Genomic DNA, 72,089 nt, shown 5'->3' with positions numbered 1-72,089 from the left:
AGTACCAATTGCTAATATTGCCATATAATTTTTTGAAATAGTTTAGTCTGAACAAAAATACGTGCATATAAGATATTTATGTTAATGGTGTAATAATTGTCATCTTGCTATGTTTATTATGTAATATAATTATGTTAGTGATTGACATAAATATTTATACATGTGGAGAGGAAGAAAGCAGATGTAGTAAAATGCTAACAATGCATGAATCTAGATGAAGAGTATATAGGAAATCTGTTGTTCTTACATCATTTTTGCAAGTCTGAGTTTTTGTTCAGACTAAACAGTTTAATTTATATTTAAAAAGCTGTATGGAATATGACATTAGCAACATGACCAAACTGGGTATTTATGGGTAGTGGGTGATACCAAGAAAATGTGTTTTGTACAGAACCATGCTAAAAATATGTAACTGTGATGCTCAAAGTATATATATTTTAATGTTATCATATTGGTTTTATTTTGCAACGTTTATATTCCTTTTTGGTAGGTAATGGAATATCTTATTGGTGGAGATGTCAAGTCTCTCTTACATATATATGGTTATTTTGATGAAGAGATGGCTGTAAAATATATTTCTGAAGTAGCATTGGCTCTAGACTACCTTCATAGACATGGAATTATCCACAGGTAAAGACTGACTTTCCACACAAATAATAAAATTAGGTATTAAATATTCGTAAAACACAAATAATAAAATTAAGTATTAAATATTTGTAAAACCACTTGCCCATATACCTAGGTTGTCTAAAGTTTGGTAAATTCCATCAACTCTTCTTCCATCTCCTTGTGTTTTTTTAATATGTTGCTTTGACCATGAGTATACACCATTTTATTGTGAAGAATTTTGAAGCTTTTCCACTTTTTTACCATCATACAAAAGTGCTAAATTTTATAATCGGACTGATTTACAGTGTTTCGCTCTGTGCAAAGAAAGGCAGGTTAAGTGGCTCTGCTCTAAAAAGGCTTAATATTAACCTCCTTGAAAGAGGCAAATAGGATTTTGACCTGGCTTAAGGTTTATTTTATCTAATAAGGTCTATTTCTTTTAATGTGATATCTAAAGAATAATGTGGAAGATAATCATTAAATCAACTAACTTTCTTGTAGATTTTGATATACAAAAGACAGTTTGCTTTTTAGAGTTGTTTTCTGCAGTTTCAAAGCCACCCATGAGTGCCTTATTTTAGAGAAAATAAATAAGGTTCGATTCTTCTGTAACTTTCACTTTTTTTCTCAGTGATTCTAACATCAACACCAGCTCTTTTTCAGTTATCTGTTGTTTATCTTTTGTATGTGCAGGGATTTGAAACCAGACAATATGCTTATTTCTAATGAAGGTCATATTAAACTAACAGATTTTGGCCTTTCTAAAGTTACTCTAAATAGAGGTAAGAAAAATAATAAGTAAGTACCTTTTTAAAACTCCAACAAATTTTAGACACTACATTTCATTAACTTATACTGGGTTATTTTGTTTGTTTGTTAGTTTATAATGAATGAAATTTAATGATTATTTGTTTTAAAATAGACTAGCAAGGTCTAATGGTACCTTTTCTTTTGATTAAAGATGAAAACCGGGAATGATTATTTTTAAATTCTCAAAGGTCCTTGAAGATTTTCAAAGAGGAGCTCACAATTTCTGTTCTTTGGACGTTTTATCCCTACTGAAACTGGTTCTAACCAATTAAAAATCAGTAAAATGATTATAACATGGTAAACAATTAATACCTAAAGAACTCATTCAAATATACATGGCCACCAACGACACCTCCGTAAACAAGGGGCAAAGAAAATGAACACACAGTTCACACACACACATATGGGGTTGTGTTAAATGCACTAGTAGTAATGAAATAAATGCTAATTTAAAAAATAATAGATGAATCATTTTATACTATTAAGCTAGCAAAAAATAACATTGCTTTATCAGTATGAGGTATAAATGAAATTTGTTAAGTTCAACCTTTCAGTCTATCTTTAAAAAAGTTGTATCACATACAGTGGATTACTTCCCTTACCATTTTCGATATCTAAAGAAAATAGTACAATATCATGTGTGAATGTTGAATTATTTTACAGTGTTAAGTACTGAAACCTGATAAAATTCTGTCAATTTCTGTCTTAACCTATAGTTGCTCATGTTAGTTAAAGTGAAGGGTCCATAATTTATATTAATTCCTTAAATAGATTCTGATATTGAAATTTAATTGATGTTTCTATTATCTTAATTCCTTTCTTATCTTTTCTCACCATGTCCTTTTCTAATATTTGATTTACCAAGAATTATTTTGTTGCCAGTTATATAACACTCTTGTTTAGTGATTGAGTGTTCCCTAAAAAGATAAGACTTTGGGTCATTACACTGTGTTCTATTCATTCCAGAACAAGACTCTGTTTTATCAGACTTTAATGATTTCAATCAGTTGCTTAGTTTTATATGTTAACTCTGTGGCATCTGGCTTTTGTAGGAATGTTTGTCTTGCACGAGCCAATTTGTAAGTAATTTAATAATGTAGAAAGAGGGGCAAAGTTCAAAGCAGATGATTAAAGAATTTTATATACTTTGCTTTCCATATGTAGATATCAATATGATGGATATCCTTACAACACCATCAATGGCTAAACCCAGACAAGATTATTCAAGAACCCCAGGCCAAGTATTATCTCTCATCAGTTCTTTGGGATTTGTAAGTACTTGATAAGAAAAAACTCACATAACGTGTCCTTTCATGATTACCATTTAAAATTTAAAATCCTTTTTCTTTTTTTAATAAATGATCAAAATGAATTTAAATATCAAGCATGTCGAGATACTTTAACTGTTTATCTACTTAGGTGGTATAACCATCTATGTATGTACTTAGGTGGTGTTTTTATGAAGATGTTAGCATTTGTATTTTTCTTTCTCTTTTTAATAGCACCCACCAGTTGCAGAAAAAAATCAAGACTCTACAAATATTCTTTCAACTCATGTATCTGAAACAGCACAGCTTTCTCAAGGACTAATTTGTTCTATGTCTATAGATCAAAAGGATGCTACTCCTTATTTTAGCAGACTAAAATCATGTGAGTATAAAAGAAAAAGTAGTTTATTTCTCATATCAATTTAATAATTTTAAAATGCAAATATTTGAAGACTGTTGCATTTCTGTATTTCATTATGTAGACGCCATTTCTGACAGGCGTTGTTGCAGATCTTTATGTCAACAGAACCAAGTGTCTAATGAGATATTTGTCAATTAGCTATAATATTAGGATGTTCATTGGATAGATTTTACTATACTGGGTCTATAGAAGTCTTATATTGAGAAGAAATTGTAAAATTACTTCCAAAAGATTCTAAATAAAATTGTCAAAGTAAAGATATAAAGTAGCGCCCAATAAAAGACAAAAGCTCAGAACATCAGGCATTAGTGGGACATTCGTAGAGAAGAGTGGGACATTCGTACGGCTCTTAACTTCACCTTTTATAGCTTAGCAACAGTGGACAATTTAGTTCTCTGCACTCACATTCTTCATCTTGGGAATGTAAATAATGGTCCTTTGAAGGGTGATTAGTATTGGTTGCTTTCACAGATGTTACCTCACTTTAAATTTGGTCCTCAACAAATCTGTACATATCTAGACGTGTGTGTGTGTGTGTGTGTGCATGCATGCATATATGTGTGTACATACACACACATATATACAGTATTCTTTTACAAATGAGAAAACTAATATTTGAAATGCTTATTTGCAACACTAGTAAATGGGTAAGCCAAGTCCTGATTGTGTATACAGTTTTCTGCCACCTTACTCTTTACTTCAAATTCAGTGAATATTGTTTCTTCTGTCAAAATCCACTGTGAAAATCAAAATGGCTGAACTATATGTGTGTGTGTGTGTGTATGGCTTTGATAAATAAACCGTTAAAATATGGGATGTGCAGGTGTTATTTTGTAGCCTTATGCTTAAGGAAAAATAATTGCATCTCCCTTAGTCATTCATTAATCTAGTCAAAATTAGATAGGTCCAAAGCATGTACTGGTCACTTGAGTAGATATCAAGATGAGTAAGAGAGGTCCTTGTCTCAGAAGAACTTGTAATTTTGTGGTGATTACAGGTATAAAGGGATAACAATCCTATAAAATAAATGCCACAGGAGGAATACTTTGATGTAACACAGAAAGTGACAAATGCTAATGGAGAAAATCAGGAATGGTTCTAAATAAAGATATAGCAACAGCCAAGCTGGACCCAGAAAGAAAAACAGGAACTTAATAGCTGCAATTATAGTGGGAAAAGACATTTCATATAGAAGCACCAGCATGAGCAAAGGCATGGACATGTGGAAGTATATTCCATCCTCAGACTTATGGAGACTAAATATATTATGTGAGAATGGTTTGTGCAATGCAAAAGAAAGCTTAGCAGGTAAATAGGGAAGGATCAAGTGTTATTACAGGGGGTCTAGGATTTAAGCTTTAGAAAAAGGGAAGCCATCAAAAGTTCCAAAGTAGGGAATAGTCTGATCATATCAGTGATCCAGAAAGAACTTATTAGCAGATATACAGTATGCACATAGCATTAGATTAGGCACAGGTTCTCACCATACGGGGAAAGACATCTGAGCAGTTTAGTCAAATATCAATGCGAGTATCCAACAAGTTTCAGGAATTCTGTTGAGAGAATTTATATACCAAAAAGAAAGTTGCTTTAGATGGACTTCGAAATTCTCCTTCCAGTTTTAAAGTTCTAAGAGCTATCAATTCAAAAAACTATAAGACTAAGAATTTACTTGGAATTAAAGTTATGTTCACCCAATATCAGGAAAGGAAAATAAGATATATGTATCTTTTTATATAAGTGTAAAATCTTTATATTTTATATATTATTAACTTTAATATGTGTGATTATCTGTTGTCTACAAGCATGATTGTCTGTTGTGTCTAATTATAAGTTCAGGAGCAATAATTTTTAGCATTGTTATATGAGAGAGGAACATGTATCATGTAGATAGTGCTGCTTTCTTTCCCTGGCTCTCTCTTAGCCAATTTACCATTATTCATTTGTTTTATCTAGTGGTATTTTAAAAATCCCTTATTGAAAAAAGTAAATAAATAAAATAAAAAACAAATTAAAAAATCCCTTATGGATTGTGCATAATTGACACTTGTAAGCATTTAAATCTCATTGAAATAAAGCTATAATTTTAATTAAATACAAATTGAACTGTGTAAATTTAGTCACATTCCAGCCTTGTATCACATCTGGATATAACACATCAATAACAACTCCTTTATCAAGAAGAGTTTCACATTGGATAATGGATATTCAAATGGATTTCCTCCGAACTATAAATTAGTTCTCTTATCCTGATTTTTACTTTATGAATGTTGAGCGGTTTGTTTTTTTAACTTTCAGAACAGTACTAGTATACCAAAAACACCTGAAGCCATCTTTGTAGATTGGATAATGTTTACACAGAAATAGTTCTGACATGCAGTACTTAATATTTTGCCTAATTATCTGTAAAGATTCAGGCTCAGTGAGAAACCAAGAAAGATATGATATAAGCTTCAATATTTTCTCTTCCCTACAGGTGTTGAAACAGTTGCCCCCAACCCCAGAATGCCTATGAAGTGTCTAACTCCTAATCTACTGCAGTCTAGGAAAAGGCTGGCTACATCAAGTGCCAGTAGTCAGTCCCACACCTTTGTGTCCAGTGTGGAATCTGAAAGCCACAGCAGTCCCCAATGGGAGAAGGATTGCCAGGTTAGAGTGAAATTTATCTTAACCCAAACCAATTATATATGTGGAATTAATGGTAAAAACACTTTATACCTTTTCATATAAATTCTATACGGAAATGAATGGCATTCTGTATGGAAATGAATGGCATTCTTCATTTTCTTATACATTCTGTCAAATTCTTTTGAAATATTTCATTTCTCTACCATTGAATTATATATTTGAAACTTACTGGATTTTGTTAATGTCACCATAATAAATTTTAAAAATTAAAAATATATATTTTTTTTCTTTCTCATTTAAATGTGAAATTATTCTTGCTTGATATATGAGATTCCAAATTTTTAAAGTTTGCTATAAATTGATAAAAGTGTGTTTGGCTTCTAGGCACCGAAATAGACTTCTTTTTTCTTCGTGTTTTAATCCCTACCATGATAAAGACATTAGCTTGTTGATTTTTTTTTAACCTATATCTTATTTTAAAACTCATAACTACCTCCTTCTATACTGTTTTCTGCATGAGAAATAACTTTTAGACCCCAAAGGTAATATAGGTGTGCCTGTAAGAGTATCCAGTCTAAGATTGCTAAGTGGATGATTTACTTAAAGCTTCATTACTTAATTTATATATTCTGTTATTGCCCTCTTTTAATGCTGTTAAAGCTAATAAATATTAAAGTTGAGAGGAACTAGAAGTTTAAATTATAATAAAGTTTCCTTCATAAAATGCCAGTAAAATAGTATGATATTAGAATAATGGTAATGAACAAAGAATAAATCTTCCATTTAATAAAATAATTTGTATTTGTTTCTTATTCTTAGTCATATGATTTCCTTCATTATTGTTGGATATTTGCATTTTAGGAACAAGATCAAATTGTTTTTAGTTAAGACAGGGTTTCTCAATTTTTTTTCCCTTCTCTTCTTATGGGCTACTCTATAGGTAATATATATATGCTATAGGATAAACCATATTTACATTCCTAGTAGTAGTATTTCATTTCTTTTCTATTCAAGAAAGCATATTATATATAATTTCACCTATACGCAGCTTTTCCATCTTCTTCCCACTTCTGCATCCCTGAGGAATATAATGATTGAATTATAATAGTCTTTCTCCAGTTATGATCAGAGGAGAGAAAAGGGACCCCCGATAAACCCTGTGCTAATCCCCAAATGCATCATTTTCTGTGCTTGAGTTACAATTCAGAAATTTTCTTTGGTTCATGACTCAGTACTCCTTGTTATTATGGAGTAAGTTAATAAGGTTTGATTTTCACATGTCAAAAATAGGCATTATTAGTTACTGAAGATTCCTTCTAATTGAGTAATCTTGTAAAAGTCCTGAGTACCATGTACCAGTTTGCGGTATTAGGCACAAAGATCTGATCACCCAAGAGCGCCTGCTAATTTGAAGTTTTCAGGAAAAGCATTTTGTTATCATTATGTCATCGATTCAACTTGTTGACAATGGATTTTAATTCCTGGTATTTTTGGTTTTTAATTATAAATTACCACTAATTTAGCTTTATCCTTATCGGCTTGGTTTTATTATACTTGTATAAAGTGATACATGTTCATATTAATAATATTTTGGTCTATAATTTTCCATTAACTATATTTATATCAATTAGTTATTTTCCATTAACCATATTTATATCATTAACTATATTTATATTATGCGCATTTTGCTATTGCAAAGCAGATATGTATATAATGTAGCCTTAATCCCAAATTTGCCTAAATATGTTGCCTGTTGTTGCCTGTTAATTTGTTCTATTTAAATAACATGTAATACACTATCAAATGAGTATTATAGAATAATCGATTTACATTTTAGACCAGTGTTTCACTCAAAATAATGTGTATAGTCTCCGGCCATGCCACCCTGAACACACCTGATCCCATCTGATCTCGGAAGCTAAGCAGGGTCGGGCCTGATTAGTACTTGGATGGGAGACCACTTAGGAAGACTAGATGCTGTAGGCATAAAAAAATAAATAAATAAATAATGTGTATAAATGTAGACTATAATTATTTATATTGTTTTTTAATTCTCTGTTATCATTGTTCTTTTGTTCCATTGGAAAGTGGGAATAGGTAACATAATAGCTTATGGGGGCATTTGTTCCACCTAAGTGGACAGAGGTTTAAAAGATTAAAAAATCTCAGCTTCATACAATTAATAAAAGGTTCTCCCTTCTCCTTAGGAAAGTGACGATGCATTGGGCTCTCCAACGAAAAGTTGGAATACAACTGAAAAGCCTTTTTATACAAAATCTACAAATGCCATCGAGACCAACAGTTTCAGTAAAAAGGATCTTGAATTAACTCTTTCTCCCATTCAGAACAGTAGTGCCATTCCTGCCACTGGAAACTCTTGTATAAACCTTGCTAAAAAATGCTGTTCTGGAGAAGTTTCTTGGAAAGCAAACAAACTGGATATAAATAATATTAACATGGCCACTGACACAAAACAGTCTGGTTTTCATCAGGCAAATCAGTGGGCCTTGAATTCTGGTGGTATGATTCAAGAGCACCTTGGGAAAAGAAGTGTTAAGAGAAATTTTGAGTTAGTTGACTCCAGTCCTTGTCAGGAAATTATACAGAATAAAAAATGTTGTCTAGAATATAAGCAGAGTAATGAAACGAGAGATCGTTATGCAAATCAAAGTACAGGCTTAACGACCGAAGTCCAGGACCTTAAGCTCTCCGTGTACAGAAGTCAGCAAAATGACTGTGCCAATAAGGAGAACAGGGTTGATTCTTTTATCGATAAACAACAAACACCAGAAAAATCACCTATACCGATGATAGCAAAAAACCTTATGTGTGAGCTGGAAGAAGATTCTGACAAGAATAATAAGGACAACTTAAGTTCTAGTTTCCTGTGTTCTGATGATGACAGAGCTTGTAAAAGTATTCATATGGACTCTGATTCATCTTTTCCTGGAATTTCTATGATGGAAAGTTCATTAGAAAAGCAGTCCTTAGATCCAGATAAAAGCATCAAAGAATCTTCTTTTGAAGAATCAAATATTGAAGACCTTACTGTATCGCCCAGCTACCAAGAAAATACTTTGCCGAAAGACGATGAGAATACTGCTGTCCAAGACAGTAACCAAATGTTAGCTCCTTCTTCAGAGGTGTCGAAAACATTAACCTTCTCTAAAAGAAATGCTGTAGCTTTTCGAAGTTTTAACAGTCATATTAATGTATCCAATAACTCAGAACCATCCAAAATGAGTATTACCTTAGATGCAATGGATGTTTCATGTGCTTATAGTGGTTCGTATCCCATGGCGGTAACCCCTACTCAAAAAGGAAGATACTGTATGCCATGTCAGGTACGTCATAACTTTCTAACACCTTGTTCTTTGGATTTTAGAAAAATAACTATGGAAGCCCGGCTCTTGCCTCTCTAACTAGACTATAAGATATTAAGCATACAGTTTTGTTTTACTTGTCAGGAATCTATGGACTGTTGGAAGTTTTAATGCAGAAAGGTAAAGCTGGTAGTAATGTTTATTATTCTTAACTACAATGCCTCCTTCATTTGTACGTTCTATATACTTTCACATATTTATAATTATATATTTTCACTTGATCATAGAAACTGTGAGTTATAAAATTAAAGTCCACTCACCATCTTCTAAGAATATATTTAGATGATCTCTTTCTTTATAGAAAAAAGTTGAAAAAATGTATATTTCAAATCTTTTTTTTTTTCTAACATTTTATCTTTTTTTTCTTTCCTTTGGAGAGACATCATAATATAAAAAAAAAAATGTAAACCCCGAATTTAGAGTTATAAGAATTGGGTGTTCTATTCAGAATTCATAGAGGGACTTAGAGGTCCCTTACCCATAGCACCTCTGTTTCCTATCTGTCTGTAGAATATAATGATATCTGCCCTGCTGGTCTCAGAGTCCTTATGAAACAACAAAGTATCTTAAAAACTTAAATGCCAATTAGCACAAGAGGTTATTTACAATTCTACCTTATGTATTAGCCTAATAATTCAATCATTTGTTAGCTACAGCCTCCCTCAGTGCATGTTCTTAAGCTTGTATTAATCCATGCGATCAAGAAATTTTTCTTGTGGATTTTTCCATTCTTTCTTATATATCTAAATATTGTTGAAATAATTGATGTTACCCAAGATATTGCATTTTCATTAGATATCAGTACTTTTCATAAGTATAATCTGTTATGAGTCCATTTTCAAAACTGATCAAGGATTTGAGTGTGTCTTTTGTACCCAGTAGCCTAGCTTTTTTGTTTTAGCATTCCTGTTCACTGCAAAAGGAATTAAGATAGTCATTGTTTCTTAAACTCTTTTTAAACTAGCAGACCCCAAATCAGGCCAGATCAGGGACTCCATATCGAACTCCAAAGAGTGTGAGAAGAGGCGTGGCCCCAGTGGATGGCGGGCGAATACTGGGAACCCCTGACTACCTCGCACCTGAGCTGTTATTAGGCAGGACTCACGGTAAGGCATGTGTGTCTTGAGTTTTTGAAGTATTATCTATCACTGCATTTTCCTTCGAGGTAAAATTGTTTTAAATTTCTTTGTTACTTGGATTACCTAAAGTAAAACAAAATGAACTCATGCAATACTCTTTCCTCATATGTGGCATTTATTATAGGAAAAGAAGACATGCAGCCATTGGTTCTTTGCTTCTGGTGCAGTCTCAGTGATCTACACAAACCCCACCTTCCACTCCCTGGTTAACTTTGCTCGAAATGTCTTCCCAGGTCTGTTAGAGTTTTGACTCAGAAATACAAAGTTGGGCCTAACCTTCTATTCAGTCTGCAGAAGCCTATTCTTGTTTAGAGCTTACCCTCACTTATACCTTCACCAGAAGGGTTAAGACAGAAATGAACAATCCTTCCAAATGCAACATAAAAATAAAAGGATGACATTTTCACTCATCTTTTTTCCCTTTTGCTCTCGTAAAAATTTTCCCTTCCTACATTCCGAAATGAACTATATTCGTTTCCTGGGGCTGCTGTAACAGAGTACCACAAACTAGGTGATTCAAAACAGAAATTTATGGCCTGACAGTTCTGAAGTCTAGAAGTCTAAAGTCAAGGTGTTGACAGGACCACGCTCCCTCTGAAACCTGCTTCTTAACTTCTGGTGGTTTGCTGGCAATCTTTGGCATTCCTTGATGCGTCAGTCTAATCTTTACGCATCATATGGTGTTTCCTCTGTGTCTCTTTGGCCACATGGATTTGCGCTGGCCATGTTATATTTCATCTGGTGGTTTGCTGGCAATCTTTGGCATTCCTTGATGCGTCAGTCTAATCTTTACGCATCATATGGTGTTTCCTCTGTGTCTCTATGGCCACATGGCTGTGTTCTTACTCCAAGCTCTCATAGTAGCCACATATCTCAGAATCCATGTGGAATCCATAAGGATTCACCAGTCATATTGGATCAGGGGCCACCCTACTCCAATGTGACCTCATCTTAATCTAATTACATCTGCAAGGATATTTCCAAATGTCACACACAGAGGACCTCAGGGTTAGGACTTCAACCTAGCTTTTCGCAGAGTGACATAATTCAACCTATCACATGAATCCCTTCTTCTACATCTTGCTGTTTATACCCTTTTCTTTGAGCTCCTTTGGTGATCATCTGGCTCGTTTTCCCTGCCTCACCTCCAACACCTTCTGTTTTTATTTCTTTGCTGGCTTTTTTCTTTAGTCAGAAAATAATTTTCCACCCTTATCTTCTCCCCACCACCTAGCTTCTCAAAGGTTGCCTCTTTTCTTTACCTGATTATTTTTGTTTTGGCAATCTTATTGTTATCCCTGCTATTTAACTGAAACTTTCATTAACAATCAGCAGTCAAATCTACCAGCCTCTTCTCAGTCTCATTCCTCTTCCCTCTATTTCTACTCTCCATTTCTGTCCTTACCTCTTGTAAACGTGGAAGTTCTTCAGGTTCTTTACCCTTTTTCCCTGAACGTGCTCCCTGTAAATGTCATCAGTCCCAGCTTCTGAAATGTCAACAGCTTCTGTTGGCCCCTCTGTGTTGATGTTTCTCAAATATCTGTCTCTAATCCTGACTCTCTCACTGGACTGCAGATGCAGGGCCAAAGTATATCTATTCAGTATTCTACTGGTCTTTCAAATGCTACCTGTGAAAACTGGACTTGTTATCTAGCTTGCTCTTCTTATGTTCCCTATCTCAGTTTCTTTTTTACCATCTTTGTGGTGACACAGACATTGTCCCTACAGTTAGGCTTTTAAATCTGGTTAAATATATCTCTGCATTATTTCTCCTCACCTTTGCCACTATCTTTCCCTCATCTTTCCCTTTCATTAGTTCAATAACTTTCTTTCTGGTCTCCTCAACTTCATTCTATTGTCTATAATCATTACTACCAGATTTTCCTCTTGAAATATAACATGGCCAGTGCAACTTCCTTCCTTGAAAGGTGGCTCCTTAAAATCCAGATTATTGATCATGGCATTTGAGGCTCCAAGCTCTCATAGTAGCCACATATCTCAGAATATCTCTTTATAGTCCTTATGTTCTTATTCTACTTCATAGACACATTTTTTTTTCAAGTTTTCCTTAATTTGCCTTAGTTTGGAAAAGCCAGCCCCCAGTCATCTTCCTGTCAAGTTTCTTCTCATTGGTTCAAATGTCACCCCTTTCATAATGCACCCCTTGATTAGTTATGGAGAATTACTTATTCACTACTATCTCACTTAATTAGAAACTGTTTACAACTTATGTCATCCTATCTGTATAATAATTAGTTATTATATGTTTCCAGTACAAAAGCTTAAGAAACTAGCATCAGAGGTTTCCTTCTTGATGGCACTCCAGGAGAATTCCTGGCAGCCCCAGGAACCCTGGTGAATAAGCTCCACAGTGTTGAAAGTGGACACACTGAATACTCCCCTTTATTAGCCAAAAGAACTAAGCTCCTCTGGGCACTTGACCAATTTTTGTACAGTCCCCTTTTGCTAAGTCGCAGATTTGCTAGCCCATTTCTTATATTACAGTTTATATTTTCTCTAACGTAGGATACAATATGAAAGTAAGCGTCAAATTGAAAGATTTACTTTATAAGATCTTGCCACTATTCCAGTGGGACATCTAGTGACCTCAGCTATCTAGTGATATATTTTAAATTTTCTTCTATAAAAATATTTTGATATGTTGTTTTTAAAACAATAATACAAACAATTTTTTTTTTTAAAAAAGGATTTTATGAATTTGACCTCAAAAGCAAGGCAAGTAAAAGCTAAAATAAATGAATGTGACTACATCAAACTAAAAAGCTTCTCAGCAAAAGAAATCATCAACAAGGTAAAGAGATAACCATCCAAATGAGAAAATATATTTGCAAGCAACACCTCCGATAAGGGCCTAATATCCAAAATATACAAAGAACTCATACGACTCAATAGCAACAAAAAAGCAAATGATCCAATCAAAAATGGGAAGTGGACCTGAACAGACACTTCTCCCAAGAAGACATACAAATGGCCAACAAATAATGAAAAGATGCTCAACATCGTTAGCTATTAGGGAAATGCAAATCAAAACTACAATGAGATACCATCTCACACCTGTTAGAATAGCTATAATCAACAGGACAAGTAATAACAAATGCTAAAGAGGATGCGTAGAAAAAGGAACCCTCATACACTGCTGGTGGGACTGCAAATTGGTACAGCCACTCTGGAAAACAGTATGGAGGCTCCTCAAAAAACTGAAAATTGATCTACCACATGATCCAGCAACCCTTCTACTGAGCATTTACCCCAAAGACTTGAAAACCTATATCCAAAAAGATATTTGCACATCAATGTTCATAGCAGCATTATTCACAGTGGCCAGGACATGGAATCAACCAAAGTGTCCTACAATAGATGATTGGCTAAAGAAGCTGTAGTACATATATACAGTGGAATATTACTCAACCATAAGATGAGATGAAATACTGCCATTTGTGACAACATGGATAGAACTCGAGATAATCATGCTAAGCGAAATAAGCCAGACAGAAAAAGTTGAAAATCACATGATATCACTTATATGTGAGATATAATCCTAAAAGCAACAAATGAGCAGAACAATCAAACAGACTCATGGACATGGACTATAGACTAGTGGTTACTACTGGGGTGGGAGAGGAGGGAGAAGGTAGACGGGGTAAAGGGAGTCAAATATAGGAGGTTTAGGGGGAGGGCAAAGTGGGTAAAGGGGATCAAATATATGGTAGCTGAAGGAAACGACTTTGGGTGGTAAACAATAGAAAATACAGATGGCAAATTATAATGTACACTTGAAAATTATTTAATTGTATTAACCAATGTTACCCCAATGAACTTAATCTTTTTAAAAATCCCCATTCTCTATTCCCCCAGATCCCAGGCCCCAGGGGCAGTCACTTCAACTTCCTTCGTTTCTTGTATGTAGCCCTGTATTTCCCAGCATCATGCTGACACAGCTAGGACTCTTCCAATTCCTCTGATCTTACCCAACTCAGCTGAGTGGACTTAGAACTCTGGCTTGAGTTTCCCTTAGCTTCCTATGCATAATTTTGTTTCAGCACATTGTGTTAAAATTATCTATATTGTCTCTCCCAGAATAGGCTGTTTTCTCCTTGAGAAAAGCTCTTTATTCATTTTTATATTCCTTATATCTGGTACAATATCTGGTATCTAGTTAAACGAATGATGTGAGAATGAACTTGTAATTTTAATACAGTGTACCTAACTATTGTTTTCTTACATGCAGGATATCTGACTTTGGGTGAGTGAGCTTCTCTACAAAGTAATATGGCAAAGCACATTAAACTGAACAGTCAAAGTATAACTAGATCGCATTGCATAAAAAATTTTTTTCTCCTTTCAGTTCATTTACGAAATACAAAAATGAACTGTCTTCTGTCTTCTGAGCAGGAAGACATCCAGAGAGGTTGGTCTTCTCTGTGAAAACAAATGTAGGCATGCGGCATTTTTTATGACTTTTAAATGTAGCAGAGTGAAGATACACAGCTTTTTTATTGCAACTGAGGAAATAGGCCTGAGAAGAATATTAAAATTAGCAGCTACAAAAGGGCTTGAATTTTCTAACCCATTTAATTCCATTATTATTAGGAAATAGAAAGGTATAAACAGTATCAATATACAAATTACAAAGTGAGTTTTGGATTAGAGAGCCAGTAATGCAAAACAAGTTTGTTCTGTTTCTCTGACTAATGATATAATTGCTACAATTTATCACAATATGTGATCTTATTAGACTTTGACTCGCTTATATGGGTATGTTATGACATATCTATGGAGGAATCATATATATGTTTTTGACATGAGTACATTTTGGCTAAGCCGGGAAAAGGGTCATTATTTTTAACCTACATAAATAAAATGTATGTGTTTTTCTGATTTCCCCCTACGTTTCTGTTGTTTGGTTATATTATCTAACCCATTGGAATAATTCTTTCTCAATGCTGCTTAAAAGGTCTACTAACTGAGGTGGTTTGTTTTTTTATAGTGATTACTACAGAAATAGAAGCCTGTGGACTATTTGCATCTTGTGTTCTTGGGGAAAATGGGATTATGGGGCTTGCAGGTTAAAAGGCACTCTATATGCATGGGTTTATTTTTCCTAATAGCGGATTCCACAGTGCTTTCCGACTTGTTTTAAAATGGAATGGTGGCAGTTGCTTAATCACAATAATGAATTTTGTGAAATTGAATTTAAAGAGTAATTTCCAGGCAAATTTAGCACTAGATTAGAATCCCTATTCTAAATTTGTATTGATGGTAACTATTTTTGGACTGAAGTTAACTTTTACTTAGTAAACACTTTATTCATAGTCAGAACTAAACAAAACTGTAAATGAGATTATAAGGTCATGTTTAACCCTTTAAAACATCTTTGTATATAAATGATGCTTTCAATGAAGATACTATTTAGAAATCAGTTTTAATTATTTATTAAGACTTACCTCCTCAAGCCATAGTTTGAGTGAATATTCTTTGTCAATTTATTGCTCCATGATCTTAAAAGGAATAAAGCTATATTAAAACACTCTGTAAGACTTTCCTTAATTACCAGGCTATCCTCCAATCAGTGTAAATGTTGCTATCTCATCTCATACCTTTGTGAAACAACTGGGATATGGAGTCATCTAAACGTTATTGTTTCTCAATTTGAAATTGAGACGTACTCTAACTATTTTAGAGAATAATCTTTCGATTAAATGCATTCCCCGGCTTTTTTTAGGATTTAAAACAAATAAGTATCCAGTATATCAGAGGTTATTAATAAATGACCAAAGATAGCTTTAACTTTTTTTAGCTAGCTATGTTAATTGCTAATTTAAACTTCTTGAAAAATAGAGAAGGAAAGTAATTGCCATATTGTCTAAATGAAGTTAATCTGGCTTTTTGCACTTTATGAAGCCAGAAGGAAGTCTTAAGGAATGAGTGCGCCCAAATATACATGTTTTAATGTTTTAGCTGGTCAAACATTTGTAGAAATTGCTTGCAAGTTCAGCTACTTCTCTTAAATCCCAGGTCCTGCAGTAGACTGGTGGGCACTTGGAGTTTGCTTGTTTGAGTTTCTAACCGGAATTCCCCCTTTTAATGATGAAACACCACAACAAGTATTCCAGAATATTCTCAAAAGAGGTGATTCTTTTTCTCCTTTTAAGATAAGTTCATTTATCTCTATGTATCATTTTGAGCAATGATCAGTAAGTTTATTTATATTTATAGATATCCCTTGGCCTGAAGGTGAAGAAAAGTTATCTGACAATGCTCAAAGTGCAGTGGAAATACTTTTAACCATTGATGATACAAAGAGAGCTGGAATGAAAGGTAACATTTTGTATTAATAAGTTCTTTTACCTTTGGTTAGTTTCAGGTGGTGAATGCTAATAATGAAATCAGGTTCTAGTACAATACTACAGATGACCTGACTGCTAAACTGGTTTAAAAAGAATTTGTTTATTTTTGCTATCCGAGTATCCATTGATATATTTGTCCTTATTCTACATTAAAATTGAATGTGGTCAGGTTGTGACACTCATTGAATTTTATTAATCTCAAGCGAGTACCCGAAACAGGCTTGTCAGTGTCTTTGGTTTATCAGAACCAGCTTTAACTCACCATAAACAAATATAGGAAATTATAGGAAATATTTTTCTATCAAAACTTCAATTCTGTAATTTCTTACTACTCATTTCTGATACCATTATTGATTGACAAATATATCAGGTGCCAGGTTGCCTCAAATAAGACAAATTTGGTGCATTGTGACCCATTCAATGGTTTTTCTACTGCAGGGGGCATGTTAAACTTTAGTTTTGAAACTCTAGTAAATCTCAATTATTGGCTGCCTTGAAATCCTTTTTGTAACAAGGTATATAGAGAGACAAATCAGTATTATGTCTGAAAATGTATTTCCATGTGAAGAAGGGTATTTACAAAAATGAGCTTTAGTAATCTATCATTTACATCAGCTTCTAGATGTTTCCTCTAACAAGATCAATAGTTTATTTATTTAACAAATCTATAGAGTGACTTCTAGGTGCCAGGCAGTATTGTTATGGTCACTGGAGGTACCCTACAGATGAACCAGACTAATAATACTCCAATACTAGTAGATTTACATTCTAGTGGTAAGACAGTAAACAAATAAAACCATAACATAATGCCATCTAGTTGTAAATACTATGAAGAGAGATAATGCCAGGATACAGAGATAATGATACAGAGAAAGATTATGAGAGGATAAAAATGATGGCAGATTTTTTTTCAGATGGAGTGGTCAGGAAGACTTATGTGAAGAGTAGAATTTGAGCAAGACCTATGTAAATTGAGGATGCAGACATTTGACAACTCAGCTCTAAAAATTACTTTAGAGCAAGTTTTCTCGGTTGGGGTGATTTTGCTCTCCAAAGGACATTTAGTATAGTCTGAAGACATTTTTGGTTGTCACAACTGTTTGGAACTTCTGTAGGAAGAGGCCACGGAATCTGTTCAATATCCTACAGTACCTAGGACTGTCCCCACAACAAAGAATTATCTGTTCCCAAACATCAGTTGTGCTGAAGCTGAGAGACCACAGTTTAGAAAATGGCTAGAATGTACTGTGTTTTGCTCGGAATAAGTGGAGACCGAAGAAAAGCTACCAGTGACCTCAGATTTTTGTTTAATGAACAGTCTACATAGTGAAGCAAACAGAAGGTGTATTTCACAGTTCAAAAACAGTTGTTTCAACAACTGTTGTTTAGTTACTCTTCACTTAGATTAGGATTCCTTTGTGAAATCAGTTTAAATAAATAGCTATGATGAGCGGGTCATGAAGCACCCCATCGCATCCAGATACCACAATTTAAGAGTTACTATGACAAGTAACTCAAAAGTAACCCATGCTCAGATATTTATTTTGAACAATTAAAAGACAAATAAATTCTCTAAATGAAAATTGTTTTTGCTAGTTTATGCCTCTTTCTAACAGTCTTACAGTTTAGGAAAAAAGGCAGTGTATAGATCTATGGACTTCCCAACCACCCTCCCCCAATACAGACACAATTCTTTCCTGTCTGTGTAGTGTTCTCCCAGTATTTTCCTTAAATTTGATTACTGCTTTTAAAAAAAACTGTTTACTGCCTTAATTGTCACTTCATTTTTTTTTTGTTAACATCTTTATTGTTGCCTTACAAAATCAAGGGTTGAGGAGAGGGGAGGTTATGTCTAGCAACTGAATCATCAGAGTATGATCAAAAAAGCAAATTTCCATTTTAGTAGGTAGAGGGAAATAGGAAAGATGAGATTTTGTAAATGGAAGCAATAAAGATTGCGGATATGACCATATTGCTAGATAGTTTGTGTGTTGTGAAAATGCAAGTCAGTGAAATCAAGGTAGTCAAAGAACCGTGAAGAGAATGTGTCAGAAGTATCATCATTGGATATGTTGAAGTCACAGTGAAGGATAAGGATGGAGCATAGGGAAGACAGCAAGAAAGAGGAGGATGAGCTTCTTACTGGAGTTATCTAGTAATAGATAGATGGTGCTATCAATAGATGGTGCTAAGGACTGCAGAGATATAAACAGGTGGCAAGGACTTAGAATGAGAAATGGGGCATTAATCACAGAAGATGAGTGGTATGTAAGCTGCATGGGAGAGTAGGAAGTAGTCCAAGCTCTCTTCTCTCATCAAGTGAGGGATTATCTGAGAAGATAAACAGGCAGTGAAAAAGATAGGCTTCTGTTAAGGCAGATCATTCACTCACTCATTTGACAAATACAGACCAGGCGCCAGTCATATGCCAAGTGATATACAAAATGACACAGTGTGTGCCGTTGTGAAGTTATGTGGTTGAACAGAGAAACAGACATTAAACAAATGTCTATGAAAGTGGCATAATAAAGTAGGGCAAGATATATGTGAGACGTTTTCTTCACTCCTATAGAACAATACTTGCTTAGCTAATAGTGTCATTATATTTTTCTGTTTTATATTTTTCCAAAGAGCTGAAGCGTCATCCTCTCTTCAGTGATGTGGACTGGGACAATCAGCAGCATCAGACTATGCCTTTCATACCGCAGCCAGAGGGTGAAACAGATACGTCCTATTTTGAAGCTAGGAATAATGCTCAGCACCTGACCGTATCTGGATTTAGTCTATAGCACATAAAATTTCCCTTTAATCTAATCTTGTCTTGTAAAATGAGCTAGCATAGTTATATACTCCTTAATACTAGATCGATCTCAGGGTGGGGGGAAAAAATCATTATTTTACTTGGATCTATGAGCTTTTAATGTATGTTACAGCTTCTACAGAGGTAAAAGGCTATTAAGAATATAGTTGGTAACTTACCTTAATCTCAGAATTGTATATAAATCTTCAAAGATTTTTTCATCTTATTTATTTTGTTACTGCACTTTATGAAAATAAATGTATCAATAAAACTAGAATGGCACTACCACTTTAGAGAAAGACGAAGCCTTGAGCCTGATTTCTTTCTCATCTGTTTACTTTGGTCCACCATTCAGTTTGGTGTTAAAATAACACAATTATACAATTTTATTTTAATGTAACTTTTCTTTGTATATTATTGCCTGCAAAAGCTTTAGTCTCAAGGGCAGTCATTTAAGGCTGTATTTGTTACTTCAAAATGCAGCTGGAAAATTCCTTCACTCAATAATGTAACTCCTTCGGGGAATGAGGAATAAACAAAAGGCCTAAAGTTTTAGCTTACTTTCCTATGAAAACAGTTTTGCTGCCTTGACTGCTTCTGATACTTTCTCTACAATACATGTTTGTTTAAAATAGTACTGGAAAGCTTAGGTGTGATATACTGTAGCAATTTTAACTGCTTCTTCAGTTTTAACAAAAAAACGTGATGGTTTAAATCTTAAAATAATTTGTTTTAAAATATATGCAGCATTACCAGAGACAGCCTGATCCTTTAAAATGTTTTACTTTTGTTTAATAGATATAATTGCAACATACTTCAAATATGTTATCTGCCAACATCATTCTTTTAAATACACACATATACACTGAGGTTCAGCTTCACAGGTCATATCTTAAGTTCATTGAGACTTTCAACATAATTACCCCCTAAAAAGCAAAGTTCAAATTTAAATGTACGGTATGTAACTTTTCTGCTAGTCTATTATATACTGTTGTTCCTTTTGCACATTGGTTTTAGTGTTTTTACTTTCCATTATTATCCCAATAAGAGCCCTGCTGATGTAGTTGAGAAAGATAATAAAAGTGTAAAACTGTTAGAGTGAAAGATACACCGTTATAATCAGTGCTGTATAATTGAATCCATGGTTTAATAGTTTTACTGAGCTTTCGTAATAACTGCTTAGACTTAATGCTCCTAATAGTCACCTCTTCTAATAAAATATTCAAAATAAGTTGTTAAAACTTTGTTTAATATAAATTACATCTTTCTCTTAATTAGATAAAAGCATAGGATTATTTATTATCCTTTTATGATATTCTCAAGTAGTAGAGAGAAAGAACAATGGCCTTGGGATCAAGCACAAATGGTCGAAACCATTGCTCTGCCACTTTAAAAGACCCTGAGTAGGTAAAACTCTGAGCTGCTGATTGTTCACCTGTATAGTGTGGATTAATAATAAGGAACAAGCATGCATAAATAGATAGAAAGACAGACAGACAGACAGATAAATGCCAGTTCCTTAATGGAACTGCCCAGACACCAGTCTTATGAGAGACTCAAACATTAGTGAATAATTGGGGGAAATGTATGGTAAACCTATTCCCAATGTAAGAGACAGTGCCTTAAGTATTAAAGTTAAAAGGTTTGCTGTTATAGACCTAGCATGGGCAGCTATAGTCACCTGGAATTCCACATGCTGTAATGGTGTTTACTGGGAATAAGTGATTTATTATCTAAACCTAAACTCTTTAATACGCCTGTCAAGATGTTATGTGTTCAGACATTCATTAAGAAAAAACCTGAGACAGAACAAATGGGCATGGTTTTGATAGTGTGTGTGTGTGTGTGTGTGTGTGTGTGAGCATACATGTCTTTAAAGAACACTGACTGCTTCTGCCAGTAGAAATCTGTGTATCTGCTGCTATATACAATTTTTTTGAATTTATTAGAAAATGTATTAATATGGAGAAGAAATGAGAACTGCCAGATAAAATGTTATAAATTTCTCAAATGATATTACAATTTTCTCATCCAATAAATGTTAATTTTTGTAACGGTTTACCTTTTTTTTAGCATTGTATTTTATTATTAGTTTCAAGTATACAGTACATTTGTTAGACATTCATATGGTTTATGAAACGATCCCCAATTATTCTATCACCCCTCTGGCTCTACACATAGCCATAACCTTACTGCTGACTTCATTCGCTCTGCTGTGCTCCCCATCCCCATGACCATCTATCAGCTACTAATGGTACTTCCTTCACCCCATTCTCCCAGCCCTCCAACCGCCCTTCCCTCTGGCCATCACCAGATTGTCCTCTATATTAATGAGTTTGTTTTCAATTAGTTTCTTCCTTTTGTTCCTTAGATTCCGCATATAAGTGAAATCATAAGGTATTTATCGTTCTCTGACTTATTTTGCTCAGCATAATACCCTCTAGGTCCAACCATGTCATTGCAAATGGTAAGATTTCATTTTTTTTTTATGGCTGAACAATTTTCCATTGTATATATGAACCATAACTTTTTTATGCAGTCATCTGTTGATGGGCATTTAGGTTGCTTCCATCTTGGCTATTGTGAATAGTGCTGCCATGAACATAGCAATGCACAGATCTTTATGAATTATTGTTTTGATTTTCTTTGGCTATATTCAATTTTTATTAATAGAAAATAATTTTCTCCCCACTTCCACTGTTAAACAAATACAGAAAATGTTTGAAGAGGTGTGTATTTACCTTGGTGTACTTCTGTCAGAAATAAGATGAAGTGCATAGCAAATATAAAAGATGTTTAATAAATGATCCTTATTTGAACCCTAAGTACCCTGCTACTTCTTAGAATATTTGTTTTAATTTGGGTTTGGGAAATAGTCACTATATAAAACCTTGCTATTCTCCAAATCATCTGGAAGGACATTAAAGTATAATCACTTTGCAGAAAGAAGCAACTTTAGCCGATCGGTTCTTAATTTTAGCCAATTACAAACATACTCAGAGTCCAAAAGATTATGCAAACATTTACTGTTTCCACCAATACTAAGCCAGCCATGATGTATAATTCTTTTAACTGTGTGGAAAATGTTTTGGACTTTGAGACTCCAGAACTGTGAGAAAAATCTCTGTTGTTTAAACTGCCCAGGCTATGGTATTTCGTCATGGCAGCCCTAGCAACCTAATACAGTACTAAACCTGGTAGTTTCCTTACACCTTTGTTCATTCCTTCACAAATAGGCTTTTCAATACACCCTCTTCAACATATCCAGATGAATTTGCCATTTCTTCTGGGTCTCTGATATAATAGCACTAAAATGGGCCTTAAGTGAATGAGTGTACACCAGAACCCCAACCTTTCAGTCAGCTCCTAGAATGCTGATAGCAAGGATTTAATTCTCCAGGCAAGTGACTGGTAGAGTGTTCTCTGAGGAAATTAACCACCCCAAGAGATCTTTAAAAATATCCAAATATGTGACAATAATGGCTTATCCAGAAAGTTCTTCACGGACACTTATTACTAAGCCCCAGTCAGAGCCTCCCGTCAGCTTTTTTGTCCCTCACTTGTAAATACAAGCCAATAACCAAGGATTACTGGATACCTGAGGAAAGTGTCTTGAAATATATAGACCAAAACAATTTAGAGGGGGGGGGAAGGCAAATTGAGGGAAACAGAGTCTATGCACAGAAAAAAACTTCAAAAGTATTAACATTCCCAGAGATTTAAAATATATTGCATATACAGTATAGCATAATATAACATAGTGAAGAATACTCAAACATTTTAAAGAATTCTTTAAAATATGATAGTAATGAAAACAAAAAAGATTTAAACTTGAAGAAATCTCCCACATAATAGAATAAAAGGACAAGGATGGAAAACAGGAGAAAAGATGAAATTCAAAGGCAGGTTCAGGTTCAATACCCAATAAAAGGAGCTTCAGACAGAACAGAGAAATGGAAAATAAATTATTAATAAACAATCAAGAACATTTTCAGCACTGAAGGACATAATTTGCAGACTGAAAGAGCCAAGTGCTCAGCATGCAAAGAGAATCCACACTGGGGTAGATGGGATGATTGCCCTAATCCACTCCACACCCTTTGTCATGGAACAGTGCAGTGTTCCCACTAGAGTAGTTGTTACACATTTTGGCAGTCCATTGATCTTGAACTTACTTATATGACTTGCTGTGGTCTGGAAGGTTAGTAGACATTATGCATGCTGATCTAAGTAGGAAGAGGAGACACATGGAGCAGAACCGAATTTAAACCACAACCCGTCTTTGCCAAACCTGGCTGAGCCCAGCCTACCCAGAGACCCATGAGCAAGGAGAAAATGCTTGTAAACCACTGAGTTTTGAGGTCGTTTCTTACATAGCATCATTGCAGGAAATATCTTTCCTATAGTTACTCAGTTATAACACAGTGAAATTTCAGACATTGGGGCAAGAAGATCCTACAAACATCCACAAAGAAAGAAAAAAGACTGGTGTGAGATAATAGAAAAAATATATATATTGGTCTCTACCTCTAGGTCCTACCTACAGAGCTCATAAAACTCTTGTAATTTCCTAAATGATAAGAACACTTGGGGCATCTTTTGTTCTAATATTTGGTCTTTGACCCCGGTTAATGACAAAGAGCTCCTAGAGTCCGTGGAATTTTTGAGTGACTGGAACATCTTTTCTTCTAACGAGGTAGCTCTGGGTGGACTCCTTCCTGGATGGGGGCTGGTCACCAGAAAGACCCAGCCGTGATTAGCTTGGAACTTCCAGCTCCACCCCACGTTCCCCAGAGAGAGGAGAAGGGCTGGATATGGAGTTAGTGATCTATCATGCCTACGTGATAAAGCCTCCATGATGAAAATTCCAATAGGGTTCAGGGAGCTTCCGGGCTGGTGAACACATGGGGGTGCTGGGACAGTGGCACACGCAGAGAGGGCAAGGAAGCTCCGTGCTCCTTCCAACATACTTGGCACTACATATCTCTTCCTCCTGGGTGTTCGTCTGTATCCTTTACCATATCCTTTTAGGATAAAACTAGCAAATAGTAAGTAAACTTTTCCTGAGTTCTTCAAGCTGCCCTAGCAAATTAATCCAACCCAAGGAGGGAGTCATGAGACCGTCCAATTTATAGCTGACTGGTCAAAAGCATAGGTGACAATCTGGACTTGCGATTGGCATCAGAAGTCGGGTGGGAGCAGTCTTGTGGGACTGAGCCCTTCACCTGGGGGACCCGATGCTATCTCCAGGTAGATAGTGTCAGAATCGAGTTAAATTCTAGGACACACAGCTGGTATTGCAGAATCACTTGGTATGAGAAAAACCCTCACACATCTGGTATCTGAAATGTGTGAATGGTGTGAGAATAAAGGAAAAACACAGAGGAAGACAGGTTTTTCTACACAACTGGTTTTTTTTAAAAAAGCATCTGACATGTCTGCAAACTTAACAGTTACAACTGCAAACAAAAAGGCAACGGAACAACATTTGCAAACTTCTAAAAGAATAAAGACATTTTCACATGTGCAAAGTCCCCATAATATTTCCCTCCTGTGCACCCTTATACAGCAAGACACTGGAAATCATGCTCCATCGAAGTAAGGGAGTAAACCAAAAGAAGAATCTGTGGACTAAGGGAAGCAATCTCTACTGGAAGAGGGATGTAAAAAGAACCCCCAAGGATGATGGTCAAATAAGAGCTGAGTGCCAGGCAGAAAGGGCACCAAGTTCAGAGCAGGTCAAAAATCTCCAGGAGACTTTGTCAGATATATGAAACTGATAAAATATCAATGAAATTGATAGAGTATCTGGTGTGTCTGAATGTCTTGATAGGTTATTTAGACAACTGGGAAATAATTATGGATTGAATTATTGATAAGTAGAAAACTAAGCAAATGAAAAAAAATAATTAACTCCAGCAACAATAAAAAAGCTATGCAGGAAAGGGAAAATGATCATAGGTTAATAAATTGCACAGCTGTCAACAGTGTTTGCATGGTCCTAATAATGTGAACCCTGAGTACTGATCTGACCATAATTATAATACAAATGCGTTAGGAGACAATTCTACAAGGCCCTCTTGCATTTCTACAAGGCGTCCTGTGAGCGAGGCGCTGACTGCCCTTCATTCTGCACCATCTTTTCAAGGACGGTTTGTATAGTGAACAGCCTTGGAAGAGAAGAGATGGTATCTCCTTTTGCATAAATGACAGTATACTTACTAAGATAATACAGATAAAGTCTCTTTCTGGAGTAAAACTCAGTCCGGCTTACTACCCATTATAAAAGATTCAGGTTCCTAAAGTCCTTTAATATACCTCACTGCATGTCCAAGTGTCATCTGGCCTCTTGGCAACACCCTGTGGGAACTAGGGCATGGGATACTAGTACAAAATGCTGATACTCTAGCTACTGATACTGCTATGTGTATTAAACTCATCCTCTGTTCTACTGGCATCCATAAAACCATGGCAGGCAAACTTGTTAGCTTCATTGTGGCATAAAATCTTAGACCCTTCACACAATTTTTGACGAACTGTCTTTCAAAGGTAGGGAAATGAAAAGTACAACATGAACAGTGACTGCAAAGGAAGGAAAAAGAAAGACATCTTCAATTTCAGTAGAGGGAAGTAAATAGATAAAACAGAAATATCAAAAAGTAGCAGTTCAAACCTAGAATCCTGGAGGTATCAAAACACTCAGCCAAAAGTGATGAAAATAGTTGCCTCTGGTGAAGAAAAATGTGGCAAAGTCCTTGAGGAAAGGGATAGTATCCACAGATTAAGCGGAAAACATTGGCTCTTGTTTAAAATAATAATAATCTATACCGTTGCACCAAGGTTTCTAGTGTTTTTGCAAAAGAGATTTGTCTTTTTGCCCTGCTTCTGTAAAACTACTGATAGTAAAATAACCAAAATTATTACTGTCACAATTGTTATCGGTTACAAAGGACTCCCTGTTCTATGTATTTTACATGTTAACCCCATGAGATACTATTATCCAGATTTTATAGATGAGGAAATTGAGACACAAGTTAACAGACTCCTTTGATTGTACAGAATTTGAACCTAGGAAGTCTGGTTCCAGAACCTGCACCATCCTGAGAATCAACAGCTACTTATACTAGGTAGGGCTCTGGTTGCAAGTGTTAAGAAGGGAAATGTCTTAACCCAAGTAAACAAATTGTATAAAGAGAGTAGTAGTGTTTTCAGAGAAAACTGGATTAAAGTACTTGAACTCACTGTTTCTGACTCTTGTCTAAGTTCCTAGGTCTGGATGTCGGCCTTATTACCTAAGGCTCCTCCAAGTGGCACGATATAGGGCCTAATAATAACCTAATAGACTATAATTCAAAAAGAGCGTGAATGAAACGACAAGATACCACTATATACCTATCAAAATAGCTAAATTCTGATCAAAACATTGACAACACTAAATGCTGGCAAAGATGTGGAACAACAGGAGCTCTCATTCACTGCTGGTGGGAATGCGAAACAGTATCCAGCCACTTGGGAAGGCAGTTTGGCAGTTCCTGATAAAACTAAATATAACTTTACCATACGAGCCAACAATCACACCCTTTGCTAGTTACCCAAATGAGCCGAAAACTTATGACCACGCAGAAACCTGCACACAGATGTTTACAGCATATAATTATGTTTATTCATAATTGCTAAAATCTGGAAGCAACCAAGATGACCTTCGATAGGTGAATAAACTGGTGCATCCAAACAACAAAACACTATTCAGTCCTAAAAGAAATGAGCTATAGCTAAATCAGAAGTCAACAAACTATAGCCCATAGGCCAAATCTGGCTCCCTGCTTGTTTAATAAATGTTTTGCTGAGACACAGACATAAAAAATATATAAACAAATGCGCTATGAAGCCATGAAATTACATGGAGAAAGCTTAAATGCACATTGCTAAGTGAAAGAAGCCAATCTGAAAAGGCTACATACTATATGATTCCAATTATGTAACATGCTGGCAAAGGCACAATGCTCTCTCTAGCTTCATGAAATGAACCAAGAGAATAACTGATTGCCTCACCAATGGTCACATGCTCATCCCCGGCACTGTCCCTGTGGTCAGGAGGATGGGATACGCACTGGCCAGTTTTGTGTCACATGTCCATCACTATGGTTGGGGAGGGGCAGGAACGGGCATAGCTGGGTGTAGTTAGCAGCCTCACCAGAATCCCGAGTAGGGTGGGAGAGGAAGAGCTCTCCAAAGCGGGGGAGGGACAGAGCGGAGTGGTTCTCTTATCAGAAGAAGAAAGAATGCTATGCAGATAAAACGAAAACACAAAAAAATGGCTATACACCCTCCCCTGCATTATGTATTTAAAAGTTCTTTTATTTATCTTAAAAAGGAAAAGGACATTTATCATTTTCCAGCTTATAAAATGTGGTACAATTGGGAAAGATGACTAGTCAGTGGGAAAACAAGGGCTGAGAAGCAGAAAAGAAAAACAGAAAGAAGGGAACTTAAGGGGGCATTAAAAAAACAAAAGACATGGCCTTTCCTACCAGGTATGGGCATAATTAAATTATTAGGTTTTATCTATATAAACTGGAATAATTTTCTTCTTTAAATATTTTTATAGAAAAACATAACCATGAGACCTAGTTCTAGCCAATGACATGGGAAGGAGTGTTCTGTGTGAGACTTACAGGAACGTTCGTTTCCTGATCAGATGAGGGTCTTTGCCTGCCTGTAACATAGACCTTAGACCTAGACGTACAGCAGCCATCTGGCAAGCATGAAGGCAAAAGCCACCCACTAAAGATGGTAGTGTGACAGCCTGCTGAAATGTGAAAGGGTTAAAGGATAATTAAAACCTGAAACTGGACAAAGGAAGTCTAAACCTTAGGCCTAGTTTCTGGAACCCCTAACCACATTCTGTTAATCATGAAACTTGTAACAATGAGCTCATACGCTAACTGCCAATTTTAGCCTGTGTAACCCTGCTTGCTTGCATGGCATGAAAAATAATCAATTGTATATAAGCTGAAAATTACTGTTTGGCCATCACCCATGAGAACACTGGCTATTGCCTATGGGAATATAGGCAATGACCCATAGGAACATAACATTCTAACAACAAGCTTTCTGCTTCTGTACTCCCCGCTTGTACACCTGACCAGTGGGTCGACAGGTAGTGAATAGGAGAGAAATAGACCTTTGTGTTTAAGATAGAATGAAGAATGGGATTTAGGGCTTAAAAACCTTGTATCTTGGCATTTCAGGGCTGCTCCTTTGTACAGGACAGCCGCCGGCTAATAAACAGCCTTTGAGAGCATACTTGGTTTGGTCTATTCTATACAGGCCACAACAGTAGGACAGAAAGATGGAAGGAACCTGTGTCCCAATGGCACTGGGGAAGCCCCTTATCAGCCCTAGACTTCCTATGTGAGAAAAAAATCCAAAACTTACTTGGTCAAGCTACTGCAGTTAGGTTTCTACTACATGCAGTAGAACACTGATATCTTAAATGGTAAATAACTAACATCACTTTTATCACTATCTGTAGAAGTTACAAGTTTTATACTTGTATTAAAAACACAGATCCCTCTCACCATTTTCCACCTAGGACCAACTTTATGAATTTAAGACATTTGATTAAGGATCCACTGAGCAGTTGTCTATTTGGTCTACGAATTGAAACTGAGATTTTTGACTAAATGACTACATGAGTTAAACTTCATCCCAGCTTCTAATATTTATAAAATATATGTATTAGTATGGCTTTATTTTGAAAGAGGCATGAGTCCTTTCTAGGAATTCCTACTATTCTCAATCCTTTGTGTGTGTGTGTATGTGTGTGTGTGTGTAATCAATGCATTTCTATCAGTAATAAGTAATAAAAAACATCATTTCTCATTATCATTTTATTTTTAACTTAATTTTACAACAAAGGAACAGAAAAGTAGATTAAAAAAATACCATAGCTGTCAATTTAAAATTTTAAGTGAGGTTTTTGTTAAACAAAGCACTATATCCTATACTTACATCTTTACTTGTATATATAAGAACTGTGTGCAAAGTGCTTTTCAACCTATAAAATAAGACTTTGGAATAGGATACAAATGGTTATCCCTAAGAGTTAGTTACCCCCAAATGCTTGTAATGAATCAAATTCGCTTACATTCTTAATTTGCATTTTATTTCTTTATATACTAAAAGAAAAGCCACTATTTTCTGATACCAGATGGATATCCAATGTTTGAAAATAATTCCTGATCCACAGGACTAAACTTTATTTTTACATATAATTCAGTTACTTGCTTCATTCTTTTCCCTAAATAAATAGAGGACAGTTTTTAAAAAGCAAATATTAGTAGATCCCTTTAGACAGGCATTTTAATTAAGATGAGATTAAAAAAATAAAATCAAGTTACAGGAAAGGAAAAGAATAAGGAAAAAAAGAGTCTTGGGAAAAGTAAACTGAATTCTTACATTTTTTTTTTCCTCAGGCAAACAAAGACCCACCCTCTATGGTAGGGATGGATTACTTTCTCTTACTGAAAACACTCCGAACACATGATGCTTAATCTGACACCATACACACCAATAATGGTTAAAATTATTTGTTACTAAGACTGCGAATTAGAGAAATCTTTAAAGTACACAGGTACATCTAAATGAACAAGGAGTTTTAGAAGTTATACAGGAAGAATAATTCCAAACAAAGCCTTTAAGGATCTAAGTTATAACCTTCTTTTTAGTTTAAATGTGGAAGGTGGGGGAAAGACATTTAAATTTACATTAGTTGGGTATGCTTTATTCATATGGAAGCATATGGCTGCTAGCTTGCAAATCCTTTTACTACCTCTGCGAAATAGGTATTTCTCAAATACCATACCCCGAAGGGAAAACTGAGGCACTAAGAGGTTAAGAGTCCAGTCTGTATAGTTTACCAGTTGCAGAAAAGTGGTTTTTATGTGTTTCCTTTTTGACCTTTGTAAAAACAGTATAAATAAGTTTTTTCGTTTCATATTTCAAAGCACCCTATGAAGCAGAAACGAGTTATCCTCAGTTAAAGACAAATGATTATAAAGGGATAAATGTACAGGATTGAGTAAAAATCTTATTAATGATCTGCAGGCTCAGAATAAACTTTTAAACCTACTTTAACCTTATTCTTCATTATTTCCATCAGCAGGTTATGTCTATTCTGTGACTCATTTGTAAAAACTAAGCCTTGTATATGGGGCTCTACTTTATAATAATGGTGTTTGAACATTAAAGTCAGAGCTGTGAATGACCAACAAAGGGCAGCCCACCAAGTGGATGTGGAGAAGACTCTTCCAGCAGTGTTCTACTCCTTGGCATGGCAAAGCAGTGACCAAGACAGTCAATTGAATCTCACTTGAAATTCACTCCTGGTTTGTAGTCTTTCTCATATTTAATTTAGAAAATTAAAAATATTCACTTATAAATCTGATCTCATCATCAGACCTGTACCTAAGGAGCTTATATTTCTCTACGGGAGATAATCAGGTAAACATGTTACCAAACAATAATTAATAATTTAATCATTTAATGTCCTTCAAGTTCAAGGGTAGGGTATATCTATGGATGCTACTTATAACCTAGTTGAGACTGATTATTCAAGTATCAGCAATATTAGTCCTTAAAATGTTATCATTTGTGTAGTGCAAAATATATATATGTGTATATATGTACACAAACCAAACTACTGGACAACAAAAAGAAATGTAATCACAAACTAAGATTTTCTTGTGAGTGCCACAATCCTTTTCATTCCGAGGTCATCCAGGCCCAGTAGTCTTCTTGAGTAAAATACCATTTTCTTCAGTTCAGTTTTCTTTAAAAAAAAATAAAAACCAATTTCCAATGAATAGAAATGCAACTTGAACATGGAACACATCCCATACCAAAGAATGCTCTGAATGCTAACAGAATCATAATATTCAAATTCAAAACACATAAAATTACAAATGATCCTTATGAAATTATTTCATGTGACTGACACACAGCTCAATAGGAAAGATCCAATTGCAAGTGCTGACATTATTAGTTTTTAATAAATAATTGAAATGTACATTCCTCTGCTCGTAGTTCTCAATTCTCACCCTTTCTAGTTGGCTGGTACACAATTTGGATTTTTGCAAATTATTTCATAATTTTATCAGTGGAAAAGCTGTGAAACAAAAAAAGCTTAATAAAACTGCAGAATGTTGATAGATGCTACTTTCCAGGCACTGTGCCAAGTACTAGGGAGTTAAACATAAATGAGGCAGGCTCTCAGCCTGCTAAAGAGCTCTAGTTTAGCTGAGGGAGGCAGGGGAACATATAAACCAACAACTCAGGTATGTGTACTGTGACGGTTTTAATGACAGCAAAGTCAACGAGCTGTCAGAGAACGGTGGGCTTGTTAGCACAAGACACAGCAATCACATAACACCTGAGTTCTGGGAAAAGTCCCACGGCGGAAAAATCTCTATACCCTCCCAGCACTCAAGATCCCAAAATGCCTGAAACTGTCTCATCACAGATTCATTCCTTTTCCTCTGTAACAATGCTCCTAGCCAACTCCTTGGCAGGAGTGATATTTTGAATAATTGGATCATTCCTTATCCTCTGTCACAATCTTCTTACGTACACCTTCTTGGTAGGAGTGACATTTTAAATAAATAGATCAATTTTTATATAACAGAAGACCGCTCATGGCATGAAGAAAAAAGGCCCAGAAGCGACAGAATCATGGGTAGTATTAAAAACTAATACCCAAGGGAGATTTTAACAGAAATGTTAGCTGGAAGTGCCTGAAGAGTTAGCAACTTTTATCAAGAACACACATGATGCAATTACAACACAAGGTCCTTTACAGATTTACCAAAAAAGCACACAACTTGGGTCTATGAACTCTAATCTACATTATTCTAGTACAACAGGGAAACAGAATAAACAGAAATCATTATCTTCGAAACTTCAGAATGTTTTTCAGGCTCTTAATGAGATTTTTCTCTCCTTTTTTAAAAAATTAACTTGCAAAACGTGAGGTACGGCGTGTAGGAAGAGTACAGCAAAGAGCAGATCAGGGAATAGGAATAAAAATCTGCCTTTGCCCTCGTGGCTGTACTGAGATTCTTTCCCCTCCTCAGAAGTTTGGACCTGCCTTTTTGGGCCAGTCCCATCTTCCCCAGGCTGCATTTGATAAATGTTTATCTCTGAGATCCTCCCCACTCCTATCCAGTTTTTACTGATTACCCCTTTACTGAAAGCTCAGTATTTTCAAAGAAACTCTATTGAATCTCAGCAATTTATGAATACAGACAGACTGATAAAGAAAACTGGTTAGAAAAAGTAACAGATTAAAAGTAGTCTTCTGGACTTAACATGTCTACTTTTAACTAGTATTTAACTCATTGATAATTTTAATAGAATTATCAGGTTAGGTAACTGGGGAAGAGATGACACCACAGGAGGCTGTTCAGGGACTATTTTTGAACAGGTCTGCAGGTGTTGCTTTTTGTATTGCATTTAGAAAGAATGTTTTTCTAATCTACTGCAGAGTGATGTGAAGAAATCTCTTTTATATACCGGAAAAAAATTAAGCAGTGGGCTGTATTACCTTTAATGTGAAAAATAATTTTTTTTAAGTTTACCACAATAGCCACTTATTTTACATATGTATAGGACTATCTCAGTGTCTGTGTCCAGATCGCATTTATTAAATAAAAAGAAAGCTTTTCCATGTCATATGGTACTTCGCTTTGCCACCCTGCCAAGAATGGGCATTCAGCCATGCGTTCAGCACATGTTTACTGAAAGCCTACATTGTACTAGGGAATGAGGGACAGGATGGTCCCTTTTATAATAAGGCAAACCCCCTTCTGCCCACACTTTTCCATCCTAACAGGATTTCTAGATCTTTTCTTCATCTCTAACACAGACCTGTCTCCTCCAAACCATACATATCACTCTTTAATCTTCATTCCTATTACCTGTCAGAGTAAAACTAAACCCTGCCGCATTAGAAAATGCCAAAATCCCCTCAAGGCTATAATTTATTTCCAAATCAAATATGGCTCTATCTCCAAAAACAGTTAATGTTATATACAAATATATTTATACACACACACACACACACACACACACACACACACATATGTATATATGTATATATATACACACACATACATACATACATACATATAAGCAAGAAACACATAAAAACACTCTCATGAGAATGCCGTTACACGGTGCTAAGTAATTTGCAATTTGGAAGGACTCTAGCCATGTTAGATGTTCCTAACATACAGTGGAAAAGTTGATAAAGATTCAGTAATAAAGCAGAAAGTTTAAAATAGTAAGGTACATTTAAAAAAGTAATTTTAGAAGAGCTGCAATTTTTGTTGACTGCTAAAGCAAATTACAGTTTTGTTTTTTCAGTCTTTTATAAAGTGATAAGCTGCATCAACCTTGAGCATAAAATAAACTGTTAACCAAAATAAACTTTAGGTTTTTTTTGTCCTATGTCAAATTTCTGTACCCTCTGATTCCCCACTTTCTACATAGGAAACATGAAAGGGAACTTTGAAATGCATCGCAAAATACGCAAACATCTGCCTTTACTGCCACTGTTCCCTGCAGTTTAAATCTAGTATTACTAGTATTACTACATGTTGAAAAAAAGGTTTGATTCTTTTTTCTTCCAATCATCAGGGAAATCAGAATTTAAAACACTGTACAGCACTAAACTCAACCATCAAAGGAGCAATGTAAAATGTGTGAAAGAAGAAAAGAATTTAAACTGAGGTCTACATCTCAGCTGAAATGGCACATATACCAGTGGATTAGAAAGGGGGTAAATAATACTGAGAAAGCAACTTATGCTTCTGAAATCCTATTAAAGTTTTTTCCACGTGGGCAGGTATATTCCAAGAACATTAATGTACCAGAAAACTTACTTAATTCATTTATGAACATAAATCAAGCTGTCTTAACATAAGCAAAGAACAAGGAAGACTGAAACAATTCACCCAATGTCATGTGCATTTCATTTTCTACTATAAAATATTATAATTGGAGCACTTACACTAATGTGCTGATAATCCCTTCTACATTTGAGAAGGGTAAATGTTTGTTTTTTGCTTTTGTTATCAAATGTAATAATTAAAAACTTGGGTTCTGTAGTAGAGGAACAACATATCCATAATTATTTAAACATGCAGATTTTTAAAAATGTGTTTCTACTCACATATTTAAGAAAGCACTTAAAAATTTTATTAGCAAATACCCTATTTCTTTTCCCCATCTGTGCTGCTTAATGGAAAATGGTGACAAAACACCAAAAACATAATCAGTGAGGCCATCACTGAGGTAAACAGCTGTCTGTCCATCCATGGAAAGTAATTCAAATTGTTTACATAGTGTCCAAAAAAAATACTTTAAGGATTTTCTTGAACCCAAGAATTGTGGGCTCAGGTTATTCCTAATTTAGACAATCTCAGAGCACTTTCAAGGTATACGGAGCATGCAAGCATGCAATGTCTTTCTAATTAGCAAAGGGCCCAAAATAAACATGACTTTAAGACGCTGTTGCCTCATAAGCCATAAAACTGAAACCTATAATGGTTTTCTTGTTGTTGCTCAAATCAAAGGTGTACAACTCCATCAGATGCTCTCAAGTGAAAAAATTTTAAGTCTAACAAGTACCTAGAAATCCACCAGATATCATTTCCAAGGTGGTTTCAGTCTCAGGATCAGTATAGAATGTTTAATATGACAATATATCTATAAAATTGGACCTATCCCTTTGGCGACTGCTAAAAGTTCTATCTTCTCTAAGAGTTGACACACCACTTTGAATTATAAAACTATAGTATTACCTTCTCCTTCTTTGATAATATAAATGCACCAACCACTGGGCAATAAAAGGCCATATAATAGCAAAAGTTAATGCACCAGGAGATATCTCGAAGGGCCACCATGATGGTCTCTGAGAAAATAAAATAAGATGGTCACCAATCTATTACATATTGCATGTGTAAACTTAACAACACATTTACTTCATAATTTTGAAAATATATAATAATAAATCTGCTAAAGATAGGGAGATATTCTGTATTTCAGAGCATAATTTAGTATGTAGACTTTCAGAAGTACTTCAGATGTAAACAAAAAAGAAATCTATTTTTAACTTCAAAGTTTTACAGGGACAATCAGTTCATTTGGAATACTTTAAGGACCTCACATAAGATAAATAGACAGTAATGTACTTGAAACCATGGCACTTAGATTTAAGAAAAGAATTTCTTACCTGTGAAGGAGACTGATTACTAGTCTGTAATGTTGATGACTTTGCCTATAAATAGAAATGAAAGTGATTTAACTTTGACAAATGAAAAAATAAAAAACAGTAATTTTTCAATTTCCTATCTTAAAAAACTGAAATATTAGTTTATTTTCTTTTTCTGCTAATTATGCTTTGATTATCCTGAAACCCATATTGACCAAATGACAAGGTCCCAAAAGTTACTAGACAAATAAATGCCCCTGACATATTTTATAGTTCGAATTTTAGAAAATTATCAAAATAAAACTCCAAATTAACTTAACCATTATTTCTTTTATATTCTTATTAAATTACTTAATCAATTTCTCACTCATTAATTTCCATACAAATACCAATTTACAAACACATTTGAGAACCGCAGTCTTCATTATTAATTAAAATTGTAAAGTTTATGTGAATGATATCCAGAGATCTGTTTTGGAAATTCATGGTACGTTATAGCAGAAGAGGTATGACACGTGAACTGTTAATGCTGTAGGCTTTTAAAAATTTTTTCCAGCTTTATTTAGGTATAATTGACAAAATCTGTATATTCAAAATATACAACTTGATTTGATATATGTATGTCTATATACACACACAAACACACACATTGTGATTACCATAATCATATTAATTAGCACATCCCTCACCTCACATAGTTACCTTTTTTTGGCGGGGGGGGGGGGGCGCCGAGGGGTGAGCATTGTAGGTTTTTTAATGAGAAATATAAACTAAGCAGAAAATTTTCAAACTAAGAAACACAGATTCCAATTTGGTTCATCCCAAATGCAAGTTTCTTTAGGCTGGGTGTTAAAAATTTATTACTCCAGTTTCTCCATTTATTATAACTTTAGAGAAACGGTATGAAGATTAATGAGATCATTCATTCAGTAAATATTTACTGAGCGTCTATTATATACCAGCCACTATTCTGGGCATTAGAGATATAATAGGGAGCAAAATGACGAAAATCACTGTCCTAATGTAGCTTATAATCTAAAGGAAGGATACAGATAATAAAAAATAAATCAGTATAATATACAGTATATCAGGTATTAACAAATGCCATAAAGAAAAATAAAACAGGGAAGGGAGAATGGGAAATGTCAGAGGGGAGGCTAGGAAGCAAGAGTGGACAGGGAAGGCATTGCTGGCATTTGAGCAAGGCTCAAAGAAAGAAAAACTATAAACTATGTGACTAACTCGAAGAACAGCCTTCTGTACAAAGGGAACGGCAAGTGCAAAGACCCAGAGTGGGAGGGGGCCTGCTGGCAAGTGTGTGCGTAGCTCAGTATGACTATAAGAGATTTACCTTAATGGCACTTCTCCAGACATAATGGAATATGGGTAGATTTACAAAATTGGGTTCCCAGGTATCTGATGACTTATCCAAGGTCACATTACTCTATGTGATTTAGAATGGAATTTGAGGTGACTAAATCCCAGTGTGATGATACAATTACTCTTCACTAAAGCAGCAATTACTAACAAATACTAAGACAGAATCAGAATAAATGGAATTAGTGAATTTTTTTCCTAAGTAATAAATGGTCTGGAAAGGCAAATGAAGATCTCCACAGAGCCTTGTTTACACCTAAGTAGTAACCAGCACTACCCATGTAATTAGCACTATGATTTTTTGCTTTACTACTTATCTATACATATTATGAAAGAAAAAAATTAAATAATACTTGTTAAAGCATGGTAAGGAAGCTTTATTCAAGGGAGCAGGGGCCATAGGTATAGTAGGGACCACTGCAGCGGTGCAGGGGATGAGGGGGAGTAACTGGACTCAATTCCCAAAATAGCAGAGGCAGGTGGGAATTCACGTCAAGGAGTAGGGTGGGGATCAGTGGAAGGAAAACCACTAAGAGGAAACATCAGAGGTAAGGGAGATTCTGGCTAAACCTACCTAACAGGATTCTTGCTGAAGACAGGCCAAGGTGATGAGATCACCTAGAGACTGTGAAGGATGGGGGAAGTCCGATCAGATATTGAGGGTGGGAGGTTCTGGTTAAACCAACTTAGCAGGGCGCTTGCTAAAACTGGATTTTATAAGGAAGACATGAACAGATGGCCTAAGAGAAGGTTCAGGAGCCTGACTAAAGTCTGATCAAGCGATGAATCTTTGTCAACATCAAGTGGCTTTTGTGTAGCTTTTACATATTTAGAAATTCTATTATCATTCTATTGCTATATTAAAATAAGGATTACCGAATTTTTGGAAAATCACTCTGAAGGGAAAAATCTTACATAATAATAACCACTGCAAAGAAAATATGAAACAATGAAGTGTTTAAATTAGGTTCTCTGTAAGGCTGTGAACGTCCTAAGGGAAGAAACCAAGCTGTTTCACCATCATTGCTGCTGTCATCTTCATCTCATGTGACAGTACTTAAGCGCTTAATATGTTCCGGGCACCGTGCTAATAAGCATTCTATTTTATCCTCTGAACAAGCTTATGAGGGAGGCATTAATATTTACTTTTTATAGCTAAGAAAAGTGAGGCACAGAGAAGTTAAGTGACCTGGCCCAAGACTACACAGTAAGTGGCAGAGGTAGGGTTTGAACCCAGGTAGTTTGTTTGAAGGTCTGCTACCCGGTGCTTTCCCCACTTTCATTTTTGTTTCTGTTGCCTGGAAAAGTATCTGGGTATGTGTGTCCTCCCGTTATGCCAGCTTCTCCATCTGCTGAACTAAGGGTGCTGAACTAAGTTTCCTTCAGTTCTACCATCAATTGCTATCCTACCATCAATTTATTATTTTATTTATGCAAAGTCGCTATGCAAATTTTTATTCAAACACATGAATTATGCACATTTTAAGGGGAAAAGTCCCTTAAAATGTCAGAATCTTTGTAGTTCTATGTAAGACAAGTGTGAAAAAGAAAACTTCTTTTAAAAAATCAAAAGGATTTCTAGCAGAATTTAAATACCATTAAAGACATTAAATACGCATAAAATATTCTTTTTAAAAAAATCACAGAACAAGAAAAGACAGACTACCAGAACGATATGTTCAATAATACTAAATTAACAAATGAGGTTTCTGGCATGGGTTAACTCTTTTTTTTTTTTTGCTTCCTTTAAGATAGTTCTGTATTAATCTAGGGATAGTCTGAGGGGATCGTGGGCCTAAATAACTCAAGCTAATGTAGAATTTTCTTATTAATGAAAGATACAAATAAAATAGTTTAACATCAACAACCTATACTTACTTGGACAAATAAGATAATGTCATTTATTTAAGGCACTATTCTTAACCTCTTTTTCATTATAAACCCTGTTGAAGACAACAAACCCTCTCTCTTCAAAAATGCAAAATTAAATAGAAATTGCCATATTGTTTTAGGGTGTTCATAGACTCCCAAAGGTCTACAGATTCCTAATCTAAATGATAATAAAATGTAACTGAAAATCACTGAGATAGATATAATTATGAAACCTTGAAGTAATATAAGTAAAAGGTAAGACGTTGAGAATGGTTGTTTAGAAAGCCTACAGTGTTAATTTCTTTATATATATCTATATGTGTGTCATCCTGTAATGGATGACAGGATGATCCTGCAATTTGTTATAGCACAATGCTTCAATGTTGTAAGCAAGATCGGACCACGAGGCTAGCTCCTCATTCTCTTCTCCGACCAACATGACTAAAGGAAGAACGAGTTAGGGACACGTGGCGCAGATCACCAGCAGCCATTTGAAAGCTCTGTAGCTCAGTCCAGGGATTATCACAGCCCAGTCAAAACTGTGATTCAAGCTTAATTGTCCCTTCCTATGAACCCTTTTCCCCTTTTTCAGTACTCCTCCATATTCGCCTGTTATTCAGTATAGGATAGCGATCTGCCACAGCAGAAAGAGCGATGCCCTCAGAGATAGGATATCTGTGTTCCCGCCTGTATGTCTGCAACTGATGAACTGTGCTACCTTTTCAAAGGTTGAATACCTTTGATCTTCCAGGGCCAAATAACAGTGGAGGTCAAACTACAACTCCATACTACTTCTCTGGCTTTAAAGTTTTGACCCTAAAACTAATTACACTAAAGGGTTAGTAACAATATATTATCTCTACAGCATTTTAAGAAGAAGTCAAGATAGAGGACAATGCTTCCTACAAAAAAATGACTCTTTCATGAACTCCAGGGTGTTAATTATTGTCTATATTAGTTCCTCATATTGAACTATTTAACAGCTCTTATTCTTCTAATACCAAGCAACTTACTCCTTCCCCCAAAATGGTACTGCGAATTTTACACACTGAAAATTTTCTATTTTGTAACTGGTGTTGTGCTTTTGGGTCAGTCTTTTCTTAAGTAATATTTTCAAAAGTGGGTTTTATTTTTTTTTAACCATTAAAATATATAGATTTGGGTAAATCTGATCAATATCGATTACACACTGTTGTACACGATCAACAAGTAGAAGATGAATTTGGAAGCTTACCTGTGAGGCCACTGCTGTTTCCAGTTTGTGAAGTCTCTGAAGGACATTCTGCATGTCTTCCTGCAGTCGCATGAGCACGAGAGCAATCTGCTCATTGAGGCTGCCTCTCATCCCTCTGTCTGAACCCCAGCGTTCCCCATCACCTCCACTTCCCACTTGCTGACTCTTGGCTCCTTCACTCAAATGTTGCATCCTATGCCCTAGTTTAAGAGAGCAAAATAGGTTAGTTGTAAATAGGGAGTGTTTTATTCATTTTCCTCTGTTATTTCTTTGAGATTTAAATCTCCAGAGTGGAATGGAAACCATCAGGAAGCACACAAAGTAAACCACTGGGATCAAAGAGTAAATATGTAAACTTCTATTTATATTGATATATTCTTAGGCTTTTTCTAAGGCTTTATAATATATTTAATATACTACTACATGACTAAATGCATATAATTCACAAATAATACATATATATATTCAGGGTGCATTCTCAAAAATCTTTTACTAATAAGGTAACAAGATTGAAAAAATTTGAAGACTGTTGAGTATTAAAAGCTACACTAAGTAGCTATATTTTTCTTTTTGGTCACTGTAAACCTCCCAAAAGTTTTTAAAATGTTTTTATTTTTATAATTTCCACTATGTTTATAAAGATATTGAAATTTCATTACTTTTACAATTTTATTATATATCTACCCATTCTTTTTCTACGCTTATGTTTACAGAATTGGCATTACCCCTTATACATGATTTTGTATCCTACCTTAAAAAATACTATAAACATTTATCTGCATCATTAAATTTTATTCCAAAAACACTGAAATGGCCACATAAATTCTCTAGTAAGACATGAAGCAATTTATTTGATCATTTGCCACTTTTCCATAGTTAGAATGATTCCAAATTTTTGCAATTACAAATACCATTGCAATGAATGTCTTTGTATATAAAGTTTTATCCAAATTTCTACTGATTTCTTTAAGACAGATAGACTCATAGAAATACTGGGCCAAAAGTAACCACTTTATCAAGTTTCTTAATGAGTGTTGTCAAGTTATTTTTCAGAAAAGCTGAAACAGTTTTATACTGCAGCATATAAAAGGTATTACCATGTTACCCTACCCTTGCAGAAATGGAATAGTACAAGTTTTTACATTTGCAAATATAAGTTTTGCTTGTTTTGTTTTAAATAATAAACAAGAAATGATCTACCTGATTGCCATCTGACATCCTGGAACTCTACAGCAGCAAAATTCCCTAAGCTGAACTACAAGCAGTGTTTGGGTTGTCAGAGAAACATAATTGGAGCTGTTTGCCAAGTTAAACCCCAAAAAGTACACTGAAGTGCTTGATGCCATTTTCAAGAAGATTTCTACTCTTACATCAAAATGAAGTAAATTCTCAAGTGGTCCTTTCAGACCACTTTAGCTATTGGTATGGAATTTACATAGGAAAAAAATGTGGAAAGTCCACTTTGCGGCTTAATTTTTCCTGTATCCTTAAGAACTTGAGATATTCTGTGAAGGCCTGTCATTGGGTACTGATGATGGCAGAAAAGTATTCCTGCCTCTGCTCACTTTAGTGTATCTTGTAATAATATTCAGCTTTCAAAGCAGACTTCACAAAGCCAAGATTACTCAGACCATTCCCATGTTATGTTAATCCCCACCTCCAGTCACTCCATCCAAATACCCTATATTTTTTGCTTCAGAGCACTTACCACCATTTGCAATATATCTGAATTGTTTGATTATTCACTGTCAGCTCCCCTACACAAGAATGTACCCTGAAGTGGAGGGACATTTCTTCTTTATGGCATCCCCAGGACCCAGAACACAGCCTGACAAAGAGCAGGTGCTCAATATTTGTTTAGTGCTGAGGCAGATTTACTATAAAGCTTGTCAAGCTCAACTTTCAGGGTGTGCCACTTGCACATGACCCTGTGATTGCTGGAAGTTGCAGTGTGTTGCAGGTGGGGTGAAGTCAGGTTGCAAATAGGAAGCCTTTCATATGTTTATGTGATAAACTGCCCAAAGAAAGAGGCCTGAATTCAAGACTCCAGTAATATGCTGTGATCTTCCTTTTCTTAACTAAATATTCACAATTCTGTATGTGTTCAAAGGGCTATTTTTTAAACTATAATTTTCTTAATACCGTTAATTCCTTTTTCTGCTGTCTTAATTTGCTTTACTTTTGTAGGTTTTTTTCAACCAGATACACTAATAATCCTTTAATTTTTTATGACCTCATGAAATTAAACAGGGATTTTCCTTTTTTTCAAGTGTGCAACATAATGATTCGATATTTGTATATATTGTGAAATATTCACCACAGCAAATCCAGATAACATTCATTACCATACACAGTTAAGATTTTTTTTCTCGTGATGAGAACTTTTAAGATCTACTCTCTTAGAAAACACAGTCAATAATATTGTAATAGCCATGTATGGTGCCAGGCGGGTGCTAGACTTATCAGGGGGACCGCTTTGTAAATTCTATAAATATGTAACCACTATGCGGTATACCTAAAACTAATATATTGAATGTCAACTGTAATTGAAAACTTTTAAAAAAGATCTACTTTTGGTAACTTTCAAATTATCATATAGTATTAACTGTAGTTACTATGGTGCACATTATATCCCATGACTTATTTTATAACTAGAAGTCTGTACTACACCTTTTGACTCCCGTCACCCATTTTCCTCATCCTCCAGCCCCCAAACCCCTTCCCACCTCTGGGAACCATTAATCTCTTCTCTGTAAGATTCCATGAAAGTGAGATTATATGGTACTCATCTTTCCATTAATTCTCTTTTTTGATAATACCTATTCATTCCTTACTATAAATAATTAAAAATTATTTACTTTTCTTCCCCATTCAACTCTCTAGTCTATTATCTGATCGTATTACTATTCGTAACGTTGACCTTTGTGTTAAATGTTCTTTTATCTCTACCTCAAAAAATGCATAAAAGATGTAAAAATACAAACGTTTTCCCCCATGCCTTCAGAGGACATAGTACTGTGCCTTGTGGAATCAAATGGAAGAACCAGACACAAAGAAAAATGGTCAGATGTTATATATGGATAAATTTTAACATTCCCTTTGCAGATTGATAGTTCCAATACTCCTATCGAGACCCTCTCTGTTTCACTAATTAGTTTGTAAAGATAGTCAGTGAGAACATAAAAGAATACACACCTCTCCCTCGCCTGACACTGGAGAATTCCTCATTTTCTCCGCCTCGTTTCTCACGGTGTGGTGCTCCACTGTTACTTCTGCCATCTTCTCCTCCATGCTTTACTTCACCTTTTCCTTCCACCGCTACCACTTGCATGTCCCCAGCGTTGCCATTCTCAGGATATACTTGAACATCTTCAGGAAAACCAGAATTTTCCAAGGGCTGATTGAGATCACTACCCAAGTAATATCGAAATGGTCCACTGTTTGATGTAAAGCTGTCTAAAGACTATAAATTTAAAATACTGAGTTAAAAGGTATAGGCAAAATTATACATCACAAAGTTTTCATGATAATAGAAGAATTACTGTTTTTATGAAATGTTTTTTTCATGTTATTACAGAAAACATTATTTTTCTATAAAAACTTCTTCATATTCTGCCTCCTATATGTAGGGAAGAAATGGGAGAGAAATGATTCATTTATAAGGAAAGAATTGAGAAGTTATGGCAATGAATTATTCTTGTGAATCAGTCATTCGTCCAATAAATATTTAAATGAATGTTTAAATTAATGAGAAATTTTTAAATGGGGAAATCAATGAGAAAAGGAAAATGTTCGAATCATACTAGGGAAACAATAAATATGGTATTAGTTAATCACCAAAAGAACTTGAAAACACCTTGATTCTCGAGGACTCCAAAACTGATCAGAGACATTAGACATATTTTTTAAAGACTTGGTGAGGACAGTGATGTGGCGGGGCTGTATTTTATCTAACGGTTTCCTTCAGGAAGGGACATCTGCATCAGGGTTCAAAGGATGTGCAGGAGTTAACTCGGTGACAGGGGAGGTAAATGTGAGTTACATTCCAGCGAAATGAACGCATGGATGCTGGTTCTGGAAGAGAGAAGGGGAAGGGACTTAGAGGGTGGTATGAGCAAAGCCCAAACAGGACAGTGGTGTGAACAGAGAGGCCAAAAAGGTAAGCAGGAGCCAGATCAGGCAGAGCCCCATGAAAGATTTTGGTCTATCGACTGATTTACAGAGAAAATAGGAGCAATTTAGTATCTAGAATTTTACTGAGATTAATCCCCATGCAGTCCTTTTTCATCAACTTTCCCCTAAACAAATCTTTGAAAAAGAAGAAATAAAAGGAAATCTGTATTTTTATCACTTTTCATTTGTCACTAATTGCAGCTTTCTCAGTTTAGTCTCCTTACCACTATTCTTCCCATCTACACTACTCATCTGTGTTTGACCTTAGTTAAAAAGTATTTTTTGTTCATTGGTTTTTAAAATTTGAGAAAGCTAAGAGGTAAATTCAATTGCATTATGGAATTTTTAAAAAAGAAAACACAAAGAGATAAAGTTAAAATCATTACTTTAGGGAGGCAAAAATAAATGATTTTCTGTAAGACACACTTGAACTGCGTTAGAACAGAGGTGGGGAACTAGTGGGGGAAGGATACACAACTACCAAACATAAATACAGCTAGCTGTCAAAACCACCCTCGTCATTATCAGAAAAAGCTGTCAAAGAGAAAAAACAATTCAAGTGCTTTTAATAAATTTTTTCAAATGTTAGCTTCCAAAACTCAATCTTAATTAACTGAAATCTGAAAAGTATGTCCACTAAAAATTCAGCTCAACATATTAAAGTCAATGTGAAGAACAGATTTATTTCTTGGAAAATTATTTAATTTTTGAATATTTATCAATGTTTCAAACTTAGGGCTTAGCATAAGGAGTGTACCCTCTACTTCTCCAACTCACCTCTCTCAGAATATTCATAAATATGAATATGTTATAAATTATAACATTCAGATGTTATTTTTTGAATATTCAGAAACTTTTAAATACACAATTTAAAATATAAATATTTAAACATTTTAGAGGTATGTTTTCAAAGCGATGAACAGCCTGTACATCTGCTATTAACAGAAGTTATGCACGAATTCGGATATACCACTTTGAAAACTTATCAATTAAAAAATGTAATTTTTACCTCTTCTTGTCCAAATTGCTCCATGGAATCACAGTAAACTTCACTGTCTGAATCACTTGTCAAATGCTGAATTCCTGAAACATCTTCAACATGATCATCATTTATATCTAAATATGAATAAATGTCCAGGTCGAATAATTATTCTCTAATTGAAGAAAAAGGCATATATTCCATTTTCAAAACTTATTAGCTCTATGTTATTTCACACTGGGAGACAAATTTGATTTACCAAACCACACTTCTTTTCTTTTAACTTACCAAAACTTTAAACTTAGTTGGTAATTTTTATTTGGAAAGATAACAAAGTATTATATCATGGAATTATACAAAGACATTGTCCAAATCAAACCTTGCAAAATTTAATAACCTTGTAAGAGAACAGTAATAACTAGTAAGAAGGCCTAAGACTGAATGCAACTATGCAAGTTTGGTTGTTACATTAAGAAATTATAATTCTTGGTGTCTTGGCTAAATTGAAACAATGTTAATAATTCACTGTATACAAATTACAGGCTCACAACTAGAGCTCTAAGATATGAAAAAAGTATAACATCTTTCTGATTGGAGAAAAAAGGTATCATATTAAGAGGTTTAAATTAAAAGAAACATAGGAATAAAAGTAAAAAGTGCAAAATTTTAGTTTAAAATGCCATACAAAAACAATTTAATAATCTCAATAAAAATATAAAAGCCCTGGCTCTAATTCACTGTCTTTCAAAAAAATAAACCTTTATAATATTAGTAAATCCTAAAATGTTACTAAATATCTTAGCATTAAGGTTTTTAAACTCTAAATTACTCCTAAATATCCTGAAATTATTAAAAGAATATTTGATTTATAGAGAAGAGGCTGGACAAATAATTATTATGGGAGAATACCTTGGTGAATGCAGACAATAGTTTTTCCAGTTTGCTCCAAATTTTGATCTACAGGTTTTATTTCTTCAGCACTTCTGCCATTCAGGGAAGAATTGGCATGAATGTCAAACTGTACGTCCTGAACAAAGCTGTCTTTATCATAGCCATTAGTGACAACAATTTCCAAATTCTTATGGTCTGTGGATTTCTTCGTTTTATCTTTTATGTGAAAATGGAGAGTCATAAAAGTTTACATTAGGTCAACTTCTGTAATCTATGTTCTACTATCAAGTCATTTCCCCCTACCATAATCCCTTTGAAGAGTTTCCTACTTGGATCAGAGAGATGGGGTGCTTCTCAAAAAGGAGTTTTTCATATACTGAGAGCTCAACCAAACTGAGTTGGTTTTACAACTGCTTCAGTTCCCTGTGAATTTTTTAGACCTTTTAAGAAACAATCTCTCAAGGTCTTTACATTCTCTCAGCATAGGAAAATTGTTCTATAAGACCCAGCAGTACAAAAATGGTCAATAAAAAGATCCTTCAAAGAAGGAATCATTTGTCATACCTTAATGAAACACAAAGAGAAAACTAAGTTGTGCAGTTTGTTTTGGTGTCTTTCTGCCTCTCCTTCCTGAACAGTCTTCCCAAGAATCACTAGTACTCTTACTAATAAAACCTCTTAATGCAGTGCCCCATGATTCCAATGTTCCCTCTTCATCAAAACTTCTGCCCGTATCCTAGTCTCAGGATTCCAGTCTATTCTTGATGAGATATTCAGAGTTTTAATTTGTCTCCTCTCCTTGGTAACATATGCATTTTCATACTGGAAACAATACCTTAAATGAATATATTTCTGATGCAGCATTTCAGGCATTACATTTGGAGGAAAGGCCTATACTTGTTAGCCTTCAACTGACATCCATTCCAACTATGCATAAGGCCGGCTGTCCTTATTCTCTATAGAAGAGCCTTTTGTCCACAGCAAACCTGGCTATAGGGTCAACAGCCTACATCCCACTACACGCACACAATGTCAAATCAGCCCAAACCTCTCCATACCCTTTGTCTTAGTTAATGTAAAATTATTAGCCCATCATCAAAGGTTACCATTATCACTTTGTTCTGCTCCTTTCACTTCTTCTTGGGCCTCTTCTTCCTCAGACTCAGCTCCACTATCACTGCTTTCAGCTTTACCATTAACAGTTTTGGCATTTGGAGTAGAAGTTAGAACATTACCAAGATCTAAAATATGAAATGACCATTTAATCTCTAATGCTGTAACATACAAATAACACTGTAATTTACAGATAACTAATAAAATAATTTTTAAGTAAAAAGTTAGATTCCAATATATACTTAATGGTATTCTATTCTTTGTCTATAAATATTACATACGTTACATAAATTCCTTCAATTAGTTTACAAGAAATTGATAAAACCATTCTGAACAAGGCAAAAGATAAATTATTTTTAATGTCAATCAAATTAATAAAGTTAGAGATAAATAAACTTTATACATGATAAATAAAGAATTGCTATATGCTAGCATACTGGAAACATAAATATATTTGACCCTAACAACAATCATCATTAGTTGGACTACATTTAAACATTTTTAAAATCTTTTTATAACCTTTAAGGCTTCAGGTACACAATTTATTATTATGTCTTTATAGTTAAGCTTTTCATAAAAATATAAGTTAATGCTATCAGTCACGTAAAAAGGAAAACTGTCCTATTGCTCGAAGTCATACCTTAAGAGTAAACACATCAGAGCTTCTCAAACATAAATATGCATAGGAATCACCTGAGATCTAGTTAAAATGTGGATCCTGAATTAGTAAGTCTGGGGTGGTCTAAGATTCTGTCTTTCCATAAAGCTCCCATGTGATGCCAATGCTGTTGGTTACTGGACCACATTTTGAGATACAGGGAATTACATTCTCATCAACGCTTTAAGATATTAGAGGCGTCCTAAATGGCTACCGGCCCAAAATAGTGGTCTTCCTCCATAAGCTTTTGGGCTTTATTTTCACTTATACAAATGCATTTGGGATGCTTTCCTGCATCCCAAATAACATATTAAATTTCAAAATCTCCATACATCTTAAACAGTCAGGTCTATATTCTTATGTAAGTCTACTTAAACAGAAAGCTACAAAACAGAAGACTAAAAATTCAGTTCTATCTAACGCATTGTGTTCTAGTTTCTCTTAGAGAATCATGATAGTTTTTGAATCTCCCTTTCTCTCCCTCTTATAACCAGGAAAAAAAAAAAAAGAAAGAAAAGAATAACAACAATTAACAAAAAACAAAAACACCCGCCACCCACAGACATCTTCAACAAAACTAACAGGAAACCCCCCAAACTCCCAACAAATGACGGCTGTCAAAAAGGACTTGACAGGAGCAAAAACAGGATCACAACAGTTCTTTGATGAGAGTTGTAGAAAGCACAGACAATTACTAATGAGCCCTACTTCACATCCAAAAATCAATAAATGTAATATACCATATTAACAGACTAAAGGACAAAAGCAACATGTTTATGACAACAGATGCAGAAAAAACATTCTACAAAATCCAACACTCTTCATGATAATAATGCCGAAGAAATTAAGAATACAAAAGAATTTTCTCAAGCTGATAGAGGGCATCTATGAAAACTCATAGCTAGCATCCATACTTAACATAAAAAGACTTGAATTTTGTGTTCCCAAAATAAGTAAGACAAAATGTATGCTTTTGCCATTTCTTTTAATACTGTACTAGAAGTTCCAGCTAGGAAAATTAAGCAAGAAAGAAAAAGGATTTTTTTAAAAATTAAGCAAGAAAGAAAAAAGATTTTTTTTAAAAATCCAGATTGGAAAAAAAGAGGTAAAATAACCTCTATTTGCAGATGACACACTCTTTTATATAGAACATCCTAAGAAATCTATGAAAACACTATTAGAACTAATAAATAGTTTGGCAATGGCAGGATAGATAAGGAAGACAAAATGTATGCTTTTGCCATTTCTTTTAATACTGTACTAGAAGTTCCAGCTAGGAAAATTAAGCAAGAAAGAAAAAGGATTTTTTTAAAAATTAAGCAAGAAAGAAAAAGGATTTTTTTAAAAAATCCAGATTGGAAAGAAAGAGATAAAATAACCTCTATTTGCAGATGACACACTCTTTTATATAGAACATCCTAAGAAATCTATGAAAACACTATTAGAACTAATAAATAGTTTGGCAATGTTGCAGGATAGAAGGTCAGCATACAAAAATCGACTGTATTTCTATAAGCTAACAATAAAAAAAATCCAAAAATAAAATTAGAAAACAATGCATTACGAAAGCCCCCAAAAGAATACTTATGAATACATTTGACAAGAAAAGGTATAAGAATTATACAGTGCAAATGAGAAAACGTTGTGGAAAAAATTAAAGATCTAAGTAAATTAATTGGAAGGCAATACTGTTGAGATGACCTGTAATTCATTGCAATCCCTATCAAAATCCTAGCTAGCCTTTTTTACAAAAATTGACAAGCTGTTTCTAAAATTCCTATTGAAATGCAAGGGATCCAGAATAGTCAAAACTGTCTTGAAAAAGAACAAAGTGGGACAGCTCATACTTCCTGATTTCAAAACTTACTATATATGTATATTCTGAAAAAACCCATGTGACACAGATACTTCTGTTCTACTAGGCCTAAATGGTGATTTTGAAAAAAACGCTTTAAAAAAAAAGTTGAGTGCAAACTGTCTTGCAGTGTGGCAATATCTTACAAAACTGCAAACACCTATCAAACCCACATATCTTCTGACCCAGCAATTACATTTTTAATATTTTTTCTTATAGATATCCTCCCACATATGTAAAATGACATTTGTATATGGTTAATTTCAGCAGCATTTTTTGAAGATCAGAAGAGGAAACAATCTAAATGTACATCAGGATGGAACAAGTTATATAAATTATGTTATAGGTACACGTCCCTTACCACTTTTGATCCAGATTATGATTTGAAATCCAGAGTTTTCTAATTTTGCAAAGGTCATACACTATATATACTGTATATTATGTAACACCTTCAACAGAGTCTAGGAAGCTCTCACTAAAAAAAAAAAATAAGATTTCTGCAGCAAAACATGAACAGTCACACTAGGCAGGATAAGTAAAGACTTAAAATAGCTTCATGTCTTTTTAGGTCAGGGTTTGGTCTTTAATTATTTCATGTCAGGACAAATTTTGCTGCCAAATGATACAAAAGAATCTTTTTGGTTATCAAGCTTTTCGAATTCTTAAATTATAGCTAAGGGTGTGTGGACCTGAACCTTTATTATTATTATTATTCATTCTTCCTTGATTTTATACTTAGTTGTTTAAACATTTGCCTCTGGCAGGTCCAGATTTATTCCTCATTTCATCTTAAAAACATGGTTTACACAGAGAAAACAATATCTATTCTGAATTGAATAAGCCTGAATAGGGAAGATAATTTGATAATATTTGACTCCTCTAGGCATATCAGATACAGTGGGTGTGGTACAGAGTAATGTCCAATAAGCAGTCACTATCGGTCTCTGTAGCAGACACAAAGTGCAGGCCTTCTGAGAGGACAGGATTATTATGTCAAAACACTGTAATTTCTATCAATTAGTAGAAGATGCCTTGTAAGTAGGGATGACAGAAACCAAAAGGGAGGATACCATATATATTAAACATATAATTTTTTCTGTATGAGTTTATCTCTGTTTTTGTTGTTGTTATTTTGTTCTTTAGATCCTTGAATGTAAATACAAGCAACTAATTATCTATTACATTTCAACAAAGCTGGGGGGAAAATACATATAATTTTCATTTAAAATGACTCTTAGGGCTCACTTCACTCTACTTTCTAAAAAAACTTAAAGGGCAAAGGTTTACTGTTAATAACAGCAAATGTGTACATTATTCCACTTCTGCTAGTTCTCAGTTCTTTATTGAGAACATGAAAACAGAATGCTAAAAAGAAAAACCATGCTAAGTGAATTCACTGATGCACTGTTTCGGCTTGCTAAGCTACAGTTAAACTATACTGCAAACATATCACTTTAAAATTAGCTAGAAACCATTTCAGCCATGGTATTGCTAATATAATTGAAAAACAAAATAAAAAATATGATCCATCAAAATAACACTATGAATTCTGTTATAATTTTGTATATACTAAGTGAACCATCTTTCATGTTGCAATAACTTATTTATAACATATTGGAACTTTATGCAATGTGTTTGCTTGGATTGAAAACTCTTTTGAGTGGCAAGCTTATAAGTTAGATAATTTGTGCAGAATTCTTTGACATGTAAATTTTAAACAAAATTTTTACGTGGATTTTATTATTCCTACCTTCTAAGTATTTAGAGATTTTCTCCAGTCGGACTAGCATGTGAAATTAAAAAAAATTAGAGACATGTAATTATTAATGCATGCACAATGTATCAGTTGTTAAGTCAAAAATGAGGTAAAATAGTCCCACCTGAAGTTAAATCAGAACTTCTGCCACTCTTTTTGTCCTCTACAATTTCATAAAACGGACCTATGACCTGTAGCAATTCTTCAACTGTCTCAGTCATTGGCATAGTTTCAAGAATCTGTAATCAAAGGAAACAAATCTTGTGAAATCACAAACTATTAATCTTATCTACACTGGTATAAAATAACATTTACAATTCATGTATTGGTAATTTCAAGATGTGATATTCATTTATAGATTCCCAAAATATCTATGAGAATTACATATTTAACGTACATATTCTCCTAGAAAAGTTTCAAGCAAATTAAAGATTTAAAAATGTTTTCATTTTGAAGGTTATTTCATATAAGCGTCATGTAAAATTTGACATAATAATCTATAAATTGTGTATTAAAAACTAAGGGCATTGAGGTTAAATAAAACAAAAAATTGTGAAGTTAGTGTAAAATTATTACACCTGTTTTTTAACACTGTGGCATTGTTTCTAAAGGGGCACAAAAGTAAAATAGGAAATAATTACTGTCAGACATCTTTATAACTATGGGGCAATTTAGAATCATCAAATTTAAAAAGCAAGGCATATTAACTGAACACACATTCAAATAAATAACCATCAATGGGTGACCGATAAAAGAAAGTAAAGTATTTCCATATATGGAATATTTTGCAGATATTAAAAAGACTAAGGTTAGCTTTGTGTGTGCTGATTAGAAAAATATCCATGAACTTTATTTTAAAGGTAAAAAGCTAGTTGCTATACAGTATGTTTAATATGATACAATTATTGGTTTTCTCTTTTTTTAATAAGATATGTATCTCTCTGACTTAATCTACAAAATAGAACTAAAAGTAATTACCACTAAAAAGTTTAAAATAGAGGGAATGAGGAACTCATTTTTCATTTTACACTTCTTTCAATGTTTGGGCTTTTTCATTTACTTATCTTACTTTTATTATTAAAATGAACAAATTTATTATTTTAAACAACCAAAACCCTATATTATTCTTGCATATTTCCTCAGCTCATATGCACTTTTAAAGTAGATCCTTATACAACAACCTCAGACTCATTAGTCATTCTCCCTGCTTTATTGCTTGTTCAATGCCTTTTGCAATAGAAAGTAAACTGTGGAAAAGGGCTTTCATATGTTTTTGATCACTCCTGTACTTCCAGTGTCCAGCACATAGAAAGTATTTAATAAAATGTAGTTTCCAACTCTAAAATTGTTTTTCTAACAACATGCTTTTATTTCTAAACTAGATACAGGAAAGACCATCAGTATTCTATGGTAATCAGCAAGTCTGATTCTAAGCTGAGATATACCCATCACCAACATTACTCTGTGTGTGGGTGGGGGGAGGGGAGGGGAAGAAGGGGAGGAGGGAAGGGGGTTTTTAAGAGAGACTATACAAGGTGAACTATGTTAACAATAGCTGGTCTATGGCCATGCCACCCTGAACGTGTCTGATCTCATCTGATCTCAGAAGCTAAGCAGGGTCGGGCCTGGTTAGTACTTGGATAGAAGACCACCTAGGAAGACCAGGTGCTGTAGGCATTTAAAAAAAAAAAAAAAAGCTGGTTTTAGTGATGATGATTTAACTGCTGCTCCTATCAATGGATAGTACTGAAAAGAATGCTTTAATCATAAAATGTCTTTTTGCTAAAGGAAATACTTATTGTAAGGCTGGGGCCCTTAAGGAGAGCATTTTTATAGCTTATTATGGATACATGACTTGTAATATATTTGAATTATAATAATTCTGAGAATTAGATTCAAACCAGAAACTGAAATAGTAAGGTAGTATTTCTGTGATATGACCAAAGACACAGCTAATAAATGGCAGATATATGATTCAAACACACGTCAGTGCCCTTTACCCTATTCTTCAGTGGAGCAGAATCTAGAAAGCCAACCACATACCTCATGTTGGACCCCACTCAACACCTCCTTTGATCTTCCAAACCAGATTCCTTTTACTTATCCTTCAATTAAAGATCATTTTTTACATCTCTTTCTCAAATTTGTTCTTAAACAGGCCTATTCGATTCAGTGTTTGGGTTTCTCATACTCCGCAAAGTAAAGGAGTTAATTATGGACTTGAAACTAAATGGAGTATATGCTGGTGCTAAGCAAATATAAGCACAGTAATTTTTCTTTCAAGAACCTAGAATTTCAGTGGTCAATATAGTCAGTACACAGGTGGTCATAGCGAGATACACCCAGAATTTAAGAGAGACTTTAAAAATACAAAACCAAGAATAATCTTAGCCATTTATGAAATACTCCCCCTCACTCCAATGCTGAAATAAAAGAAATGTCACAAATGCATAGTCACACAGTCCTGTCTCTGTCTGTCTGTTGGTCTGTCTGTCTCTATCTTACTCTCACACACACACACACACACACACACACACACACACACACACACAACGAGATAGAGACAGAGAGAGAGAGACACACACACACAGACAAGCAGACAGAGGCAAATCTCAGTCTAGGTAACTACTAGTTATCATTGGAAAAGAGGGTTTTTTTAAGTGTAATTTAATTAATTCAATTGGATTGTAACTTACCCAGATGAAGAATGTTTAAAAGAAATATTTGGTAAGCTGCATGGACTCTAGGAAAAAACCTCCCCATCCTGAGAGCCTATTCTAGTCCTTCCTCTATTACAGTGATTACCCTACCCTCTTGGAAATCCTGAAACAATTAGAAATACAGTTATGCTGGAGCATCTGTATTTCTTTTTAACAAGATTCCTTAGTGATTCTACTGTTCTTAAAAATTAAGTACAGTAGTCCCTTTATCTGTGGTTTCACTTTCCAGGGTTTTAGTTACCTGTGGTCCAACATGATCCAAAAATATTAAATGAAAAATTCCAGAAATAAACGGCACATTGTTCTGAGTAGCATGATGAAATCTCATCCCTGACACGAATCATTTCTTTGTCCAGAGTCTCTACGATGTTTATACTCTCTGGGCCTTAGTCACTTAGTATCCGTCTCAATTATTATATCGACTATCATGGTATCACAGTGCTTGTGTTCAAGTAACCCCTATTTTATTAAATAATGGCCCCAAAAAGCAATAGTGAAAATGGCAATTCTATATGCCTAAAAGAAACTGTAAAGTGCTTCCTTTAAGCAAAAAGGTTGTATGTATAGAAAAAAAAAATAGTATAAATAGCGTTCAGTACTATCTGTGGTTTCAGGCAGCGACTGGGGTCTTGGAACGTATCCCCCGCGGATAATGGGGGACTACTGTATACTAATCTCTCTTCAAATTCAACGGACATAATGCACATTAGTAAAGTACTGGCTGAATTTTCTGGAAATCCCCATAAGACAGCCTGTAAAATTATGCAGAAAATAGAATTTTATATTTCCTTCTGATTATGAATCAAAATAAACTTTATTTAAAGAAACAAGGATTATTTCCCCCAAACTGCATTACTCTATTTCCTCAAAACTAAAATCCTATTAAATTATTTTAAAAGGATGTTTGACTCCAGCAACGTTTTTAGTGGTATTTCACAGGATGGTCTATAAAGTATGAAAGGGCAATTTTTTATAAAACGTTATCTATTTTAACATAAATTAACAAAGTCCCTTAAGTCTCTGAATGCAAAGGCATGGAATGAGATTCATACTAAAAGAGTTAATTCTAAAGAGCATTAATACCGTAATTTGAGATTTATATTTAAAAACATAATTTAATGACTGCTTCAGTTAGTAAATTATTGCCATTAGAAAAAATCTCAAATTCAGTAACGAAATCTTTGGGACAAATGATTATTTAGAAGCATGAAATTTCACCTACTGATGTCCACAAAGCTAAACTCTGAAAATAATTTAAAAGACTAATCAAATTTTCAATCTATGCATATCCTAATATATTTAGATTTACCTCTAAAAGTTCCCTACAAACTTTATTGTATTCATAATATAAAATGAAAATTTTAAATGTCTCGTGAAAATAGATGGTGTATTCTTTTAATTCGAGAAATAATTATAGGAATCTATAGGCACAGTGGAAGCATTTTAAGACAGCTAAAAGGCAGCCGTATAGTTTCAACTTTCCTTGGGAAAAAAAAGTGGAACACGTATTGTTTCACCTCCCCCCCAACTTTAAACTGCGGCTACATCATAAATTAATAAAATTGGAAAGAAAAATGGGTACATTTTACTTAATGTGTCAATTCAGCCTTATGTTAGAGTGTGTCCTAAAGTTTATAATGATATTTAAGATAAAGAAAAAGGAATAGTTAACTAATTAAAAAGACTTTAGATTCTCTCTCTTTCTACTTTTGAAAGGCTCCTTTGTTGTTGTGTTACTGATATAGCTTACAGCCAAAAGAACTAAACTCTGCCCTCTATTATAAACAAAATCTACTAACAAAAACCAGTGAAAATGTAACAAAGGGCACAACTTTAGCAGTGTAGGTGATTAAAACAAAACAAATCAAAACAAAATAAAAACTAGTTTGAATCCACCAAACAGAAATTACTATAGAGATTAATACTGTCAAACCATCTAATAAAAACAACAACAAACGCACTACTCATTTTTACAGATTTTATGTTCAAAGATAATTTAAGATTAGCAAACAGACCTAGATTTCATACCATCTGATCCATCTCCAACATAAACATTGTCCTTTATAAAAAGGTACTAAGATCATCTTTAAAATCCACGATTTCTTCATAAATTTGCTCCTCCAAACAATTCCTTGAACGAACTTAAAAGAGGTAGTTAATAAGAAATGAGTTTTTTAGAAGTTACCAGAGAAACTAAATGCATCCTTACCTTATTCTGCTTCTGTAGGATCTTTGCATTCACAGAAAAATGCTTGTACTGAGAAGTACAACAATGGGTGTACCTCAACTTATGTGTCAAAAGGTATATAAAAACATTGTTGGACAGTCTTGCTAACTATTTCTCCTAAATAAAAAGTTCCAAAGAAATGCTTTCAAGACAGTCCAGGTACTTCCCAGACTCCTAATTTAGGGACATCAATATTTTTAAAGATTCCTATTTCTACACTTTCTGCATAAGTCAACTACAGAGAAAGATAAGGAAAGTGAAAAAAAACCACACAAAATATCACCACAATGTGATGTATCTTAAGAAAAAAACTTACCTTAAGATGAACTTTGATAAGACAGATAAGGCCCTAATAAATTCAATAATCTAGTTTCTATATTCTAACATATTACAATCTCTTGTTCCTTAAAATATTTTGCCTGATAACAAAATTAATTAGGACTGCTCTGAATATTTTTATTTTCTCTTGTGAATTATTTTCCCTACCTTTTTCATTTCTTCAACATATGCAATCATGGCTTCCTCTTTGGTCATATCACCCAACGAACTCCAAGCATCCCTAAAAAAGAAAATATCCAAATTAACAACAAAAAGACAACTGATTTTTAATTGCTCAGAATACAATTTATAGTTGATGGTACAGCATCATTAATTTAAAACAAGCTCTTCTTAAAGCCATATTATGTTTCCAAAGGATCTCTTTAAATATCAGTGAATAAACTGGCAAATCAAGCTGTATTTAAAACTAATAAATATATTACCCATTTATAGACCATAGACTGTAGATTAGGGAGACTATATTAGAACACAGAAACTATAGACTGTTTGTAAATATTTGCTAAGAACTCTTTAAAAGTTTTTTGTCATTATATGACAGAAATGAATATTTTAAAAGACACTACATGTTTTAAACCAACAGAAATATTGGTTAAGAGTTTCTGCTAATTTAAAAAAGAGTCTAACTTACACGTCTGAAAAATGGAAATGGTTTCTTACTTCTAAAAAAAGGAAAATGCGAGAGAAGGAAAATTTTAACACCTTAGATAACAGAATAGTCCTTTAAAATTTTTGCCTAAAATGAAAACCTCTTTTTATACACTTTTTCCAGAAGCAGTTTAACTCTATCAAAGGTCAATTCTGAGGGGAAATCGTAAATAAATAGTTTTAAAAGATTAAATAACGTCGCTATTATAGTTAACCTATTATTTTATGACTATTCATAAAGATTTTAGATAAAAGTAGAGTATTAAAAAATCTTCAAAAGAATTTAAGGACTTCCAATTCAGAGTGAAGAAATTTAGCCATCAAAATGTGTGGCTCTTAAGATATACTTCCCCAATTAGCATACTCTGTTCATAACATACAGTCTACATTAGACTATGTCAGATGTTTTGTTAGACATTTATAAAGATTTCAATAGTATTTAAAACATCAAATGTTAGTCAATTGAAAAAATGGCAGAGGGATCTCTGGATATTTTATGATTCTTTTATGTATATTAAAAATCAAATTTCTATTCAAGTATAGTGGGACAGGAGTGATGGCTTAGATAAAATGTTAGTATGACAGCTAAGTCACATTCTTAATTACTTATTAATCTAAAGGCTCAAAGCAAATGAAGTCACTTGATAAGCAAGTCATTATTTTTCATGGTAGGTCAAAGAGGTAGGAGAGCTTGTTTCTTTTAGTTTGAGAGTTGTTCTTGGCATAAAAACTCCATAAAAGGAAAGACTAACTGAAAATGCTTTATTATCTTTCAGCACCTGACTCTTTTTATTTTATTGTTTGTCCTTCTTCCAAAGACTTCCCTATTTGTGTGAAATTGTACTAAGAGCACATGGAGGATAAAAATTGTATCCTGTACCTAGAAAATTTAATGCACAGAATACATAACCACATAAATAAAAATCATATGATAATTATGTCAATACAGTAAGATTTCTTTCATAGCTTTCAATATAAAATTACCACTTATATCTTCCAATAGGATCCCAGAATCCAGGCCTTGAAAATTTACAGGGTCCTTCAGTTGCCTGCTTATAGAAGCTATAGAATTTGAGCATCATTTCATTTGTTGGCTGGAATGAACCTATTGGAAACATACATTAAATACAGATCACTTGGAGAATACAACTGATAATCTAAGCCTATAAATTAGCTTAACTATATTAATGATGATTTCTAAATATTTCATTAATAGTTCAGATAATTATGTATTTCTATCTTATAGAAACAAAAGTTATGGCTGTTAGTTGCTTTATTCTTTCAGTTTAAAAAACTCTTGAGATTTCAGATTTTAATAACAATGCCCAACATAGTTCAATAAATAAAAGAATAAATTAAGAAACACACTGTAGATATAATAACTGGCAAAGTCATTTAAAAATACAAGTGTATTAAAATATGTAATAACTATATTATACATCTGTAATAGATACGATTATTCAAAGATTGTGACAAACCAAAAATGACCAGCATAAACAAAAAGTTAAATGTATACTCTGCTTAATAAAATTGCAACAGTAAGAAATTCAAATTCTCTTGGCCAAATTTAAATTCCTCAATGGATAGGAACTTTGGCTAAAGAATTAATCCAAGATAAATAGGTTTTTCTCTGCCTATCTCTGTAATTCTGGACACATCAAGTTCTTTGAAGATCAGTTTCATATATGTTTCTGCGTATCTATAACCTTTTTTATGTTTAAAAAGTTCAAATGGTATAAACAAGTACTATAAGTTACAATACTCTTAATAACACGGAAAAACTAAAATATAAATGTTTTATGTAAACACTTGGATAAATACGATACACTTATACAAGAAGATAATATATAACTATAGCCCTTAAAATTGTATTGTAGAAAAATATAAACACTGGCATGAGAAGCTTCAAAATCTATTACAAAATCTATTATAAAAACAGAAGTTTAACAACAGCATATCCAGGACTATCCATTTTTTCAAAATTAGTATTTATATACATAAAAAGCAGAGTAGAAGGAAACACATCAAATAGTTAAAGAGCATCACTCTGGATAGTAGGCACACAGATTATTTTGATCATCCTTTTTGGTTGTTTGTGTTTGAAAAAATTTTACATTCAGTGTGTATTACTTTTATACCAAAAATAAAATTTTTTTTAAGAAAAACTGTAAAAAGATACTTTAAAAACTTTATAAATTACATAATAAACAAGTAACATGTAGTACTCAAAAACTAATAGTTAATAAACATGAAAATTACAACATGGACAAGATGAGAGCTGGTGTTTCAGGCTTGGCAGAGTAAATAATCAATTCCAAAATCACATTAATAATTATCTATGTAATAGATGCTCATGTAGGAGTATCTATTACATATAGTATTTTAATGATAGACTAATTCTTTATATAGCAGAGTGGAAAAAATGGAGAAACTACAGTTAAAAATGGTTATAGATTTAACTAACAAATCTAAATTTAAAATATCAAATGCCTCATCTTATAATATCTTCAGGAAGTTAATCAAATAAGATTTAAAAGTTTATTGGTTAAGGTGGATGATAAATACATTAGAATAGGTTACAGCAAAGATTGATAACATATTGAATGTCTTCTGTGTTTAAGACACTGGATAAAGTATAATTTCTGTCCTCGAGGTGCTCATGCAAGATAAATTTGACATGTGTTTAAGAAATTATCTAAGAACTTAAATTTCTAAAGACCAAGGAAATACCAAACATAGATGCTATAAAAATTCAATATAATCTTAAGCCTTAAATAAAGATTAAGTAAAAAGGAACAAAAACGATAGGATCTTACTCTCTGTAACCAGTACAGGGCAAACAATTTTAAAGTATTATTATAAAAATATTTAATAATTCTTTATAACAATATTCTACCTCAATATCAATTTAGTTTCAGGGAATAACAGTATACTGAATATTGTCTAACACAACTGCCATTTGACAGGTAATCTTAACTTTGCAATACCTTCTTAAATGTTCTTTAATAGATACTTTATATTTACATGACTTTCTTAATAAGTGATATGTAATGTCAACAAAGGTAGCGAACTAGAGACATCAAGTCTAGCTTTATCGATTTTTCAAAAAATATATTAAAACGTGTAGTTTAGGAGGAGAAAAGATGAAGGTACAACTTATATAAAACTGAGAATCATGCCTTTCTATAAACCCTCTTAATTGGGCATTTAAAAAATCAATACCTAGACAGAGGGGATGGGGGGTGGGGGACTGGGAGAATGGGGTGAAGGGTTAAAGAAGTACAAATCAGTAATTAACAGATGGTCACAGGGAGCATGGTATAGGGAATGCAGTTAGCATTAATGTTGGCTAGGTGGAGGGCCAGGAGAAGGAGCGAGCAATTGGGGCGATCGTTTTATGAACTATATAGATGTCTAACCAATGTACTATATACTTGAAACTAATTAAAATAAATTTCAAAAGAATCAATACCTAAATAAGTTCCTATATTTCTTTACATTTTGTTCACTCACTCTTATCTTCCAATCCCCCATTTGTCCTCCTCCAATTTGATGCTTGAGACTACCAAAGGAATACTATTTTGCGTATATTTATTTCCAAACTTTTTGAATCTGTACTTAGTGAATTTTCATTGAATGGTGTTGACTATTCATTACATAGCCAAATGATGATTAACAGAAAACATAATATTAAATACCATGGTAATATATTAATGTTGTAGTCAGCTATTTTACACTCTGGCACAATAATTGTACTTAAAAGTATCATTAAAAAAATACAGGTTTATTGTGAAAAATAATTCACATATTGCAGGAGGATACGAAATGAAAAATAAAAGTCGCCCTCTCCAAGCTTCTCTACAGAAAAAAATATTTGAATAATGGTCTTAAACTTCCCAACATTGGTCAAAAGCATAAAATTACAAATTTAGAAAGTTCTGCAAGCTCTAAACAGGATAAATATGAAGAACACCATACCTAGACCAAAGAGAAAGAAAAATCTTCAAAGTAGCCAGAGAAATGACACATGAAATACAAAAGAACGTGAATGACTTTTCTCCCAAGGTGCAAAGGTCCAATATGAGTGCAAAAAAGAGAAACTAGTACAATAGCAAAAATAAGAAGTAAATAAATATGTATTTACTAAAAACAAATCGTTTTACAAGTGAATATAGTTCTTTCCTTTCTCCCGTCATATCAGAAGTTTCAAAAGGCTTAAATAGTAGACTTTGTGAGCATGCGGCACCAGGCAACCCCATGCCAGTTTTTTTTAACACACACATATCCGCAGTCATTAAGTGACAAGACTTTTGTTTTCAATAATATACAATGCTTAAAAACTGGATAATATATATTTGTCTTTGGCTTGAAAGATCAGCAGGTAATTAAGTCATATTCGATACTTCCCCTTTAATTACATTTCTTTTAAAAGCAGAAAAGTAGGTTAAATAAGCAGGAGTAGAAGCAAAAAGGTTCAAGGAGGTAAGGTTCAGAAACTGGGCCCTCAGGCCTTTGCCGGAGGCTTCCTACGTGGGGGTGCGAGGGGTTGCGGGGTGTTCCGGGGAGGTGCGGGGGGTGCTAATGTACGTACCATTTTTCGGCAAACTCTGGATCACCTTCACCGCCGCCTCAAACCTGGTTTCATGCACAGATCTCGTGTCCGCCATCTCCAGCCGCCAGCGCCGGTCCCCGTCCCAAGGTCTGTCGGCTGGGATCAGACAGCAGCAGCACCAGCTTTCCCAAGAGCCTGCATGAAACTAGAACATGGAGCGCAGCCGCGGATCAACATGCCCAAAGGGAGGAGGCCCAAGAGAGCAGCTGGTCGATTCCCCTGCCCTATCCAAGCCAAACAAACCGCGGTGGCCTGGCTCCTTCCTCCTCCCCGGGGCGTGACTAAGGTCGAGAAGCCGGCACGCGAAGACAGAACTCACCGAAAGGAAAAGCATGTCTAGCATAGGGCGGAAAGGCTCCGGCCCCTGGTGGTCGCGGAGCCGCTCTCCCACCCGCAGGACCCCAGCGGAGCAGCCACACCCCCCATCCCGGCGGGGTCGCTCTGTCAGTCCGCGCCCTCCTCACAGCCCCGCCCCACAACCGCCAGATGACCCGCTCGCCGCCGCCGCCGCCGCGCAGCAAACTCCACCCACTCTCCCCGAGGCAGCCGCGCTGATGCGCGCCGGCGGTCCGTTCCTTGAGACAAGGGCCCGAGGAGAGAGAAAGGAAGAGAAATGGGGTGGGTCGGCGGGAGACCTGGTGCTCCCCTTTGGAACAGGCCGGATCCGCGGGTCAGCGCTAGCGCATCGCGACAGGCAGAACGCGAACGGGCGCGGGGTTTGCAAGCTGTGCCAAAGCAGCGCGTTGGTACCGCTGGACAAAAACATGACTGGTCATCAGCGCCTGCCGTCTCTGTTAGGTTCTTAGAGAAAGGTAATGGTCACACGCAGAAGGCTTTAGGTCGAGAGAGGCTTGGTGCGAACCTTAAATTCTGCCATTGAAGTTCTGTGACCTAGGGCAAGTTAACTGAGCCTCTCCGGTAGCAATCTTTACACAACCCTCAAGGGTAGATGAAAGGATAGGGATGCTGGCTGGAGGTGCTTAGTAGTGTTTGGCTCTCACGGCTTCGACAGCTTTAGCCTCTAGACAAGGACGTGCGAGCAACAACCAAAAGAAGGAGAAAGAAAGTTGCCGCTACTACACTGGGCCGGGGGAGGGAGAGCACCTTCCCCTGCACCAACCACCTCTAACAACGAGCCCCAGGGAGCCTGGCACAGCTCCAGTACGATATAATAAGCGACAGGGCGTTGGGGAGGGGCGAACGAGGAGCTAGTACGGATCGCCAACCTCAGAAAGGGGTACTCTGGGCCTTCACCTTTCTCGCACAGCACCCCGCGTCCTCGGGCATCTAGGAAGCGCCCCTAGGCCCAACGTGGGGGTACTGATATGGGTAGTGGCGGTGGAGGGAGTCCTCCGACCAAAGTCACCGGGTCGTTTTATGTAGGTTCGAGGGTAAGTTAGGAGGGTTACTAGCACAGGTCTAGGCGCAGACTGTAAGTTACTCTTCCCTCGGAGCCGCAGTGCCGGCATTTACCTTGGTATTGCCGGGCAAGGCCTGTCCAGTATGTCCCCGACGCCCAACCTTCGCCCTGCCCCCGCGGGCTTGTGGGAAATGTAGTCCCCCCAAAGAAGCGCTTCCGGACCCCTCCTCTGGGCGCTGGGCGTTCCTCCCACCTGTTCCGGTTCAGTTTCTTGGTCTCGCAGGCGCTTGAGCCGTTGAGGCGGAAATCCCTCCTTCCTAAGTGGTCGCACTTTGTACAAATTCAGAATTCTACATCCGCTTCCAGCAAAAGGGACGCTTTGGTATCTTTCAGAGATATCCTGGTGTGACTGGACTTGAACCAGAGAATTGGAGTCTAATTTCTTGCTCCTGATGCTTACTAATTTTGAGATTAGGTATAAGAAAACAAAGAGTACCGTTCAGGTAATAAAGACTGCGGTTTATTGAGTACCAGGTATTTGCCAGAAGTGTAAGACATATTCCAAAAACGCCCTGGGGTGTTCACGAATGAGGAAAGTTGCCCTACGTTCCACAGCTTAATAAGTAACAGAGCCATGAGTCAGTTAAAAAAACTTTTGCTTTAAATCTTGTTCTTTTAACAGGATACTAAACTGTAAGAGATTAACAATTTTTCTAATATACTCAAACTAGAAACATTTTGTGTTTAATATCTAGTACTTGCTCCACTCCTTTCTTGCTCTTTTATTATACATTCTTTCCAGTTCCAATCTCAGTCATACGTACATATGAAAAGGCTTGAGTGTTTATTTCTAATCTAGGACTTCATATTGACACCTGTCCATTAAACTTATGTAATAAGCTGATTAACCGTGTGATTTACAGTCTGTAGATAATGATGGGTAAGAATTTTCTGCCAATGATTTCTGTTGAATTTCCTTTTGCTCGTAGTGTGTATTTCCAGTCAAGGAGAATAACATAGAAAGAAAATTGAGGTTATTTAGGTAAAGGTGTTTAAAAAGTAACTTTCATGTAGCTGTGCTGCTTTAGATGTGGTAACTCCTGAAATGTGATGACGAATATGATAGATCGAATCAGTTTCCAAGGTGCTTTCCAATTATGTGAACCTGTACTTCTACCTAAAATATATGGAATACCAATTTCTTTCAATACTTTCAGTACAGTGCCTAATATGAAGTATTTTTATTGAGATATTGACATATAACATTAGTTTCAGTTGTACAACATGATTCAATATATAGATATTACAGAATGATCACCACAATGAGTAAAGCATTTTTTTTTTTTTAGTAAAGCATTATTAATCAGGTGTTTCTAGAGATGTTTTAATTATCATAACCAATCGGTTGCAATTGTTTACCATTGTATTGGCTGTGACAGTAATAACAGTTGGAGCAGGTAAAAGGCTGAACCAAAACTTAAAAGGAAAATCTGGGAAATGAGATGTCTATAGAGGGTTTGAAAAGCAGCAACATAGTATGGAAATCTACAGGCCCCACATATATGCAGGGTTATGCACATGCCCAGGAGACACTGAGAAGGCCTTAATGTCTTACCTCTGGCTGAACTCGAGGCTTTAGAGAACCAGGATGTGAAGGCTAAGGCAGAATTGTAAACCACCTGCCAGAGAATTGAAGGCATGCCCTAGCACAGGAGTCCCCAGCCTTTTTGGCACCAGGGACTGGAGCTCCTATGAGAATCTAATGCCTGATGATCTGAGGTGGAGCTGAAGCAGTGATGCTAGTGCTGGGGAGTGGCTGCAAATATAGATGAAGCTCTACTCGCATGCTTGCTGCTCACCTCTTGCTGTGCAGCCCGGTTCCTAACAGGCCACAAACCAGTACTGGTCCATGGCCCAGGGTTGGGGATCCCTACCCTAGCATGCATGCGCGCGCGCGCACGCACACAGCTATTCAGCAAAGGCTGGGTCCCTTCTTGGTTCAAGGAATTAAAGAAAATCCCTGTCCAATTATTTGCTGACCATTAAAGTTACTGGGTAGATACTTTAGTGGCCACACATGACAAAAAATATAGCTATTGTGGAAATAGCACAGAAAAGCTATTAAACAAATGACATACAGCAACAGGAGCAAATCCTGGGGAGGATGGGGGAAAATCTGATTTCGAGAGTTGCCACTTATATTAATTAAAATGTCCAGTTTTCATCAACGACAACAAAAAATCAGGCATGCGAAAAAAGAGGAAGGATCATGTAAAGAAAAAGAGCAATTAATAGAAATTGTCCCTGAGGAAGTCCAGACACTGGACTTACGGAATTTTATCCCCTATTTAACCCTTGGTCAGATGCCATTGTGTGTGTGTAACCTGCACAATTATACATGGAAATCCTGGATAGCACCCAGGCCACGTGTGTATGTATTGTAAAATTTTTCCCAGCTGTAATGGACACCTGACACTATTGTTTGCTTTGCTTCTCTCCTCTCTGGAAACTCCCCAGGCCAGTCTCATTGTGGTTCAAATAGCAGTTCTGGGTTTTGATCATATCTCCATTGCCAAAGCCGATGATTGGGAAGATGAGCCAATTCAGGTTGGACTCATCAGATTTTCTTTTTGAGAAATCTGGGTTTAGAATCGAGAGATTTCACACTCAAGATGGGCTTCTTGAGTGGTAGAGATGAAAAACTTGGGAGTCAATTTTGCTGTGTTCTCCACCATTTAGAAAGGGTGAGGAAAACAAAACAAACAAAAAACTTTTTGGCAAAGAAATAAGACACTAAATTAGCATACAGCTTGGGTTCCCACTGGCCTTGTAAATAATTTGTACCAGTACTTTCTTAGTTTTTGGATTCTACGAGTAAACCTGAATTTTCATAATAAAATCCTTTTTTTCTTTTTCTCATTTTTCCTTATGCTATCTTGACTCGTTTTCTATAACTTTGAACTAAAGAAATACTTTATATAGATTGCCGTTTGTCTTTAAAACTTTTAAATATTATTTTGTTCACTTGTATTAGTCAGAAAAAGAAATTAGTAGATATTTCCAACAGAAAGGGATTTATAAACCCATTGGAAGGATTGAAAGTTCAGTAAAGGGCCATCTCTAGCTCCTGGTTCACCACTAGGTTAAAAGAATGAGATACTTGTTATTGCTGGCAAGGTCAGCTGTACCAGAACCCACTCTGATTGTCACAGACACTTGCAGCATCTTACTGAAGTTGAGAAAGGAAGTGGGGGAGGATGTGTTGATTGAGCAGCTTCCCAAATTAACAAGTGATTAATTCATTCAAACTGTACTGAAAATATTGCGGCTTCTGGAAAAGAAGAGAAACACAACATGAGATTTCACTTAACGGCTACATTTTTCCCCCCAGGACTCTAGGCACCTTGCATTTTTTAGCCATTGCTAATTTTTATTTATTTCATGATAACAGCTTGCTCCACACTAAAATAACAATGGTATTCTGCATTGGCTTGCCTTAATGTGCCTAAGAAAGATCTCCCCCACTGTGGTAAATGAATACTAATCAAACCTGCCTGAAAACTGGCCCGTGGATTAAGCCTGCTATACAAATATCATGACTGCATAAAAGGACTTGCACCATTAATTATTATAAAATTTGAAGGAGGACTCACAATTCATTCTACCCCCTGAAATCGTCTTGTTTTGTGTGGGCCTTGCCAAACTATCAGAGTGTTCTACTAACTTTCTTTTTTTCTGGGGATTCCTGGATCGTATTGTTAATTCAAAAAGAAGCAAGGAGAGGTAATAGTTGAGGGTTGTAGAATCCTAGAGTGTGAATTCACTCCATGTAATGGCCAGAGTTGTGCCCCCACTCCCCAAAAATTCATATGTTGAAATCCTAACCTTATGCACCTTAGAAAATGCATGTATTTGGATATAAGGCCTTGAAAGAGGTTAATTAAAGTTAAATGAGGTCATAGGCTATGTCATTAATCCAATATGACTAGTGTCTTTAGCCAGAGAGAGATTAGGACCCATAGACAACATAGAAAAGTCCATGTGAGGACACAATGAGAAGATGGCCAACTGTGAACCAAGGAGAAAAGGCCTCAGGAGAAAAACAAACCTGCTGACACCTTGATCTTGGTTTCCCAGCCTCCAGAACTGTGAGAAAAAAAATTTCTGTTGTTTAGGCCCGTGTTTGCGGTATTTTGTTATGGCAGCTTGAGCAGAGTAGTACACTTCCCTTCCCCCTACCTCTTTTTTTTTTTTTTTGTAAAGGATATGAGCATCTCATGGTTGTAGTGAATGGGAACAGCAGGGGTTGGGGGAGAATTCTGGTTGCCTGACTCCTAGTTTCTTTCCACTATACTACATTAGTACTCTTCATTCTGGTTCGTTGATCACCTACTTCAGGTTTAGTATCCTGGAATCCAGTATGTGAATTAACTTTGCAGAAGTTGGAGGTTCACTAACTATGCAATATAGCTCTTTGTGTGCCAAATAACAAAATAAACAATTTATGTACCAAGATAGCCCAAATTGTTATTTCTCTAGGCACATTCCTTAATCTCCCGGAAATAAGGTATTTATGGTTGTCAAGCCATCTGCTATTTCAAAGTGGAACACATGAAATTTCAATTTCTTTCTGTGCACATGTGCAGTTTGCAGTTACAAATTGTTTTTCATGACCAGATTGATTAGCTCGACTAGACATCCATGAAATGAAATCTATGAGATCTGATTTTCAGCTGAGCCTAAGGAATAGATAGTTAAGTTTAATACAAACACTTATTCTTTATTGTGTTGGGATTTATTTGAAAGGCATCTCATTATAATTTATTTCCACAAAACCAACAGAAAAATACTAATTGAATAAATAGTATAAAAGTTCACATTATGGGAGAGAAGTTGGATTCTGAAAAGTTAGCATGATGCTTATAATTTACCATCACAACGTCTACCTGCAATTTTTTTTTTTTTTTTTTTTTAGGCAAGGCAACCCTTGGTTGACCTCACAGATTGCAAGGACCTTGTCAGTTTACAATCCCTTATTTTTTTATTTTTTGTACCTACAGCACCTGATCTTCCTAGATGGTCTCGCATCCAAGTACTAACCAGGCCTGACCCTGTTTAGCTTCGGAGATCTTGACCGTTTTTAGTCACCTTTATTATTTGGGAAAGCAAGTTATCTCCTGTTTTTGGATTGTATGATTTTTCATCGTATGTCAAAGGCAACAAAAATACATGATTTTTCCCTGTTTTTTAACATTTGAAGCAAAGGCATTTTCTTCAGCCTGTACTTTTTTTGGGGGGGGTACTTTTTTTGGATCAGCTTCAGTTAGCTATAATTTAATTACAATATAACACAATTTTTTTAATTTTTAAAAATTATCTAATTAATTTATTTTTTATGATGACATTGGTTAACGAAATCCAATAAGTTTCAGCTGTATATTTTAACTGCAAGGCATATATATATTTACACTGCGTGTTCACCTCCCGTAGTTAGATTTCTTTCTGTTACCACATATTTGACCCCTTTTACTCTGTCTACCTCCCCTCTCCTCCCTACTCTTTGGTAACTACAATAGACTTATTGTCCATATCCATGAGTCTCTGTTTGTCCTGTTCATGTGTTGTTTTTAGGTTTATATCTCACATATAAGTGATATCATGTGATTTTCATCTTTTTCTGTCTGGCTTATTTCGCTTAGCATGATTATCTCGAGTTCTATCCATGTTGTCGCAAATGGCAGTACTTCATCTCTTCTTATGGCTGAGTAATTGTATATATGTACCACGGCTTCTTTAGCCAATCATCGATCATAGGACACTTCGGTTGCTTCCATGTCCTGGCCACTGTAAATAATGCTGCTATGGACATTGGTGTGCAAATATCTTTTCGGATGTGGGTTTTCAAGTCTTTGGGGTAAATACCCAGTAGAGGGATTGCTGGATCGCATGGTAGATCAATTCTGTTTTTAAAGGAACCTCCATACTGTTTTCCATAGTGGCTGTACCAATTTGCAATCCCACCAGCAGTGTATGAGGGTTCCTATTTCTCCACATCCTCTCCAATATTAGTTACTACTTGTCCTGTTGCTTATAGCTATTCTAACAGGTTTGAGATGATATCTCATTGTGGTTTTGATTTGCATTTCCCTAATAGCTAAAGATGTTGAGCATCTTTTCATATATTTGTTGGCCATTTGTATGTCTTCTTGGGAGAAGTGTCTGTTCAGGCCCTCTACCTATTTTTGGATTAGATCGTTTGTATAACTCACAAATTTTAAGTGTGCAATTCAATAAGCTTTGACAAATGGATATAGTCAGGTAACCCCCACTACAATCATGATTTAGAACACTTCAATTACCTCTAAAAGTTTACTGTGTCTCTTTACAGTCACTCCTTCTTCACCCTTGTGGCCTTTGGAAAAGTCTGACCTGATTTCTATCACTATAGTTTTGCCTTTTCTAAAATTTCATATAAATGGAATCATACAGCATGTAGTCTTTTGTGTGTGTCTTCTTTCATTACTCACAATGCTTTGGAGATTTATTCATGTTGTTATATACATCAAATTGTTCCATTTTCGTGCTCAGTAATATTTGGTTATAGAGATATATTATAATTAGTTTATCCACAGGGACATATGGTTCTTTTTTTATTTCATATTTCATGTTTTAATGTACTTTTTAATTTTTGCTAACTCAAGTGCACTAAGATTTTCTCTTAAGTTTTATTATAGAAATTTTATAGTTCTATGTCTTTCATTTAGGTCTATGATACATTTCAATTAGGCAGGGGATTTTGAATATCGAATTCAAATATATTCTAGAAAATGTTTTGAAACCCACATCACTGAACACAAAATAAAGAACGTTAACTGGTTCACAAAATTTGTCTCTACCCTTTTTCTCCCAACCAGTTAAACTGAAGGAAATATAGATAGAATTGATATTTATTATTCAACCTTGTCATGCTAAAAATTGCTAAAAATTGCTAATTTGTTAAGTCCTTGTTTGTATTTCTAACATTGGTCATTTGTGCTTTTGTTATTTTATTGTTCAAATATTTTATATCGACATTTTGCTTGCTTCTTTGGTCTCTGGTGGGGATATGTTAAAATCTTCTATTTATAAAAAAAATAAAAGGAGAAAAGAAAAAGAAAACTTGTCGATATGTCAATTTTTCTTTGTAAAGGTTTTGCTTTGTGTATTGATAGGCTATGATGTTGGCCGCTAAGAAGTTATGATTACATCCTCCTGATGAGATGCTCCTTTTATTATCCGCAGTGCTCTTTATCTTTTGTAATGCTTTTTGGCCTTGATATAATTATTTGACATTATTTTTTTATTATCATTATTTTTTAACACCTACAGCACCTGGTCTTCCTAGGTGGTCTCTCATCCAAGTACTAACCAGGCTCGACTCTGCTTATCTTCCGAGATCAGATGAGATCGAGCACGTTCAGGGTGGCCTGGCCATAGCACTTTGACGTTATTATTATTGTTGTTGTTGTTGTTGTTGTTATTTTATTATTATTGCTATATTATTATTTTATTATTATTATTGCTATAACAGTGTTTACTGTAAACAAATAGCCAAATATTTCTCCAGCAAAATGAGTTTATTTGGGAACAGTAAAGAATTGCAATTTGGGACATGTGGTCTAATGGTGAACCATGTGCAAGTCCGGAGAAACAAAGGAGAGAAAACTCTTTTACAGAAAAGAGGAAGTTGGGAGAGCTATTAGAAACAGATTTCTTCCTGTTCTGCCCCAAAATTTACTTAGGGTGGGAGAGCTCCCCCTACTGGCCGCTGTACTTCATTTTAAATGAGGTTTCTGTTTATTGATTTTTACAGCAGTTTTCTTTAGGTTAATATTTGCCTGGTAAATACTTCTCCATCTCTTTATTTTGATATGACTTTGTTTTATAGGTGTCTCTTGTAAGCAATATATAACTGGATCTTTTTCTTTTAAAATAATATGTGAAATATCTCAGATGTTTAATTTTTTTTTTACTAGAAAAAAGTTATTCTGTTAAGCCATAGGTAAATGAATTCACCAATGCATTTCATTTTCATTGTTTCTTTTATTCCACACTTTCCCTCTGCTTTTTTTTTTTCATCGAAGGTTTCTGAGTGGTAAACTCTCCTCTGTGTCTGAACTATATCATCCTTGGAATGACATTTGGCTGGGTTTGCTACCGGGTTGAGAGTTATTTTCCTTCATTGGTCTCGGGATATAACTTCCTTGCATTTTGTATTTATTTTGTTGATAAGAGTTCTACTATTATCATTCTTTTGTAGAAAAATCTGTTCTCTCTGGTAGTTTTTAAGATTTTTTTGTTTTATTCTTGATATTCTAATAACCAGTTATTTTATTAATTCAATTCAGATTTACTTTGATGATGGTTAATTATACTTAACTTTGCATTTAGATGTTTTCATCTTTTACACTAGATGAAGTCTCACTGAGTCACATTAATTTCATTTGAGGATTTCGTAGACTTTGTTCCACTGTTTTTTTTGACATCTATTGTAAAGGAAAAGGTCGCCTGGGTATTTTTTCTGTTGAAGATATCTTGTT

At 34.9% G+C, this 72,089-nt stretch overlaps 2 protein-coding genes, 2 non-coding genes and 1 pseudogene across 8 annotated transcripts in view; 3 read left to right on the top strand and 2 right to left on the bottom strand.

Moving 5' to 3' along the window:
• Positions 1–21,485, top strand: part of MASTL (microtubule associated serine/threonine kinase like) — a 30,806-nt gene extending 9,321 nt beyond the window's left edge. Inside the window, exons 3-12 of one of the 2 annotated variants that reach the window (XM_006907032.3) lie at positions 491–630; positions 1,303–1,391; positions 2,584–2,690; positions 2,922–3,069; positions 5,585–5,757; positions 7,944–9,080; positions 10,087–10,225; positions 16,295–16,408; positions 16,496–16,597; positions 19,258–21,485. In XM_006907032.3, the coding sequence (XP_006907094.1) occupies positions 491–630; positions 1,303–1,391; positions 2,584–2,690; positions 2,922–3,069; positions 5,585–5,757; positions 7,944–9,080; positions 10,087–10,225; positions 16,295–16,408; positions 16,496–16,597; positions 19,258–19,415 (2,307 nt within the window). In that variant the 3' untranslated portion in view covers positions 19,416–21,485. Of the gene's footprint in view, positions 1–490; positions 631–1,302; positions 1,392–2,583; positions 2,691–2,921; positions 3,070–5,584; positions 5,758–7,943; positions 9,081–10,083; positions 10,226–16,294; positions 16,409–16,495; positions 16,598–19,257 lie in introns of both variants that reach the window. The other variant, XM_006907031.3, reaches the window with a different exon arrangement.
• On the top strand, positions 7,604–7,722 carry LOC112475725. Its single transcript, XR_003044841.1, has one exon. It is a non-coding gene; the product is annotated as a 5S ribosomal RNA (ribosomal RNA).
• An 8,087-nt stretch (positions 21,486–29,572) lies between the features above and the next one.
• On the bottom strand, positions 29,573–63,753 carry ACBD5 (acyl-CoA binding domain containing 5). Of its 4 annotated transcripts, none has more exons than XM_006907030.3 (13): positions 63,624–63,753; positions 62,130–62,295; positions 58,523–58,643; positions 57,041–57,113; positions 51,732–51,846; positions 47,332–47,466; positions 46,244–46,441; positions 45,365–45,471; positions 43,378–43,645; positions 40,183–40,382; positions 35,721–35,765; positions 35,290–35,399; positions 29,573–31,259 (listed from the first exon to the last, which is right to left on the bottom strand). In XM_006907030.3, the coding sequence occupies exons 2-13, from the start codon at positions 62,203–62,205 to the stop codon at positions 31,247–31,249; spliced, it is 1,461 nt and encodes a 486-aa protein (XP_006907092.1). In that variant the 5' UTR covers positions 62,206–62,295; positions 63,624–63,753; the 3' UTR covers positions 29,573–31,246. The 4 variants fall into 4 exon arrangements, with proteins under 4 accessions (XP_006907092.1, XP_015441158.1, XP_006907091.1 ...); XM_015585672.2 differs by having other exon boundaries at positions 62,130–62,285; positions 63,624–63,639; XM_006907029.3 differs by lacking the exon at positions 63,624–63,753 and adding an exon at positions 62,470–62,621.
• On the top strand, positions 53,166–53,284 carry LOC112475726. Its single transcript, XR_003044842.1, has one exon. It is a non-coding gene; the product is annotated as a 5S ribosomal RNA (ribosomal RNA).
• Positions 63,754–70,869: 7,116 nt separating the features above from the next.
• Positions 70,870–70,988, bottom strand: LOC112475674 (annotated as a pseudogene).
• Between the last annotated feature and the right edge of the window lie 1,101 nt (positions 70,989–72,089).

This window comes from Pteropus alecto, unplaced genomic scaffold (genome assembly GCF_000325575.1).
Source record: "Pteropus alecto unplaced genomic scaffold, ASM32557v1 scaffold11, whole genome shotgun sequence".
Classification (NCBI taxonomy): Eukaryota; Metazoa; Chordata; class Mammalia; order Chiroptera; family Pteropodidae; genus Pteropus; species Pteropus alecto.
Note: the sequence above shows the minus strand (reverse complement) of the source record. Positions and strands in the feature narration are given on the sequence as shown.

Excerpts from the sequence above, each read along its gene's own strand:
- ACBD5 (XM_006907029.3), bottom strand. The coding sequence starts at position 62,493 with ATGCTAGACATGCTTTTCCTTTCG. Across the intron at positions 62,296-62,469 it reads TAGACATGCTTTTCCTTTCG|TTTCATGCAGGCTCTTGGGA; the intron begins GTGAGTTCTGTC and ends TCCATGTTCTAG. Across the intron at positions 45,472-46,243 it reads TATTGTCTGCATTCACCAAG|ATATAAATGATGATCATGTT; the intron begins GTATTCTCCCAT and ends ATTCATATTTAG.